Source organism: Phyllobates terribilis, unplaced genomic scaffold, assembly GCF_046119375.1.
Source record: "Phyllobates terribilis strain yellow unplaced genomic scaffold, ASM4611937v1 Scaffold_9__5_contigs__length_417890890, whole genome shotgun sequence".
Taxonomy (NCBI): domain Eukaryota; kingdom Metazoa; phylum Chordata; class Amphibia; order Anura; family Dendrobatidae; genus Phyllobates; species Phyllobates terribilis.
In genome coordinates this window covers 391,907,346-391,979,434 of record NW_027362769.1, presented here as the reverse complement: position 1 = coordinate 391,979,434, position 72,089 = coordinate 391,907,346, and the positions used below count along the sequence as shown (strand labels likewise).

General features: G+C 43.5%; 1 long non-coding RNA gene across 1 annotated transcript; it reads left to right on the top strand.

Moving 5' to 3' along the window:
* Positions 1 to 17,634: 17,634 nt before the first annotated feature.
* On the top strand, positions 17,635 to 28,662 carry LOC141161240 (uncharacterized). Its single transcript, XR_012250629.1, has 3 exons — positions 17,635 to 17,765; positions 18,150 to 18,223; positions 27,687 to 28,662. It is a non-coding gene; the product is annotated as an uncharacterized lncRNA (long non-coding RNA).
* The last annotated feature ends 43,427 nt before the right edge of the window (positions 28,663 to 72,089 follow it).

The window sequence follows — 72,089 nt, the reverse complement described above, 5'->3', positions numbered from 1 at the left end:
ATAGGATGAGTGCGCACAGTGCTGTACTGCTGTCTCCTCTCAGGTATAGGATGAGTGTGCACAGTGCTGTACTGCTGTCTCCTCTCAGGTATAGGATGAGTGTGCACAGTGCTGTACTGCTGTCTCCTCTCAGGTATAGGATGAGTGTGCGCAGTGCTGTACTGCTGTCTCCTCTCAGGTATAGGATGAGTGTGCGCAGTGCTGTACTGCTGTCTCCTCTCAGGTATAGGATGAGTGTGCACAGTGCTGTACTGCTGTCTCCTCTCAGGTATAGGATGAGTGTGCACAGTGCTGTACCGCTGTCACCTCTCAGGTATAGGATGAGTGTGCACAGTGCTGTACCGCTGTCTCCTCTCAGGTATAGGATGAGTGTGCACAGTGCTGTACTGCTGTCTCCTCTCAGGTATAGGATGAGTGTGCGCAGTGCTGTACTGCTGTCTCCTCTCAGGTATAGGATGAGTGTGCACAGTGCTGTGCTGCTGTCTCCTCTCAGGTATAGGATGAGTGTGTGCAGTGCTGTACTGCTGTCTCCTCTCAGGTATAGGATGAGTGTGCACAGTGCTGTACTGCTGTCTCCTCGCAGGTATAGGATGAGTGTGCACAGTGCTGTACTGCTGTCTCCTCTCAGATATAGGATGAGTGTGCGCAGTGCTGTACTGCTGTCTCCTCTCAGGTATAGGATGAGTGTGCGCAGTGCTGTACTGCTGTCTCCTCTCAGGTATAGGATGAGTGCGCACAGTGCTGTACCGCTGTCACCTCTCAGATATAGGATGAGTGTGCGCAGTGCTGTACTGCTGTCTCCTCTCAGGTATAGGATGAGTGTGCGCAGTGCTGTACTGCTGTCTCCTCTCAGGTATAGGATGAGTGCGCACAGTGCTGTACCGCTGTCACCTCTCAGGTATAGGATGAGTGTGCACAGTGCTGTACTGCTGTCTCCTCTCAGATATAGGATGAGTGTGCGCAGTGCTGTACTGCTGTCTCCTCTCAGGTATAGGATGAGTGTGCGCAGTGCTGTACTGCTGTCTCCTCTCAGGTATAGGATGAGTGTGCACAGTGCTGTACTGCTGTCTCCTCTCAGGTATAGGATGAGTGTGCACAGTGCTGTACTGCTGTCTCCTCTCAGGTATAGGATGAGTGTGCACAGTGCTGTACTGCTGTCTCCTCTCAGGTATAGGATGAGTGTGCACAGTGCTGTACTGCTGTCTCCTCTCAGATATAGGATGAGTGTGCACAGTGCTGTACTGCTGTCTCCTCTCAGATATAGGATGAGTGTGCGCAGTGCTGTACTGCTGTCTCCTCTCAGGTATAGGATGAGTGTGCGCAGTGCTGTACTGCTGTCTCCTCTCAGGTATAGGATGAGTGTGCACAGTGCTGTACTGCTGTCTCCTCTCAGGTATAGGATGAGTGTGCGCAGTGCTGTACTGCTGTCTCCTCTCAGGTATAGGATGAGTGCGCGCAGTGCTGTACTGCTGTCTCCTCTCAGGTATAGGATGAGTGTGCGCAGTGCTGTACTGCTGTCTCCTCTCAGGTATAGGATGAGTGTGCACAGTGCTGTACTGCTGTCTCCTCTCAGGTATAGGATGAGTGTGCGCAGTGCTGTACTGCTGTCTCCTCTCAGGTATAGGATGAGTGTGCACAGTGCTGTACTGCTGTCTCCTCTCAGGTATAGGATGAGTGTGCGCAGTGCTGTACTGCTGTCTCCTCTCAGGTATAGGATGAGTGTGCGCAGTGCTGTACTGCTGTCTCCTCTCAGGTATAGGATGAGTGTGCGCAGTGCTGTACTGCTGTCACCTCTCAGGTATAGGATGAGTGTGCACAGTGCTGTACTGCTGTCTCCTCTCAGGTATAGGATGAGTGTGCGCAGTGCTGTACTGCTGTCACCTCTCAGGTATAGGATGAGTGTGCACAGTGCTGTACTGCTGTCTCCTCTCAGGTATAGGATGAGTGTGCGCAGTGCTGTACTGCTGTCACCTCTCAGGTATAGGATGAGTGTGCGCAGTGCTGTACTGCTGTCTCCTCTCAGGTATAGGATGAGTGCGCGCAGTGCTGTACTGCTGTCTCCTCTCCGGTATAGGATGAGTGTGCGCAGTGCTGTACTGCTGTCACCTCTCAGGTATAGGATGAGTGTGCGCAGTGCTGTACTGCTGTCTCCTCTCAGGTATAGGATGAGTGTGCACAGTGCTGTACTGCTGTCTCCTCTCAGGTATAGGATGAGTGTGCACAGTGCTGTACTGCTGTCTCCTCTCAGGTATAGGATGAGTGTGCGCAGTGCTGTACTGCTGTCACCTCTCAGGTATAGGATGAGTGTGCACAGTGCTGTACTGCTGTCTCCTCTCAGGTATAGGATGAGTGTGCACAGTGCTGTACTGCTGTCTCCTCTCAGGTATAGGATGAGTGTGCACAGTGCTGTACTGCTGTCTCCTCTCAGGTATAGGATGAGTGTGCACAGTGCTGTACTGCTGTCTCCTCTCAGGTATAGGATGAGTGTGCACAGTGCTGTACTGCTGTCTCCTCTCAGGTATAGGATGAGTGTGCACAGTGCTGTACTGCTGTCTCCTCTCCGGTATAGGATGAGTGCGCACAGTGCTGTACTGCTGTCTCCTCTCCGGTATAGGATGAGTGCGCACAGTGCTGTACTGCTGTCTCCTCTCAGGTATAGGATGAGTGTGCACAGTGCTGTACTGCTGTCTCCTCTCAGGTATAGGATGAGTGTGCACAGTGCTGTACTGCTGTCTCCTCTCAGGTATAGGATGAGTGTGCACAGTGCTGTACTGCTGTCTCCTCTCAGGTATAGGATGAGTGTGCACAGTGCTGTACTGCTGTCTCCTCTCAGGTATAGGATGAGTGTGCGCAGTGCTGTACTGCTGTCTCCTCTCAGGTATAGGATGAGTGTGCGCAGTGCTGTGCTGCTGTCTCCTCTCAGGTATAGGATGAGTGTGTGCAGTGCTGTACTGCTGTCTCCTCTCAGGTATAGGATGAGTGTGCACAGTGCTGTACTGCTGTCTCCTCTCCGGTATAGGATGAGTGTGTGCAGTGCTGTACTGCTGTCTCCTCTCAGGTATAGGATGAGTGTGCGCAGTGCTGTACTGCTGTCTCCTCTCCGGTATAGGATGAGTGTGCACAGTGCTGTACTGCTGTCTCCTCTCAGGTATAGGATGAGTGTGCACAGTGCTGTACTGCTGTCTCCTCTCAAGTATAGGATGAGTGTGCACAGTGCTGTACTGCTGTCTCCTCTCAGGTATAGGATGAGTGTGCGCAGTGCTGTACTGCTGTCTCCTCTCAGGTATAGGATGAGTGTGCGCAGTGCTGTACTGCTGTCTCCTCTCAGGTATAGGATGAGTGTGCACAGTGCTGTACTGCTGTCACCTCTCAGGTATAGGATGAGTGTGCGCAGTGCTGTACTGCTGTCTCCTCTCAGGTATAGGATGAGTGTGTGCAGTGCTGTACTGCTGTCTCCTCTCAGGTATAGGATGAGTGTGCACAGTGCTGTACTGCTGTCTCCTCTCAGGTATAGGATGAGTGTGCGCAGTGCTGTACTGCTGTCTCCTCTCAGGTATAGGATGAGTGTGCACAGTGCTGTACTGCTGTCTCCTCTCAGGTATAGGATGAGTGTGCGCAGTGCTGTACTGCTGTCACCTCTCAGGTATAGGATGAGTGTGCACAGTGCTGTACTGCTGTCTCCTCTCAGGTATAGGATGAGTGTGCACAGTGCTGTACTGCTGTCTCCTCTCAGGTATAGGATGAGTGTGCACAGTGCTGTACTGCTGTCACCTCTCAGGTATAGGATGAGTGTGCGCAGTGCTGTACTGCTGTCTCCTCTCAGGTATAGGATGAGTGTGTGCAGTGCTGTACTGCTGTCTCCTCTCAGGTATAGGATGAGTGTGCGCAGTGCTGTACTGCTGTCTCCTCTCCGGTATAGGATGAGTGTGCACAGTGCTGTACTGCTGTCTCCTCTCAGGTATAGGATGAGTGTGCACAGTGCTGTACTGCTGTCTCCTCTCAGGTATAGGATGAGTGTGTGCAGTGCTGTACTGCTGTCTCCTCTCAGGTATAGGATGAGTGCGCACAGTGCTGTACTGCTGTCTCCTCTCCGGTATAGGATGAGTGTGCACAGTGCTGTACTGCTGTCTCCTCTCAGGTATAGGATGAGTGTGCACAGTGCTGTGCTGCTGTCTCCTCTCAGGTATAGGATGAGTGTGTGACGCGCCCCCTGGGACATATTCCTTTTTGAGGGGAATACCCGGCACCGGATCAGATGGGGGGGGTTGTAGTCTCCGAGCGGCTGTGACCCGGTCCCGTGCCCAGGGCGTCAAGCTCAGGGTTATGTGGCAGTCTTTACTGATGTTATTAAAGTTCGTTGTGTCGACTACGCCACCCGTTGTGATGCGGTCACTGTGGCCGCCGCTGCAGCAGGGTCCGCTGAGGCTGATGGTGGATGCGCAGCTTGGTGGGATAACCCCCAACGGGAGGGGTATAGCCTCAGAGGGGACAGGCGCAGAGGATGGGGGTTGTGGTGGTGCGGTGCAGCCGGTAATGATGACAGACTCGGGTAGTGCAGTTAAGGGTCTTTACTTACTGCAGATGTTCCTGGTCACTCTAGCTCCAAGTGACCTCCCGAGCCGTGCTGCGTCCACCAGGTCCTGGATCCGGCCAACCCCCAAACAAGTCCGGAGCGTGGCCCTGAGCTCTCCCTCTGTCCTTCCTTCAGCCGTCCCCACCAGTGATTCACCTAAATCCAGCTCCCTCGGGCCTTCTGTTGGGCAACCTTTGGCCTCAGGTTCCCTGACCCTCCATGTGGTGTGCCTTCAGGGTGAATGTAGTGGGTGACCGTGACAGACTCTGCCCACGGTCTCCGGTCTCTGGCTGGGGAATGTCTTTACCCCCACCAGCTTGGGTTCCGGTACCCTTCTGCTGACTCCTCACCCGGTGTTCTTATTTGGGTTCTTGGGTCCCTTCTTTGTCCCCCTCTGGGTCTCCTTCTTTACTCCACTCTCTCTCCAGGGCTGTTGTTTCTTTCTGCAGGCTTGTCCTCTGCATCTGACTTACTCTCTGCGTCTGACTGACTTGTGCTCAGCGTCTGACAGGCTCCTCTGCGTCTGACCCTGATCTTTGATGGTGCCCACCTTATATAGCCCTCTATGTGTGAGCTCAGGTGACCAGCACCCAATGAGCTCCTAACACTACCCAGACTGCTCCCCCTATCTGCCCCTACACTACATGGGATGTTCCTCCCCCCTCCCACTCCAGCCAGGAACAGGCTCGGTCGCACCTGCACATTTCTAAGTGGGAGTGCCGTCGGCCTGCTCCTCTGGAATGGGATGTATGTAGTGCATGCAGTCTATCTGAGCTCAGTTCCACACTCCATCCTTACCCGGGAGTGGAATATCACACCTCTGGGTTGAGGTGCAATACCCCTGTAGCAGCCGAATCCTCAGGGTGCTACATTCCCCCCTGGTAAATCACAGCACGTCCTCGGGCTGCAAAGACAAAAACACCAAAACATACAACATTTTTATAAACATGTAAAACATATTAAATATTATACGAAATACTATATAAATATATATATAAACTTTTTCAGGTAAACAACATTCTCGTCGTCTCTTTCTTTCTTCTGTTCCTCTGGTCACCGTGCAACTCGTGACCAGGTAGAGTGCGACAGTCTTTTAGAAAAATGGTTTTTCCTATAAAACCGGTAGGGGGCGCTTTAGCAAGCGCAACTATGTACAGGGAAATTTTGGCCGTTCTCAGTCCCCGGCCAGGTAAAGGGAAAGGGATGGCTGCTCACAGTCCTCAGCCTGTAGGAAAGGGTTACAGGTAACAGTTCGCTGGTCCCAACGGGGACTATTTTAGCAGCAACAACAGTTCCAGTTTCAGTTTCAGTTCCGATTCACTGTGCCCCGACAGGCAACTATATACAGTCTCCTGCTCTGCCGCACTCAACGGCGTCTGCCTCCTGCTCTTATCTTACGGCTGGTGGTTTCTTCAGACCCGTCCGGGTCCTCTTGCTCCTCCTCCTCCGTCAAGCGATGCACGTGGAGGGCGTAAGGTCCCTTGGCACACTTGTGCCGGGTGAACGTTACCTCATCACCGACGTAGAGGTCACGGCCTTTGTGACCCTCTGGCAGGTGGGACTCGACGTCCCGTCGTGTAACGAAGACGTCATCCATGGTGTTCCGGTCCCTTATGAAGCCCCACCCATGCTGCGCATTAAACTTTATTACCGTCCCGATGGTACGGGGACGATCTGCTGCACGGGGGTCCCTTCTGGTCCGACTCTTTTGCTCCGCGCTGCGGGTCTGGGCCCATTGCTCTTTGGCCTGCCTCTCCTCCCGCTCTCTCTTGAACTCTGCCAGCTGTTGACGGCAACACTCTGTGCGCGCTGCTGCAGCTGCCCGAGTCTCTCCGGTGAACCCCATCAGATCTTCTCCCTTGGGGTCCCACGCAAATTGAGCCTCTTCTAGGGGAGGCGAGACCCGAGTCACGGGCTTTGGAGCCGGGATCAGGGGCTCACACAGGGGACCTAGTTGCTTCTGCCGCTCCAGCTCCAAGAATCCTTCGGGCCAGATGAAAGGCCGACCGTCCGGCCACGTTAGCTGGCTGAAGGGGTCCTCTCCCAGATGTGGCACCCTAGGTATTACGGGCGCGGGCGCGGTGGTGGTGGCGCCCGGGTTGCCCAGGCCTTGCGGCCAGGCCTGGGGCACCTGGAAGGTGAAGGGCACCGTTAGGACGGCGGCGCCCTGGGTTACCTGGCCTTGCGACCAGGCCGGAGGCTCCGCGGAGGTAGATGGCTCTGCTTTGGATGCGGCGCCCGGAAATGCTAGGCCCTGTGACCAGGCCGGAGGCTCCTCTTCCGGCGCCACGCTCCGGGTCACGATGCGTGACGTCATCGGGGTCGCGACGGCGGCTTCCGGTCGGGGCCTAGTCGGTGGCGATGTCATGGCGGTCTCGGGTACGGCCGGGGGACCTTCGGGCTCTGCGACGGGGAGCTGGGGCAGGTAAGCGGTCTTCCGGTATGGGGTATAGGCATCCCCCTTACCTGCTGCCATGCGTCTCGCTCCCTCTTCTGCGCCGTCTCCGGCCTTGGGTCCTCCCGCGTCATCCGCAGAGGCAGTCGATGTCTTCTTCCAAGGGAGCGGGTTAAGTGGACGGGTTCCAGCTTGCTGGGCCATCTCCCGGCCCCACTCCGCCAGGATCTCCCTCTGCACTCGGGCCATCCTTCCCGCGAGGCCCTCCAGGGCACTCCGCGCGCACTCCCGATCTCGGGGAAGCTGCGCCAGGATCTCCGCTAAGCCTAGCGGGGTTGTTGACTCCAGCAGGCTCCTGACCATCGGGTCGGTGCTGCTCTGCTCTGCTTCCGGCAGGCTCCTGGCCAGCGGGCCGGTGCTGCTCTGCTCTCCTCCTTCTTCCTCCAGCAGGCTCCTGGCCAGCGGGCCGGTGCTGCTCTGCTGCCGCTCCATTCCCGGGTCCACTCTTTCTCTCCTCGACTCCGGGTGAGCTTCTCCGCTACTCCTCATTAGACCTCTTGCCTCCGGGTGCGCTCGTTCTACACTGCTCCAAGCGACACCCATCTTTGCTCTTTTCTTTCGTCTCCTCCCCCTCCGAGGGCGGTCCCGGGGCAACTCGGTGACTGTCAGCTCCAGGGGTAGTTCTTTCACGCTGACAGACACCTCCAGCATCACAGTCTCTGTTGGTGGGGGCGGTTTCCACTTTTGGCGCCATTTTCTGTCCTGGCCCACGATGGGAGGTGGCCTCTTGCCCTCCTTTGGCACGCCCATAATGGCGTCCGCTGCTCTTCCAAGGCGGGAAATCTGCGGTTTTGGCGGGAAGCGTCGCCCAGTGGCGGGAAACTCTGCAGATGGCGGGAACAAGCTGGAAATGGCGGACAATCGGCGGGAAACGACTGGTGATGGAGTCCGATGGCGTGGACCCTCCGGAACCGGCAGGAGTCTTCTTTCTGAGGTAAACTTGCACTTTTCTTCAGGCACGCAGTACCCGGGTGTTGCGGGCACGTAATCCTGCCGACTACGCCAAAGTTGACGCGCCCCCTGGGACATATTCCTTTTTGAGGGGAATACCCGGCACCGGATCAGATGGGGGGGGTTGTAGTCTCCGAGCGGCTGTGACCCGGTCCCGTGCCCAGGGCGTCAAGCTCAGGGTTATGTGGCAGTCTTTACTGATGTTATTAAAGTTCGTTGTGTCGACTACGCCACCCGTTGTGATGCGGTCACTGTGGCCGCCGCTGCAGCAGGGTCCGCTGAGGCTGATGGTGGATGCGCAGCTTGGTGGGATAACCCCCAACGGGAGGGGTATAGCCTCAGAGGGGACAGGCGCAGAGGATGGGGGTTGTGGTGGTGCGGTGCAGCCGGTAATGATGACAGACTCGGGTAGTGCAGTTAAGGGTCTTTACTTACTGCAGATGTTCCTGGTCACTCTAGCTCCAAGTGACCTCCCGAGCCGTGCTGCGTCCACCAGGTCCTGGATCCGGCCAACCCCCAAACAAGTCCGGAGCGTGGCCCTGAGCTCTCCCTCTGTCCTTCCTTCAGCCGTCCCCACCAGTGATTCACCTAAATCCAGCTCCCTCGGGCCTTCTGTTGGGCAACCTTTGGCCTCAGGTTCCCTGACCCTCCATGTGGTGTGCCTTCAGGGTGAATGTAGTGGGTGACCGTGACAGACTCTGCCCACGGTCTCCGGTCTCTGGCTGGGGAATGTCTTTACCCCCACCAGCTTGGGTTCCGGTACCCTTCTGCTGACTCCTCACCCGGTGTTCTTATTTGGGTTCTTGGGTCCCTTCTTTGTCCCCCTCTGGGTCTCCTTCTTTACTCCACTCTCTCTCCAGGGCTGTTGTTTCTTTCTGCAGGCTTGTCCTCTGCATCTGACTTACTCTCTGCGTCTGACTGACTTGTGCTCAGCGTCTGACAGGCTCCTCTGCGTCTGACCCTGATCTTTGATGGTGCCCACCTTATATAGCCCTCTATGTGTGAGCTCAGGTGACCAGCACCCAATGAGCTCCTAACACTACCCAGACTGCTCCCCCTATCTGCCCCTACACTACATGGGATGTTCCTCCCCCCTCCCACTCCAGCCAGGAACAGGCTCGGTCGCACCTGCACATTTCTAAGTGGGAGTGCCGTCGGCCTGCTCCTCTGGAATGGGATGTATGTAGTGCATGCAGTCTATCTGAGCTCAGTTCCACACTCCATCCTTACCCGGGAGTGGAATATCACACCTCTGGGTTGAGGTGCAATACCCCTGTAGCAGCCGAATCCTCAGGGTGCTACATTCCCCCCTGGTAAATCACAGCACGTCCTCGGGCTGCAAAGACAAAAACACCAAAACATACAACATTTTTATAAACATGTAAAACATATTAAATATTATACGAAATACTATATAAATATATATATAAACTTTTTCAGGTAAACAACATTCTCGTCGTCTCTTTCTTTCTTCTGTTCCTCTGGTCACCGTGCAACTCGTGACCAGGTAGAGTGCGACAGTCTTTTAGAAAAATGGTTTTTCCTATAAAACCGGTAGGGGGCGCTTTAGCAAGCGCAACTATGTACAGGGAAATTTTGGCCGTTCTCAGTCCCCGGCCAGGTAAAGGGAAAGGGATGGCTGCTCACAGTCCTCAGCCTGTAGGAAAGGGTTACAGGTAACAGTTCGCTGGTCCCAACGGGGACTATTTTAGCAGCAACAACAGTTCCAGTTTCAGTTTCAGTTCCGATTCACTGTGCCCCGACAGGCAACTATATACAGTCTCCTGCTCTGCCGCACTCAACGGCGTCTGCCTCCTGCTCTTATCTTACGGCTGGTGGTTTCTTCAGACCCGTCCGGGTCCTCTTGCTCCTCCTCCTCCGTCAAGCGATGCACGTGGAGGGCGTAAGGTCCCTTGGCACACTTGTGCCGGGTGAACGTTACCTCATCACCGACGTAGAGGTCACGGCCTTTGTGACCCTCTGGCAGGTGGGACTCGACGTCCCGTCGTGTAACGAAGACGTCACCCATGGTGTTCCGGTCCCTTATGAAGCCCCACCCATGCTGCGCATTAAACTTTATTACCGTCCCGATGGTACGGGGACGATCTGCTGCACGGGGGTCCCTTCTGGTCCGACTCTTTTGCTCCGCGCTGCGGGTCTGGGCCCATTGCTCTTTGGCCTGCCTCTCCTCCCGCTCTCTCTTGAACTCTGCCAGCTGTTGACGGCAACACTCTGTGCGCGCTGCTGCAGCTGCCCGAGTCTCTCCGGTGAACCCCATCAGATCTTCTCCCTTGGGGTCCCACGCAAATTGAGCCTCTTCTAGGGGAGGCGAGACCCGAGTCACGGGCTTTGGAGCCGGGATCAGGGGCTCACACAGGGGACCTAGTTGCTTCTGCCGCTCCAGCTCCAAGAATCCTTCGGGCCAGATGAAAGGCCGACCGTCCGGCCACGTTAGCTGGCTGAAGGGGTCCTCTCCCAGATGTGGCACCCTAGGTATTACGGGCGCGGGCGCGGTGGTGGTGGCGCCCGGGTTGCCCAGGCCTTGCGGCCAGGCCTGGGGCACCTGGAAGGTGAAGGGCACCGTTAGGACGGCGGCGCCCTGGGTTACCTGGCCTTGCGACCAGGCCGGAGGCTCCGCGGAGGTAGATGGCTCTGCTTTGGATGCGGCGCCCGGAAATGCTAGGCCCTGTGACCAGGCCGGAGGCTCCTCTTCCGGCGCCACGCTCCGGGTCACGATGCGTGACGTCATCGGGGTCGCGACGGCGGCTTCCGGTCGGGGCCTAGTCGGTGGCGATGTCATGGCGGTCTCGGGTACGGCCGGGGGACCTTCGGGCTCTGCGACGGGGAGCTGGGGCAGGTAAGCGGTCTTCCGGTATGGGGTATAGGCATCCCCCTTACCTGCTGCCATGCGTCTCGCTCCCTCTTCTGCGCCGTCTCCGGCCTTGGGTCCTCCCGCGTCATCCGCAGAGGCAGTCGATGTCTTCTTCCAAGGGAGCGGGTTAAGTGGACGGGTTCCAGCTTGCTGGGCCATCTCCCGGCCCCACTCCGCCAGGATCTCCCTCTGCACTCGGGCCATCCTTCCCGCGAGGCCCTCCAGGGCACTCCGCGCGCACTCCCGATCTCGGGGAAGCTGCGCCAGGATCTCCGCTAAGCCTAGCGGGGTTGTTGACTCCAGCAGGCTCCTGACCATCGGGTCGGTGCTGCTCTGCTCTGCTTCCGGCAGGCTCCTGGCCAGCGGGCCGGTGCTGCTCTGCTCTCCTCCTTCTTCCTCCAGCAGGCTCCTGGCCAGCGGGCCGGTGCTGCTCTGCTGCCGCTCCATTCCCGGGTCCACTCTTTCTCTCCTCGACTCCGGGTGAGCTTCTCCGCTACTCCTCATTAGACCTCTTGCCTCCGGGTGCGCTCGTTCTACACTGCTCCAAGCGACACCCATCTTTGCTCTTTTCTTTCGTCTCCTCCCCCTCCGAGGGCGGTCCCGGGGCAACTCGGTGACTGTCAGCTCCAGGGGTAGTTCTTTCACGCTGACAGACACCTCCAGCATCACAGTCTCTGTTGGTGGGGGCGGTTTCCACTTTTGGCGCCATTTTCTGTCCTGGCCCACGATGGGAGGTGGCCTCTTGCCCTCCTTTGGCACGCCCATAATGGCGTCCGCTGCTCTTCCAAGGCGGGAAATCTGCGGTTTTGGCGGGAAGCGTCGCCCAGTGGCGGGAAACTCTGCAGATGGCGGGAACAAGCTGGAAATGGCGGACAATCGGCGGGAAACGACTGGTGATGGAGTCCGATGGCGTGGACCCTCCGGAACCGGCAGGAGTCTTCTTTCTGAGGTAAACTTGCACTTTTCTTCAGGCACGCAGTACCCGGGTGTTGCGGGCACGTAATCCTGCCGACTACGCCAAAGTTGACGCGCCCCCTGGGACATATTCCTTTTTGAGGGGAATACCCGGCACCGGATCAGATGGGGGGGGTTGTAGTCTCCGAGCGGCTGTGACCCGGTCCCGTGCCCAGGGCGTCAAGCTCAGGGTTATGTGGCAGTCTTTACTGATGTTATTAAAGTTCGTTGTGTCGACTACGCCACCCGTTGTGATGCGGTCACTGTGGCCGCCGCTGCAGCAGGGTCCGCTGAGGCTGATGGTGGATGCGCAGCTTGGTGGGATAACCCCCAACGGGAGGGGTATAGCCTCAGAGGGGACAGGCGCAGAGGATGGGGGTTGTGGTGGTGCGGTGCAGCCGGTAATGATGACAGACTCGGGTAGTGCAGTTAAGGGTCTTTACTTACTGCAGATGTTCCTGGTCACTCTAGCTCCAAGTGACCTCCCGAGCCGTGCTGCGTCCACCAGGTCCTGGATCCGGCCAACCCCCAAACAAGTCCGGAGCGTGGCCCTGAGCTCTCCCTCTGTCCTTCCTTCAGCCGTCCCCACCAGTGATTCACCTAAATCCAGCTCCCTCGGGCCTTCTGTTGGGCAACCTTTGGCCTCAGGTTCCCTGACCCTCCATGTGGTGTGCCTTCAGGGTGAATGTAGTGGGTGACCGTGACAGACTCTGCCCACGGTCTCCGGTCTCTGGCTGGGGAATGTCTTTACCCCCACCAGCTTGGGTTCCGGTACCCTTCTGCTGACTCCTCACCCGGTGTTCTTATTTGGGTTCTTGGGTCCCTTCTTTGTCCCCCTCTGGGTCTCCTTCTTTACTCCACTCTCTCTCCAGGGCTGTTGTTTCTTTCTGCAGGCTTGTCCTCTGCATCTGACTTACTCTCTGCGTCTGACTGACTTGTGCTCAGCGTCTGACAGGCTCCTCTGCGTCTGACCCTGATCTTTGATGGTGCCCACCTTATATAGCCCTCTATGTGTGAGCTCAGGTGACCAGCACCCAATGAGCTCCTAACACTACCCAGACTGCTCCCCCTATCTGCCCCTACACTACATGGGATGTTCCTCCCCCCTCCCACTCCAGCCAGGAACAGGCTCGGTCGCACCTGCACATTTCTAAGTGGGAGTGCCGTCGGCCTGCTCCTCTGGAATGGGATGTATGTAGTGCATGCAGTCTATCTGAGCTCAGTTCCACACTCCATCCTTACCCGGGAGTGGAATATCACACCTCTGGGTTGAGGTGCAATACCCCTGTAGCAGCCGAATCCTCAGGGTGCTACATGTGCACAGTGCTGTACTGCTGTCTCCTCTCCGGTATAGGATGAGTGCGCACAGTGCTGTACTGCTGTCTCCTCTCCGGTATAGGATGAGTGTGCACAGTGCTGTACTGCTGTCTCCTCTCAGGTATAGGATGAGTGTGCACAGTGCTGTACTGCTGTCTCCTCTCAGGTATAGGATGAGTGTGCACAGTGCTGTACTGCTGTCACCTCTCAGGTATAGGATGAGTGTGCGCAGTGCTGTACTGCTGTCTCCTCTCAGGTATAGGATGAGTGTGCGCAGTGCTGTACTGCTGTCTCCTCTCAGGTATAGGATGAGTGTGCGCAGTGCTGTACTGCTGTCACCTCTCAGGTATAGGATGAGTGTGCACAGTGCTGTACTGCTGTCTCCTCTCAGGTATAGGATGAGTGTGCACAGTGCTGTACTGCTGTCTCCTCTCAGGTATAGGATGAGTGTGCACAGTGCTGTACTGCTGTCTCCTCTCAGGTATAGGATGAGTGTGCACAGTGCTGTACTGCTGTCTCCTCTCAGGTATAGGATGAGTGTGCGCAGTGCTGTACTGCTGTCTCCTCTCAGGTATAGGATGAGTGTGCACAGTGCTGTACTGCTGTCACCTCTCAGGTATAGGATGAGTGTGCACAGTGCTGTACTGCTGTCTCCTCTCAGGTATAGGATGAGTGTGCACAGTGCTGTACTGCTGTCTCCTCTCAGGTATAGGATGAGTGTGCACAGTGCTGTACTGCTGTCTCCTCTCAGGTATAGGATGAGTGTGCACAGTGCTGTACTGCTGTCTCCTCTCAGGTATAGGATGAGTGTGCGCAGTGCTGTACTGCTGTCACCTCTCAGGTATAGGATGAGTGTGCGCAGTGCTGTACTGCTGTCTCCTCTCAGGTATAGGATGAGTGTGCGCAGTGCTGTACTGCTGTCTCCTCTCAGGTATAGGATGAGTGTGCGCAGTGCTGTACTGCTGTCTCCTCTCAGGTATAGGATGAGTGTGCACAGCGCTGTACTGCTGTCTCCTCTCAGGTATAGGATGAGTGCGCACAGTGCTGTACTGCTGTCTCCTCTCAGGTATAGGATGAGTGTGCACAGCGCTGTACTGCTGTCTCCTCTCAGGTATAGGATGAGTGCGCACAGTGCTGTACTGCTGTCTCCTCTCAGGTATAGGATGAGTGCGCACAGTGCTGTACTGCTGTCTCCTCTCAGGTATAGGATGAGTGTGCGCAGCGCTGTACTGCTGTCTCCTCTCAGGTATAGGATGAGTGTGCACAGCGCTGTACTGCTGTCTCCTCTCAGGTATAGGATGAGTGCGCACAGTGCTGTACTGCTGTCTCCTCTCAGGTATAGGATGAGTGTGCACAGTGCTGTACTGCTGTCTCCTCTCAGGTATAGGATGAGTGTGCACAGTGCTGTACTGCTGTCTCCTCTCAGGTATAGGATGAGTGTGCACAGTGCTGTACTGCTGTCTCCTCTCAGGTATAGGATGAGTGTGCACAGTGCTGTACTGCTGTCTCCTCTCAGGTATAGGATGAGTGTGCACAGTGCTGTACTGCTGTCTCCTCTCAGGTATAGGATGAGTGTGCACAGTGCTGTACTGCTGTCTCCTCTCAGGTATAGGATGAGTGTGCAGTGCTGTACTGCTGTCTCCTCTCAGGTATAGGATGAGTGTGCACAGTGCTGTACTGCTGTCTCCTCTCAGGTATAGGATGAGTGTGCACAGTGCTGTACTGCTGTCTCCTCTCAGGTATAGGATGAGTGTGCACAGTGCTGTACTGCTGTCTCCTCTCAGGTATAGGATGAGTGTGCAGTGCTGTACTGCTGTCTCCTCTCAGGTATAGGATGAGTGTGCGCAGTGCTGTACTGCTGTCTCCTCTCAGGTATAGGATGAGTGTGCACAGTGCTGTACTGCTGTCTCCTCTCAGGTATAGGATGAGTGTGCACAGTGCTGTACTGCTGTCTCCTCTCAGGTATAGGATGAGTGTGCAGTGCTGTACTGCTGTCTCCTCTCAGGTATAGGATGAGTGTGCACAGTGCTGTACTGCTGTCTCCTCTCAGGTATAGGATGAGTGTGCGCAGTGCTGTACTGCTGTCTCCTCTCAGGTATAGGATGAGTGTGCGCAGTGCTGTACTGCTGTCTCCTCTCAGGTATAGGATGAGTGTGCACAGTGCTGTACTGCTGTCTCCTCTCAGGTATAGGATGAGTGTGCACAGTGCTGTACTGCTGTCTCCTCTCAGGTATAGGATGAGTGTGCACAGTGCTGTACTGCTGTCTCCTCTCCGGTATAGGATGAGTGTGCACAGTGCTGTACTGCTGTCTCCTCTCAGGTATAGGATGAGTGTGCACAGTGCTGTACTGCTGTCTCCTCTCAGGTATAGGATGAGTGCGCACAGTGCTGTACTGCTGTCTCCTCTCCGGTATAGGATGAGTGCGCACAGTGCTGTACTGCTGTCTCCTCTCCGGTATAGGATGAGTGTGCACAGTGCTGTACTGCTGTCTCCTCTCAGGTATAGGATGAGTGTGCACAGTGCTGTACTGCTGTCTCATTCCTACTTCTTCTATTTTAATTTTTAATCTCTATCCTTGTTATTGTGACGTTCGAGTCTCCCGGCCTCTGGAGAAGCTGGAAATGCTCCATATATACAAAAAACTGCAGATGAAGCCGCCTACCAGGGATATTCTAGATTACATCTACATCAACTTCATGCAGGAGGCCCCTAGACCTGGTTCATGAATACAATGCTAGAAGCAGTAGTGAAGACTGACACTCAGACAGCGCTGTGATTATTGAGGAACTTGGAATTCCAATCGGCGTGTTGTGGGATATTATTGCTACAGGTTCCTGTACTTTTGTGCTGATGACCTTGATTTAAAGTGACAGAACACTAGAACCTTGTGCTGTTAGGGAGCGCCGCTACCTATGCACTGTACACAGCAGTGATTGCCGGAGATGAGTCGAGTCCTCCTGGTTTTACTTTCATTTATTTCATAGTAAATATTTGCAGCGCAGCCCTCGGATGTGACCCGCGTTGTGTCTGCAGCCCTCGGATGTGACCCGCGTTGTGTCTGCAGCCCTCGGATGTGACCCGCGTTGTGTCTGCAGCCCTCGGATGTGACCCGTGTTGTGTCTGCAGCCCTCGGATGTGACCCGCGTTGTGTCTGCAGCCCTCGGATGTGACCCGCGTTGTGTCTGCAGCCCTCGGATGTGACCCGCGTTGTGTCTGCAGCCCTCGGATGTGACCCGCGTTGTGTCTGCAGCCCTCGGATGTGACCCGCGTTGTGTCTGCAGCCCTCGGATGTGACCCGCGTTGTGTCTGCAGCCCTCGGATGTGACCCGCGTTGTGTCTGCAGCCCTCGGATGTGACCCGCGTTGTGTCTGCAGCCCTCGGATGTGACCCGCGTTGTGTCTGCAGCCCTCGGATGTGACCCGCGTTGTGTCTGCAGCCCTCGGATGTGACCCGCGTTGTGTCTGCAGCCCTCGGATGTGACCCGCGTTGTGCCTGCAGCCCTCGGATGTGACCCGCGTTGTGCCTGCAGCCCTCGGATGTGACCCGCGTTGTGCCTGCAGCCCTCGGATGTGACCCGCGTTGTGCCTGCAGCCCTCGGATGTGACCCGCGTTGTGCCTGCAGCCCTCGGATGTGACCCGCGTTGTGCCTGCAGCCCTCGGATGTGACCCGCGTTGTGCCTGCAGCCCTCGGATGTGACCCGCGTTGTGCCTGCAGCCCTCGGATGTGACCCGCGTTGTGCCTGCAGCCCTCGGATGTGACCCGCGTTGTGCCTGCAGCCCTCGGATGTGACCCGCGTTGTGCCTGCAGCCCTCGGATGTGACCCGCGTTGTGCCTGCAGCCCTCGGATGTGACCCGCGTTGTGCCTGCAGCCCTCGGATGTGACCCGCGTTGTGCCTGCAGCCCTCGGATGTGACCCGCGTTGTGCCTGCAGCCCTCGGATGTGACCCGCGTTGTGCCTGCAGCCCTCGGATGTGACCCGCGTTGTGCCTGCAGCCCTCGGATGTGACCCGCGTTGTGCCTGCAGCCCTCGGATGTGACCCGCGTTGTGCCTGCAGCCCTCGGATGTGACCCGCGTTGTGCCTGCAGCCCTCGGATGTGACCCGCGTTGTGCCTGCAGCCCTCGGATGTGACCCGCGTTGTGCCTGCAGCCCTCGGATGTGACCCGCGTTGTGCCTGCAGCCCTCGGATGTGACCCGCGTTGTGCCTGCAGCCCTCGGATGTGACCCGCGTTGTGCCTGCAGCCCTCGGATGTGACCCGCGTTGTGCCTGCAGCCCTCGGATGTGACCCGCGTTGTGCCTGCAGCCCTCGGATGTGACCCGCGTTGTGCCTGCAGCCCTCGGATGTGACCCGCGTTGTGCCTGCAGCCCTCGGATGTGACCCGCGTTGTGCCTGCAGCCCTCGGATGTGACCCGCGTTGTGCCTGCAGCCCTCGGATGTGACCCGCGTTGTGTCTGCAGCCCTCGGATGTGACCCGCGTTGTGCCTGCAGCCCTCGGATGTGACCTGCGTTGTGTCTGCAGCCCTTTAAATCTGACGTCTGACGTTTCTATAAACTTCCTCTTCTTTCGCTCTTGGAGTCGCTCGTCTCTGGACCTTTTAAGTTCTTCATCTCTGATTATAGCAGGACCCTGCCCGTCCCCGGTAAGTGCCGCTTATCGTTTACATCTGTAACTTTACCCATCAGTCATTACTCCATCGGCATCCGCCCTCCAACTTATCACCAAATGCAAACTATCGCTCCCTGTTTTCTGCTGTTTCAGACTAGGGAGAAAGTGTACGAGAAGTGAAAGTAATCTATTGTTCCCTGTCATCTGCTATTTTCCAATAATAAGATGAGTGAGGACGGGATGTGCGGATTCCTCCCCTCGTCTGTGAATTATAGGGCGATTTATAAGGGGCCATACACCCACCATACGTGAGCGAGGACTGCGGAGTAATAAGTCTTGTGGTTGCAGTTTCTTGTGTTAACCCCTTGGTATATCTGTGCTGTAATAAACGTCAGTTATATTGTTGTTTTTGCCGCAGGTCCATGATGAGCGCCGCCATCTCCGTTGTGATGTGGCCCTTTCAATTTGCAAGAAAATGCGTCAGAGCGCTGGGTGAGTGCGGCACTTCCATAGTCAATGTAATAGGCATTTAGAGGGACACTTTGCAGAAAACTGATAGGCTGTGGTATACCATAAAGGGGCGGAGCTTGACACAAATTCCCCGGTCCAGGCTCCACCCACTTGGCCCCTGTATTATAAGTAGTGAGCTGCAATATCACACTCAACTTATATCCAGGGATTGCACTATTTTTGTCATGTTTTTCTTCGGCTATGTTCCCACACGTTGCGTTTTATTGCTGCGGATTTTTATGCACATTTTCCGCTGCGTTTTGCAGCACCAGCAAAGTCTACGAGAAACCAGAATTCTCTGTTTTTTTTTTTCCATCATGTTTTTTTTTTTTGGTTGTTGCTTATTTTGTTCCTTGGTTGGGTCCTTCCTGTACATGTGTAAATAGAGACAGAAGGACAGTGAAAAAAACACTGGAAAAACGCAACTGATTATGTTTTTTTTTTTGCCAGAGATCAGTTTTGCTGCAGATTTGTTGCGTAAAAAAAAAAAACAACATGTGTGAACATAGCCTTATCCTTGAAACCCACTTTAATTTTTTCCTGGAGTACTCCTTTTAAGCATTGCTGTGACTTTTCAGCTATTATACAGCATTGCATTATGGGGAAAGCACCACATAATATATAGGGCCTGGTGTAAATACTACCACTCCCACAATGTGTGGCACCCAGGGGAAGTGGGGATAACTCGGTACCTGGGCCTTTGGCCTTTAGGGATGTCGCGGTGGTCGGCTCCCGGGCCCGTACCCTGGGGTCTCTCCTAAAAAGGAGTTGATATTTGTAAAGTTTATAAAAGAAAGAGTTCGTGACGCCACCTGTGGCTTCTGGTGAGGATCACCAGCGCTGCGCAGTCCACTGAGGCTGATGATAGGGCAGCTTGATGGTATAGCTCTCCACAGGTAGAGCTGGGCCTCAGGGCAGTATAGGAACGGGGATGCAGGACAAAGAGACTCCGCCGGGCCAGAGCAAGAACAGGGACGGACACGATAGTCACTCCAGTACCTTTTACTGGTGGAATTTCAGGCACTCCCCGGAGCACTGTAGGGTGAAGGGTGCATATCAGGATCCTCCCCAATGAGCAGGTTTTGGGCCTCCTGGTTCTTGCTGCTGCGTAGTAAGTTTCTAACCTGCCTGGAGCTAGGCCTAACTTTGTCTCTGTCCTGCGCCGGCTGACCTTGTGGTAGGGCCTTCTCTTTGAGTGCACGCTCCCGACCTACGGGGCCTATGTGTCTCCTGGCTCTGGTGCGTATCAGCACTTTAGCGATCCTGGGACCTGTAGTTCTCCAGGGATTCCTGTTTATCTTACTGGGTCGTGGAGATCCCGGCAAGCTTCGGACCTGGTGTCCGGTAACTGATTATCCTTCGAGGTGAGCTAGTTAAGCTCCTCTGCCCCCTATGTATTAACTCTCTACTCCTTCGCCTTCGGCCTACTCGAGCCCTCAATAGGCCACTCACACAAACGGGCTGCGATTCACCGATCTTATGGCGCCGGCACACCTACAGCTCACCTCTCTGAGCTACACCGAGTCTGGACTCCACTCTGTATTCAGGCTTGCACCAACTGAACTCTCAGAGGAATTGCTGAGTCACTGAGCTCCACTGCAGACTGACCTGTTTCTATGTCTCGCTCTGCAGGAACTCATCAACAGACTAACGGCTGCCTGGCTCCACCTTCCCTTATATATCTCCCTAAGGAGCTCCCTCTGTTGGTCTGAGGTGGAAGGTGGAGATGTGTGAATGGTTATGGGGGCCTCTTGTGGAGGAATCCTTCAACACACCCTTCTGGGTCTGTGATGCCAAGCACAGCTGGGCTTCACATTCCCCCCCTAGTTAAACTCAGCACTCCCGGGCTGAAGCACATTTTATAAAACAGTAACAATAGGGAACATAAGCAATACTTGAACATTCTTCCCTTTATGGGAGGCACGAACCTTAAACATTGCATAACCATAACAATTACAGAGTGTCCTCAGAATCCAAGTCTCCTATGGTGAGGTTCCCATACAGGATGTCTATCTCACAAGGTAGAGTACTTTGGTAGTTTTGAGGGACCTGTCCTAAACCCCCTACGCAGGCCCTGGGGTGGCTGCAGGGCATGAAGATCCAGAGTTGGACCTCCACAAAAGCCACTCCAGACAGGTTTTCCTTCTGAGGTCACCTAAAAGGGGCACTCCAGGGAGCGCAATTATATACATCAAGAGTTTTTGGGCTGCACACAGTCCTCAGCCACGCAGTTCATTATGTAAATAAAGAATTAGTAGGAGAAAGCACAAATTAATAAGCATGCATGAAAATAAACAGTTATGCAATACATCACAGTTAAATATAGAATACCCCAGGGGTAACTAGCTACATTCTCTGAAATTTTTCTATTTATTGAGTGTACCTATCAGGAGGTTTACCTCTTGTGCTGCGTACTGATCTGCGTAGTGCGGTGGTTAGTGGAGTGTCAGTATCTGTATCCTCAGTTACTCTACCAGTTCTACGTGTAACCATGTTGTAAAACTGCCTTAACCTCTCTCTTGGACTGGCAAGTCTACCATTGGCTGGGCCCTCTTGCTCTGCTTCTTCCGGGGATGCTTCTTGAGCTGGCTCTTCTGCAGCACTTACAGGTTCAACTTGCTGTTGAGGATTCTCTGGCTGTTCATAGAATTGGAGTACTGGAATGATTACTGCACCTCCTATTTGAGGCCAATCCGCTGGGAAGTCTCCTAGGTCAGAGTGGATCACTGTTTCTTCAGGTTCTTCCTGGGTTGTGAAAGACACTTCATCTTGGGGTTTCAGTACGTCTGGACACAACTTTAAGTGGTCCCTGGACACTGTAGCAGATGTTTTTCCTCCATCACAACTAATTATACAGGTCTTTTTGTTGTCAAATTTTGATGGTAACACAGTGTAGGGGTCTTTTTCCCATTGGTCGTCGAGTTTGTGGTTACGTCTTTTTCTTTTTAGTACTGTTTCACCAGGTGTGAAAGGTTCTGCGGGTGCGTGTTTGTTGTATTGAATTTCCTGTTTTTCCCTCACCCGAGTGAGACTGTCCTTGACACAAGCTTTTACCCTTCTGTACTGCTCTTGTCTGGTGGTGTCCCAGTCCTCAGTGGTCATATCAGCTTCAGGCTCCACAACACCAAGCTCCAAGTCCATGGGCAGCTTTCCTGGCCTTGCCCGCATGAGATATGCCGGAGTGCAGTTGGTGGAACTGACTGGTATATGATTGTACAGATCCACTAGGTCAGGTAGTAGGTCTGGCCACTGGTTTCTCTCTTCAAGTGGTATGGTCTTCAGTAGGTCGATGATGATGTTGTTCATCTTTTCACAGAGACCGTTTTTGTGGGTGATACGGTGTAGTTCTGATCTTTTTACACCCGTAGAGATGGCAGAACTCTTTGAACAATTCAGCCTCAAAGGCCGGGCCTTGGTCAGTCAGTACCTTCTCAGGGTATCCATGGGGTCTGCAGAAGTATGCTTGGAACGTCTTCGCTGCTGTCTCTGCTGTCAGGTCTTTGACAGGGGCGACCACCAGGAAACGTGAGTAGTGATCCACCATGGTCAGAGCATAGGAGTACCCTGACCTGCTGGGGGACAGCTTGACATGGCCCAGGGCCACTATCTCCAGGGGTCGAGTCGTCTTTATGGGTTGCAGGGGTGCCTTCTGGCTGCTGAAGTCTTTTCTTCTTAGGCCGCAGGGTCCACAGTCCCGGCACCACCTCTCAATGGAGCTGCGCATTCCTACCCAGTAGAATCGACACTTCAGCAGGGTCTCTAGCTTTTTCCAGCCAAAGTGCCCTGCCTGACCATGGTAAGCTTCTAATACCATCTGGATGTCTGTCTTGGGGACTACTATCTGCCATACCATCTCATGAGTTTTTGGATTGACGTACCTCCGGCACAGCTTCTCACGGTAGATAAGCAGCCGGCTCCTCTCGTTCCACAGCTGCTTTGCTTGGAGAGACGCATCCTTCTCCAGAGAGGCACCTTCTTGGGTTATCAGCTGTTTGATGCGGCTGACAACCGGGTCGCTGTCCTGGGTCTCTTTCCAGCTGTGGTGAGGCAGGGGGTTTAACGTCTTTCCACGCTGCTTCCTGGAGACTCTCTGCTCATGGATCGTCCCATTCCGATGAAAGGCAGGTAGCTCAATCTCTTCCAAGTCATCCACTTCTTCCTCCGTGTCTGACTGGTGAGGCATCCTAGACAGGGCATCAGCGTTGGCGTTCTTGCGGCCCGCCCGGTATTTAATTGTAAATTGGTAGTTTGACAGCCGAGCCATCCATCGTTGTTCCAGAGCCCCCAACTTAGCTGTTTCAAGATGGGTCAAGGGTTTGTTATCAGTAAAGGCAGTGAACTTGCTGGAAGCCAGATAGTGCTTGAACCTTTCAGTGATGGCCCAGACCAAGGCCAGGAACTCCAACTTGAAGCTGCTATAGTTCTCTGGGTTCCTCTCGGTCGGGCGGAGCTTCCTGCTTGCGTATGCGATGACTTTCTCTTGCCCATTCTGCTTCTGACTTAAGACAGCGCCAAGGCCTTCATTTCTGGCATCAGTATACAGCAGGTACGGTTGGCTGTAGTCAGGGTAGGCTAAGATTTCATCACCTGTCAGGATCTCCTTCATCTCTTGAAATGATTCAGCCTGTTCTTTACCCCAGTGGAATGGGGTTTTTTTGCCTTTGGGGGACTGCCCTACCAGGAGGTCTTGCAGAGGAGCGGCTTTCTTAGTGTAGTCCTTTACGAACCTCCGGTAGTATCCGACTAGTCCCAAGAACTGACGCACCTCCTTGAGGTTCTTCGGCTCCGGCCACTTCTGGATGGCTGTGACTTTCTCTGGGTCTGGTGCTACCCCTTCCGGACTGACAATGTGCCCCAGGTACTGTACCTTCTTCTTGAGCAGGTGGCACTTTGAGGGTTTTAACTTCATCCCGTACTGGGACAGTGACTCAAATACCTCTGCCAGGTGTTTCAAGTGGTCCTCGTACGTTCTGGAGTACACAATTACGTCATCCAGGTAAAGTAACACAGTCTCGAAATTGCAGTGTCCCAGGCAGCACTCCATCAATCTCTGGAACGTTTCGGGGGCATTGCAGAGTCCAAACGGCATGCTGTTGAACTCGCAGAGTCCCATCGGGGTGGTGAAGGCCGTCTTCTCCCGATCCTCCTCAGCCACAGCGACCTGCCAGTAACCACTAGTGAGGTCAAGGGTAGAAAAGTAATTTGCAGACTTTAAGACAGCTAGGGACTCCTCTATGCGTGGCAAAGGGTATGCATCTTTATGTGTAATGCGATTTACTTGACGGTAATCTACACACATTCTCATGCTCCCGTCCTTTTTCCTAACCAGCACTAGGTGAGCTGCCCAGGGACTACAACTATCCCTTATCACTCCCGCCTTCCTCATGTCATGCAGCATTTCTTTTGCCTTCTGGTAGTGAGCTGGGGGTATAGGCCTATAACGTTCTTTAATTGGGGAATGGTTGCCTGTGGGGATATGATGTTGAACCCCCTTAACCCTCCCGAAGTCTAGTGGATGTTTGCTGAACACCTGCGAGTATTCTTGAACCACCCGGTGTACACCCTGTTTTTTATGGGCAGGAGTGGTGACTGTCCCAACATGGAGCTATTGACACCAATCCTCCACCTGGGTTGCAGGGTCATTATTCTCCACTTCTGGTGAAGTTAAGGACTCCGCCTCATGGATACAGTTGTTATTGACAGCATGTAATTTGGCAACAGTGGCATAACGTGGCAGTCTGACCTCATCTTCCCCTATGTTAAGAAGACGGACAGGCACCCTCCCATTACGTACATCTACCACCCCCCTGGTGGTTAAGAGCGTGGGTCTGTGCTCAGAGCAAAGGGGTTCTACTACCGCCTGGTAGCTCTGTCCTCTAAGACCTATGGCAGCTCTACACCAGATGAGCATTTCACTCATTGGGGGGACAACAATGGGTATAGGGTCTGTTACCCTCACATTACCGATTTCACCATCTGTTAACCTCACTTGCTGTTGATACATCAGGACACGGATCTCTTTCTGCAGCGCCCTCCTCTGTCTCGGTCTGGCAGTGTCAGCGATCTGTTGGAGCAAGAACACAACCTCTCCCAAACAGTTACCAGTGCCTAGTACCATATAAGGGTTGCTGTCATCAGGGTTAGACTCCACTACAATAAGTCCCTGGTCCTTCAGCTCCACTCTCCCCACTTTTACAGTCACATTCTTAACCCCGAGCAGGTTAAGGGGGAGTCCATTTGATGCATATACAGACAAATTTGGAGCTGGCGGACGTAGATCGTCCATGGACCAGAACCTCTTATAGAGGACTTCAGGCATGATGGTTACCTGAGATCGTGTGTCCAGCAGGGCATGCGTCGGGATCCTGTCCACCACAATGGACAGGAAAGGTCTTCCTCCGACGAACCTGTTGTACCAGTCTGATGGGCCTGGTGAGCTTACTCCTGGGTGGCAGCCCTCGGATCCAGGGTTTTCTCGTTTAAAGGACAATTCAGGGCGATGTGTCCGGTCTTACAGCATCGGTAGCAGATTGGTTCCCTTGGTGGACGGCGTTGATCACTGGTCCTCGGCGAGGGTGGTGTTGGCCTCCTCCTCCTCCGCATCCAGGGGACATCCTCAGGGCTGTCGGCTAACAGGATCTTCCCTCCTTCCTCATGCTCCGTCCGCAGCTGCAGAGCACTCAGCACAGTGGTCAGGGTTTTGCTCAACTGACGCACCTCAGAGCGCAGACTGTCCAGTTCTTTAGGGGACATTGCTGGAACCTTAGCTTCAGCAGTCACTGGAGAAAAGGTGGGTGTTGCAGGCTCTGGGGTAGCCCCACCGTGGTAGCGTTGGATGGCATTTGCTTCCAGGGGCTGCAGTCCTTTTATAGCCATGTCCTTGAGATTGTCAAAGGTGGCATCTGGATGATCCAGGGACCACCAACGCACAGTCCTGCTCTCCTCTGGAGACCTCAGTCCCCGGACAAACTGGTCCTTCAGCATTCTGTTCTCATTCTCAAAGCTGGTCGGACTAACCTGGTTCAGAGCCCGCAGGGTCCCTTGTAGACGCCAGGCGTAGTCCCGAACATTGTCCTCTGGTTGTTGGGAGCAGCTGTAGAACCTCATCCGGAGGTCCGCCTCAGTAAGGTCCTCAAAGACAGTCTGTAGTTTTTGGAATATTGCGGACACTGACTCCTGGTCTGCGGCCAACCATGTTTCCACTTCCCACTCCGCAGCACCGGTCAGCTGTCCTAATACAACGGCGACTCTTTGTTTGCCGGTCATAGAGTACATGTCTAAGATACCACATATCTTCCGCTTGAATCCAGACAGGGTATCTGGTTTGCCGTTGTACTGGGGGAGCCACTTTGCTCCAGGAATGTACGGTAAAGTCATAGGAATCACAGGTGTTACAGGCGCTGCTGGTGGAGCGGCGGCTTCGGCCTGCTGATTATCGGGTGCGGGCCGTACTTCAGGAACGTTGATCGGTAGGTCGGCATTCTGCTGCTCGACGGACATCTTAGCGCCCCCCTAGTTAACCGTGGCCTACCTTCTGGTTTTTCTTCCGGTAGGCCGCAGCTACGCAGGTGACGGTTGTCTTCAGGACCTTGCGTCGCTTGCGTCCTACGTCAGAGCGTTCAGCGACGCTCCGTACAGGACCTGGCGCTTCCTGCTTTAACGTCAAGGCGTGGAGCGTGTCCGGGACTTTGCGCTCTTTTGCAGGTACGCCCCTTATTTTCCCGCGGTTACGCCCTTCTTCTCGCTCAACGGCCCAACAATGGCGGCTATCTTCACCACAACTTTACATACACAGTTCAAAATAAAGGCGCACAGTACCCGGTGGCAACGGGCAAAACACGGCGTCGTTGCAGCGGGCACGCAATCCTGTTCGTGACGCCAGTTAGAGAGATGTGGCACCCAGGGGAAGTGGGGATAACTCGGTACCCGGGCCTTTGGCCTTTAGGGATTTCGCGGTGGTCGGCTCCCGGGCTCGTACCCTGGGGTCTCTCCTAAAAAGGGGTTGATATTTGTAAAGTTTATAAAAGAAAGAGTTCGTGACGCCACCTGTGGTTCCTGGTGAGGATCACCAGCGCTGCGCAGTCCACTGAGGCTGATGATAGGGCAGCTTGATGGTATAGCTTCCCACAGGTAGAGCTGGGCCTCAGGGCAGTATAGGAACGGGGATGCAGGATATAGAGACTCCGCCGGGTCAGAGCAAGAACAGGGACAGACACGATAGTCACTTCAGTACCTTTTACTGGTATAATTTCAGGCACTCCCCGGAGCACTGTAGGGTGAAGGGTGTATGTCCGGATCCTCCCCAATGAGCAGGTTTTGGGCCTCCTGGTTCTTGCTGCTGCGTAATAAGTTCTGACCTGCCTGGAGCTAGGCCTAACTTTGTCTCTGTCCTGCGCTGGCTGACCTTGTGGTAGGGCCTTCTTTTGGAGTGCACGCTCCCGACTTACGGGGCCTATGTGTCTCCTGGCTCTGGTACGTATCAGCACTTTAGCGATCCTGGGACCTGTAGTTCTCCAGGGATTCCGGTTTCTCTTACTGGGTCGTGGAGATCCCGGCAAGCTTCGGACCCGGTGTCCGGTAACTGATTCTCCTTCGGGGTGAGCTAGTTAAGCTCCTCTGCCCCCTATGTACTAACTCTCTACTCCTTCGCCTTCGGCCTACTCGAGCCCTCAATAGGCCACTCACACTAACGGCAGCGTGCCGCGGTTCACCGATCTTATGGCGCCGGCACACGTACAGCTCACCTCACTGAGCTACACCGAGTCTGGACTCCACTCTGTATTCAGGCTTGCACCAACTGAACTCTCAGAAGAATTGCTGAGTCACTGAGCTCCACTGCAGACTGACCTGTTTCTATGTCTCGCTCTGCAGGAACTCATCAACAGACTAACGGCTGCCTGGCTCCACCTTCCCTTATATATCTCCCTAAGGAGCTCCCTCTGGTGGTCTGAGGTGGAAGGTGGAGATGTGTGAATGGTTATGGGGGCCTCTTGTGGAGGAATCCTTCAATACACCCTTCTGGGTCTGTGATGCCAAGCACAGCTGGGCTTCACAAATGCACCACAGCAAAGCATATTCTGTACAGACTTTGATCCAGCAGGGGGCAGCGTGAGATGCAATGTCTTGTGATACTGAGAGCTAACTGGATACCAGCAGAATTCGAGTACTGCTTTAGATATAACTGACGTATAAAGGTAGTCCCAGACTAGCTCATGCAATAGTATCAGTGCCTGTGTTGTGGTATAGAGGGGCGGATATATCATTGGTGCACTCACACAGGGGCCCAAGAGGTAAGGGACCCATTACCCGCTCCAAATCAGCAAGGAGCTTCTGTCATAGCAGAACTATTGGACTGCAAAGGATCCGTATACTGTTCTCGCACAGGGATCCTTGTCCGTCTGTGTCCGCCAGTGACGTTACTGATCTCTTTTTTTCTGTCTTTTAGCTAAAAAGTTGAGTCCAAAAAGAGCTACAGAGGAAGATGGAGAAATGGACCCAAGAGATAACTGCTGCTGCTGTTTTCTGAAACTGTGCGGAGCTGGAACGCCATTGGGAAGCATCTACCGGGGCCCTCCACAAAATGACATAGTCTAAGCCTCCCTGTCTGATATATCTGCCATTGACCGGGAAGATCCATGGTGCGATGACTTTTACACGTCTGCATCTCAGTTAAACTGACGCTTCAGTTACTGCAGATCGAACCTTGGTCTTTGCCATGACGGCATCTTATTGACATGCACTTTCCCCTGCACATTCACTCCCCATTTCTGTATATTCCCCCTTTGTATATTGTTAACGTCTAATACAAAGACGACAAAATCCTATTTTTATATTGCATCCCTCCCCCGACTACTAGGGTCCAGTTCATTGTCCGTGCAGGATATCAAGATATAGGAGATACTGATTTAGATGATTTCCCAGCTCTCCCTTTGTCATTCTTTACATCTTTCAGGAAGTAGTGTGAGGTCAGGATGTGGTTAGTGGATTTCCTATAAAAAATTGTAGATATGTTGACGACGTTTTATTTTTTTTCTTATTTCCTTCACTGTAAAATAGTGAGACTCTCATGAGACCTTTACATGGGGTTGAGTTTAGAGTCTCACCCCACCATTACTGTAGAGTCCAAGAGGTGGGAGAGTGGTGTCAGTGCTCAAACGGCCCTCACCCAGGAGAAAAATCCCCAAAAATTTAGATATACCGGTGGAAAGGTCTTTCACGTTGGCATGGCGGGTAGGGGTCAAAGGTGTGACTGCGGAAAAAAAGTAATCCAAACATGGTTTTGGTGTTCACAGTGGTAAAAGAGAGGGAGCGACATTTTGACTCCATATACAGTTATATGAAAAAGTTTGGGCACCCCTATTAATCTTAAGCTTAATGTGGTGTTAAAATTGGTGTTTTTGCAACAGCTATTTCAGTTTGATATATGTAATAACTGTTGGACACAGTAATGTTTCTGCCTTGAAATGAGGTTTATTGTACTAACAGAAAATGTGCAATCTGCATTCAAACAAAATTTGACAGGTGCATAAGTATGGGCACCTCACCAGAGAAGTGACATTAATATTTAGTAGATCCTCCTTTTGCAAAAATAACAGCCTCTAGTCGCTTCCTGTAGCTTTTAATGATTTCCTGGATCCTGGATGAAGGTATTTTTGACTATTCCTCTTTACAAAACAATTCCAGTTCAGTTAAGTTTGATGGTCGCCGAGCATGGACAGCCCTCTTCAAATGATCCCACAGATGTTCAATGATATTCAGGTCTGGGGACTGGGATGGCCTTTCCAGAACATTGTAATTGTTCCTCTGCATGAATGCCTGAGTAGATTTGGAGCGGTGTTTTGGATCATTGTCTTGCTGAATGATCCATCCCCTGCGTAACTTCAACTTTGTCACTGATTCTTGAACATTATTGTCAAGAATCTGCTTATACTGAGTGGAATCCATGCGTCCCTCAACTTTAACAAGATTCCCGGTGCCGGCATTGGCCACACAGCCCCAAAGCATGATGGAACCTCCACCAAATTTTACTGTGGGTAGCAAGTGTTTTTCTTGGAATGCTGTGTTTTTTTGACGCCATGCATAACGCCTTTTTGTATGACCAAACAACTCAATCTTGGTTTCATCAGTCCACAGGACCTTCTTCCAAAAAGAAATTGGCTTCTCCAAATGTGCTTTTGCATACCTCAGCCGACTCTGTTTGTGGCGTGCTTGCAGAAACGGCTTCTTTCGCATCACTCTCCCATACAGCTTCTCCTTGTGCAAAGTGCGTTGTTTAGTTGACTGATGCACAGTGACACCATCTGCAGCAAGTTGATGCTGCAGCTCTCTGGAGGTGGTCTGAGGATTGTCCTTGACTGATCTCACCATTCTTCTTCTCTGCCTTTCTGATGTTTTTCTTGGCCTGCCACTTCTGGCCTTAACAAGAACTGTCCCTGTGTTCTTCCATTTCCTTACTATGTTCCTCACAGTGGAAACTGACAGGTTAAATCTCTGAGACAGCTTTTTGTATCCTTCCCCTGAACAACTATGTTGAATAATCTTTGTTTTCAGATCATTTGACAGTTGTTTTGAGGAGCCCATGATGCCACTCTTCAAAGGAGATTCAAACAGGAGAACAACTTGCAAGTGGCCACTTTAAGTAGCTTTTCTCATGATTGCATACACCTGGCTATGAAGTTCAAAGCTCAATGAGGTTACAAAACCAAAAAAAGTGCTTTAGTAAGTCAGTAAAAAGTAGGTAGGAGTATTTAAAACAAGAAAATGATAAGGGTGCCCATACTTATGCACCTGTCAAATTTTGCTTGAATGCAGATTGCACATTTTCTGTTAGTACAATAAACCTCCTTTCAAGGCAGAAACATTACCGTGTCCAACAGTTATTACATAGATCAAACTGAAATAGCTGATGCAAAAACACCAATTTTTATAAAACATTAAGCTTAAGATTAATAGGGGTGCCCAAACTTTTTCATGTAACTGTATGTAATCGTTTCAGGTTTCGGAAGTAGAACCGCCACATTGTACTGTACTGGACCTAATAAATCACCCGCACCATTAGAGGTGAAATCGGAAAGAGAATTATTTGCACTTCACCAAATCTTAGCAAAAAAAAAAGGAAAAAAAAAATTTAATTTTGCACAATTTCGATACCTAACATATAATCTAAAAAACGACCATAAAACTGATTTGAAAACGTTTTTCATTATTCAGATGGATGTAATTGGACACACTCCTAACAGCTTAATCGAGCTGCTATTTCCTTTTTCCATGTGAGAGAATTGTACGATAGTGTTATCATCATCACTATTATTATCGCCCTCTTTTATTGTGCTGTTTTCACTCTGATTTAATGAATCATGTGATCTATAACAAGTCTATAATAAAATATTACAGATCAGTAATACTCGTCTGTCACATTTTGAGGCAGTTTTTGGCTGATATGATATCAAATATATCAATATTACATGAGACCCAAAAGTTGTGAAGTTTGTGCTCGTTTGCCCATAAGGACGTGTTATGTGCCAGGTTCGTAGAAGGAAAAAAATGTCCCCTAATTCGGAAATAAAAACTTTCAGGGCTGCGTCAAAACAAGTGTAAGTTCGGCCTTAAAGGGAACCTATCACCCATAATTCATTAATAGGTATTTTGCCGTTGTTGCCCACTCCTCTCATCCTGAGACCAGGGTGTGAACACTTATTTTTTTTCCATCCTTTCTCAGCAGTTTCCTGTAGATTTCATTGTGTCGTGACTGCAGCTCCGGAAACCTCTCAGGATTTATGTAACAATTATTTGGGGTGATGTAATTTCTAGCTTATTTATATTTCCTATTTCATCTCCACGCCCCGTCTGCAGTCCTTGTCATCCATAAAAGCCTGCCATGTAAAAAAGAAAAAAAAAAAACAACCTTAAAATGTTCAAAATGTATGTACCCCCCTCAATGATGCAAATGATCAAAGCACGCTATGTGCAGACACTGAAGAAGCAGGAAATGATGGGAGATTTCAGCTCTGTAGCCTGCAGAATTTTTTAGTTTCAATTAAAAATGGCTCTGTGGTTGGCTTATTATAAGCGAGGACTGTTCTGTATGTAATAATTTGTAAAAATCCCCTTCAGACAGCAATGACAGATCGCAGATAAACTGTAAGCAAATACCAGATCCGGACCATTCAGAGCTGCATTCCCAATTCTGCTGGAATAAACTGTATTTTGGTTCTACCTATTGTCATTGATGTGACCTACAAGGTGTAAGTTCCTAATAAGCAATGGCCGCTTTTTGCCTAACCACTGACCTTGTTGTTTTGGTGCCCACCTCTGCACTGCCCAGATCCCATCTAAACCTGCACTAACTCTGCAGCTAACAGGTCCCACAACTGTCACATACATGTTCATATACATATAATAAGCAGAGTATAATACGTTAAGCATAAGGAGGGAAAAGGCGCATGACCGGTCCGGTCACCCCCTTACATTGGGGTAGGGCAGGCCTGCGCAATATACGGCCCGTTAAAGGGTTCGCTGAGACCCACAGAGCTGTCCAGGAGACATCGCTCCCCTCTGGGACTGGGGCAGAGGAGCGCCGTTAACCCCGCCCCGGATGTGCAGCACTGTGATGAGGTCAGCATGCCTGCTGACATCATCACACTGGTGCCGCAAACACAGTGGACAAGCCGGCCACCGACCAACGCTCCATGGAGGAACTGAAGATGAAATGTATAATCAGTTTAGATGAGGGGGCCGGGGGTGGGGAGGATTGGGGTTACTGCCAAGGCACATTATGGGGGGAGGAGTAATTGTAAAAGGGGACACAGAATAGTGAGGGGCAGTGGCGTGGGAGGACATAATGCAGAGGGACATTGTGGGGGAATATTATGGACAGACTCCGTGTCGGGGGAGAGTAAATTATGAAGTAGGGCACTGTGTGTGTGGGGGGGATTTTATGGAGAGGCTCAGTGTCAGGGGTATATCATGGAGTGGGGCACTGTGTGGAGTGGGGATGTTATGAAGAGGCTCAATGTGGGGGGCATATAATAGAGAGTTGCACTGTGTGGGTGGGGGGATATTATGGAGAGGGGCACTATGGAGGGAGGGGGATATTATGGAGAGGCTCAATGTGGGGGATATTGTGGAGAGTGGCACTATAGGGGCATATTATGGAGAGGTTCAGTGTGGGGGAATTATGATGGAAAGGAACAATGTTGGTGGGACACTACAGAGATGGGCAGGGTGGGGGGGCAGTATGGATTGGGGCAGTGTGGAGGAACAGTAATGAGAGGGATAATGTGGGGGAGAAGTATGTAGAGAGGCAGTGTGGGGGGAATATTATGGAGAAGAGCTCTGTGTGGTGACATTATAGAGAGGGTTATATTATGAAGAGGTGAAATAATGTCGTTTTTTTTAATTTCAAGAATAATAATACATATTAGCGATCATTTTCAACGTTTCGATCCAAGCCAGGACCTTTCTCAAGAGTTGCTAAAACAAGATATATATAATTAGTTCATCAGACATGGTTGACAGAAAAACTAAGACTATGGGGGTGTGGCGCCCTGCTGAGCACTGGTGCCACAGAACCCAGAAGGGTGCATGGATGGACTTCTCCACAAGAGGCCCTCACTACATTCACACACTTCCACCCTTCCACTTCATACCAGCAGAGTGAGCCCCTTAGGGACGTATATATAGGGAAGGTGGAGCCAGGCAGCTGAGTTGGTCTTCAGTTTAGAGTTCAGACAGAGAGGAAGTCTGAGAGAGTGCTGACGCTCAGAGAGCAGCGAAGAGGCAGCACGCTGGCTGCTGTGCTTAGGCGAGCCAAGGCCTACAGCACGTGTGAAAGCCTAGTGAAGGCCCCGAGTGTGGCCAAAGGTGAGAGGAGAAGGAAGAAGTAGCAAGGGGGCAGAGGAGCATACCAGGCTCACCCCGAGATATATACCGGACACCGGGTCCGCGCCTACAGGGTCCCTTAATACCCAGTAGGGACCACCGGAATCCCTGGAGGACTACAGGTCCCAGGTTTACCAAACGCTGACTACAGTACCAGAGCTAGGAGTCACGGAGGTCCCAGCGACCAGGGAGAGTGATCTCCAGGAGAAGGCCCTATCACCAGGTCAGCAGGTGCAAGAGAGGGACAGTAACCAAGCTAGGCCTAGCTCCAGGCAGGTCAGAATCTTAGCGAGTAAAGCCACGGATCAGGAGGCCCTATACCCGCTCACTGGGGAGAGTCCAAAAGTGCTCCCTTCATCCGGAGTACCCTGGACCGTGCCTGAATCATCACCAGTAAAGGTACTGAAGCTTATCCCCGTGTGAGTGTTCGTCTTTCCTCCAGGACCGTCCTGCCTTCTCTCCCCAGCACCACCATCCATTACATCCCACGCTGCCCTGAGGCATGCTCCACCTGTGGGGAGCCATTCCATCACAAGCTGCCCTACCATCTGCTTCAGAGGACTGCTCCGCAGCGGCGGCCCCCCTTTAGCCGCATTCCACAGGTGGCGTCACGAACTTTCCAAATTTCCAATAAATAATCCCCCTTTTCATTGACCGCCCTGGGTCACGGACCAGGCCAGCAACCTTGATATCCCCCATACCGGCATCCATAGGCCCGGCTGCCGAGTACCCCACGGCCCAGGGGGTGCGTCAAAACTTGGCGTCACGAACAGGATTCCGTTCCCGTTGCCATCGGGTACTGGGCGCCTTAAAAGACTGTAGTACTCACTGTGGTGAAGGTTTCCCGCCATTCCCGAGATTTCCCGCCATTGTCCGCCATTTTCCTGTCGCCGAGCGGGAAGAAGAGGGGCGTCACCGTGGGAACACGAGAGGCGTAACCGCTGGAAGCGCGCGAAGCCTAGGACACGCCCCACCCCTGACGTCGAACAAGGAAACGTCAGGTCCTGGAAGGAGTCCAGAGGACGCTCTGACGTCAGACTGGAGCGACGCAAGGTCCTGGAAGAAGACCATCGCCCGCGGAGCTGCGGCCTACCTGATAAGAAGTGAAGAAGGTAGGCTCCGGTTCACTAGGGGGGCGCGACCATGGCTGATGACCAGCAAGCCAGCATTCTCTTGATGAGCTTCAAGAGGTAGTCAGCGGAAATGGTCTTCCAACAATCTTGAAGGCGTTCCCAGAGATGCTTAGCACTTGTTGGCCCTTTTGCCTTCACTCTGCGTCCAGCTCACCCCAAACCATCTCGATTGAGTTCAGGTCTAGTGACTGTGGAGGCCAGGTCATCTGGCGTAGCCCCCCATCACTCTCCTGCTTAGTCAAATAGCCCTTACACAGCCTGGAGGTGTTTGGGGTCATTGTACTGTTGAAAAATAAATGATGGTCCAACTAAACGCAAACCGGATGGAATAGCATGACCCTGCAAGATGCTGTGGTAGCCATGCTGGTTCAGTATGCCTTCAATTTTGAATAAATCCCCAACAGTGTCACCAGCAAAGCACCCCCCACACCATCACACCTCCTCCTCCATGCTTCACGGTGGGAACTAGGCATGTAGAGTCCATCCGTTCACCTTTTCTGCATCGCACAAAGACACGGTGGTTGGAACCAAAGATCTCAAATTTGGACTCATCAGACCAAAGCACAGATTTTCACTGGTCTAAAGTCCATTCCTTGTGTTCTTTAGCCCAAACAAGTCTCTTCTGCTTGTTGCCTGTCCTTAGCAGTGGTTTCCTAGCAGCTATTTTACCATGAAGTCCTGCTGCACAAAGTCTCCTCTTAACAGTTGTTGTAGAGATGTGTCTGCTGCTAGAACTCTGTGTGGCATTGACCTGGTCTCTAATCTGAGCTGCTGTTAACCTGCAATTTCTGAGGCTGGTGACTCGTATAAACTTATCCTCAGAAGCAGAGGTGACTCTTGGTCTTCCTTTCCTCGGGCGTTCCTCATGTGAGCCAGTTTCTTTGTAGCGCTTGATGGTTTTTGCAACTGCACTTGGGGATACTTTCAAAGTTTTCTCAATTTTTCGCACTGACTGGACTTCAGTTCTTAAAGTAATGATGGCCACTCGTTTTTCTTTACTTAGCTGCTTTTTTCTTGCCATAATACAAATTCTGACAGTCTATTCCAGGGGTCCTCAAACTTTTTAAACAGGGGGCCAGTTTACGGTCCCTCAGACCATTGGAGGGCCGGAATACAGTTTTTTAAAAAAAACTATGAACAAATTCCTATGCACACTGCACATATCTTATTTTGTAGTAAAAAAAACAATACAGGAACAAATGCAATATTTAAAATGAAGAACAAGTAAAGTTAAATCAACAGGTATTTCAATAGGTAGGTAACTGTACCCAATAGGCAGCATAGGTCCTCAATAGGCAGGTAAATGTCCCCAATAGGCAGCATAGGTCCTCAATAGGCAGCATAGGCCCCAATAGGCAGGTAAATATCCCCAATAGGCAGCATAGGTCCCCAATAGGCAGGTAAATGTACCCAATAGGCAGCATAGGTCCCCAATAGGCAGGTAAATGTTCCCAATAGGCAGCATAGGTCCCCAATAGGCAGGTAAATGTTCCCAATAGGCAGGTAAATGTCCCCAATAGGCAGCATAGGTCCTCAATAGGCAGGCTGTTTCCCCCTTATAATGCCCTATGCAGGCTGTTCCCCCCTTATTATGCCCCATGCAGGATTTCTCTTTCTCCCACCATATAATGCCCCGTGCAAGATATCACTCCCCTGTCTTTATAATGCCCCATTCAGGATGTCACCCCCCATATAATGCCCCATTCAGGATGCCACCCCCCCATATAATGACACATGCAGGATATCACTCCCCTGTCTTTATAATGCCACATGCAGCACGTCACCCCCCCCCCATATAATGCCCCATGCTGGATGTCACCCCCCATATAATGCCCAATGCAGCATGTCACCCCCCCATATAATGCCCCATTCAGGATGTCACCCCCCCCCATATTATAATGACCCATGCAGGATATCGCTCCCCTGTCTTTATAATGCCCCATTCAGGATGTCACCCCCCCATATAATGCCCCATGCTGGATGTCACCCCCCATATAATGCCCCATGTAGCATGTCACCCCCCATATAATGCCCCATTCAGGATGTCACCCTCCCCCCCCATATAATGCCCCATTCAGGATGTCACCCCCCCCCCCCATATAATGCCACATGCAGGATGTCACCCCTAATATTATGTCCCATGCCTCCATACATAAAAAAAAAAAAAAAATCCAATACTCACCTCCCTCCTTGCCTGCTGCCGCTGCTCTACTCGGGTCCGGACTCCAGCGTCTCCGGCGTTGTCCCTCTCTGCGCTCCCTGTGACGGCTCAGGGGAAGGCGAGGTGAAAAGACGTCACCGCACCCTCTGACCTGAGACGTCACAGGGAGCGCAGACCAGGAAGACATCGGCTCTGCGGAGGCACGGGGAGAGGTAAGTATCGGGCTGCCGGGGCCCTGAGCAAGCAGGGGGAAGGGCGGGCGCTGACACCGCTCTCCTCTGCCCACAGCTCGGCGGGCCGGATAAAAGTCCTCCGCGGGCCGCATGTGGCCCGCGGGCCGTAGTTTGAGGACCCCTGGTCTATTCAGTAGGACTATCAGCTGTGTAACCACCTGACTTCTGCACAACACAACTGATGGTCCCAACCCCATTTATAAGGCAAGAAATCCCACTTATTAAACCTGACAGGGCACACCTGTGAAGTGAAAACCATTTCCGGTGACTACCTCTAGAAGCTCATCAAGAGAATGCCAAGAGTGTGCAAAGCAGTCATCAAAGCAAAAGGTGGCTACTGTGAAGAACCTAGAATATAAGACATATTTTCAGTTGTTTCACACTTTTTTGTTAAGTATATAATTCCACATGTGTTAATTCATAGTTTTGATGTCTTCAGTGTGAATGTACAATTTCCATAGTCATGAAAATACAAAAAAAATCTTTAAATGAGAAGGTGTGTCCAAACTTTTGGTCTGTACTGTATAAGGATTATGGATTTCGAGCATCTTCCTCCATTCCTTTAGAGTCTGGTTAGTTCACTCAAAAGATCATAAGACTTTTAATCCGAGGGTTCAGATATTATTAGATATTATTCTGGTGTGACTTTTTTATGCACCTGCATTAAGTGAGGTTTTGAGACAAAGCCTTAAACTGGAGTCCTCCCTCCGCGCAGATCTAATCAACCTTTTATGACTCAACCTTCATCCCCAAAATTTAGATGTCATTCCTGTTAGTCTTCATGGGATAATCTAGTGGATTAACAAGGAGGTGAGCTAAACACACCTTCTCGAACCTGTTTTCCAACTTGATGTATTGCTTAATATGCTAAACACACCTTCTCGAACCTGTTTTCCAACTTGATGTATTGCTTAATATGCAGTGTAGAAAAGGACACTGCCTTTTCTACACTGCTTTGGGATACCGCCTGAATCCCCTTTAAAACAGGATTCAGACAAACCCGAACCCCCAACTTTGACGACATAGACTTTTATGACACGAACAAAGTTCAAATGAACAGACCGACAGTTTCAGAATAAAAAAAATAGTTAATTTCCATTGTTGGAAATCCTACAGGCCAGATCTTTCTCTCCCCCAATGTCAACTGTCGGTTGATCCTGCCAATATTATTGGGTTGTGCCAGCTTTAGTCTCATATTTATGGGAACCTTTAATGCTACTGCTCGATGGGTTGCATAGTACAAGGTTTGTTTGACTACGGTATGTTTTCCTTTAGCTGCTCTATATCTCGCCATATATTAGACCAAAGAATACAAGACTGGACTTTTCTGAATTACCCACTCCATAGACTACTTAATTCTTCTCCATCTTAAGAGTAGCACTGGGGACAGTTCCGGATTGAAACTTTCTGCTTCTTTATGGAGCTTTTGAGGGTCGCTTTGTCTCCTGAGATAAATAGAGTGACCACAGTTTTTCTTGGGTAGAAAATAAATCAGCGTCCATGTTTTAGGTTTCCCTGTGATAAGCTTTACAAGTTCTTGGATCTGGTCAAAGCATTTTTTTATCGTAGTCTGTAGCATCTTCCCTAAATGTTAGGTGGTTGTTCAAATCATCTTACATGGAGAGATCTAACTGGTGATGGCACGTTACAATAGTGGTGTAAATATAAAGTTCCTGATCTTGGAAGCTAGACAATGTTGGGCTTGATTTTGTTCCAAAACCTGTCAAAGGGAACCTGTCACTCGAATCATACTGCCCTCACCATGGGCGGCAAGAATCGGAGCCTGACTGCATCATTGCTTCGACATTTCAAAGAAAACATAGTTTACAAAGACAGGCGAGGACTAGATAAATGGAGTGAAGTGATAAGTCTGACGATGTCTCCCGCCGGCTTCTCCCTGGACCTCTCTAGTTGACTTGACAAGTCTCGGCCATGCTATGCATCTTGACGTTGGTGAGGAAGAGCATTTGCAGTGGCGGGAAATGGTGGTAGTTGTCAGTATCGATGGTATTGGTGCTAGTTACTCAGCATAAATTGCCAGGGGCTAGTTTCCATATTTCATTTAGGTTCTGGACAGATGTTTCTAAGAAGCTATTATTCGCGAGGCTCTTTGGTTAGAGACTGAGTATTTTAGGAAAGAACGTTAGATGTCCAGTTTCATAACCACTGTTAATGAAATGGCTCCGAGACGCAGAGGAGATCTGTTCTGTTCTTCATTTTTTGAGACATCTTGGTTTAGCGTTGTCTTTGTCTCTCCTTTTTTTTTGGAGCCATATTAATAGGGAAACTTGTCTCCACATTCCGGCCAAAGTAGGGGATTGCAGAAGGAGGATGAACGGTATCAAATGAACCTGGTTGGTTTCGCATCCATAGTCTTAAGTCGGACTGTTGTGGTCAAGGTATGTGGATGTCCTGGAATAGAGTCGTAAAAGCAAAATTGGCCTATGCTTTTTTCTCCAAGCCTTGGAATTGGAAGAGAGACTAGAAGTGATGTCTTTTTTTTTGGGGGGGGGGGGGGGGGGGGTCGGAGTTCAGTATAGGGGAACACAGACTACTAGTTTGCTATTGATGGCTAATATGAGATGAAGTGGTGGAGTAAAAGACAGACTTGTCCCCTGGGAGTTCGGTGGTTGACAAACTGCTTCACATCCGGTGATCATTTTTCTGATGTGTTAACTGTTTTAATAGTTGAATCCCATGTAGTCGATCATAGTTCTAGAAAATAATTCACAACTTATATTGAGAGTTATTTGACAAAATTAGGAGGGCTGTATTTGGTAAGGGTTAAAAATGTCTCTGCAGTCTATGTAGGTGGATTTTGCTGCTGCTTTCACATGGGGAGTGATGTAAATATTTGCTTTACTAATACCCTCCCTTCATTTTATTACTTCTGTGATCGAGATTGAAGGGCAATCCTGCTTGATGAGCACTTCCCATTTTAAAGGTCATCAGCTCTATCTGCAGCCACAGATCGATACTGCTGGACGTGACCACAACATCTGTCTGAAAAAGATGATATTGTAACCGTATAACAATAAGCCCAATGGTATAGATGGACGACACACCTAACCTATACAATGACAGATCATACCTATATAATATAGTGGTTATATTCTTGTACATACGGGCAGTATTATAGTAGTTATATCCTTGTACACAGGGGGCAGTATTATAGTAGTTATATCCTTGTACACAGGGGGCAGTATTATAGTAGTTATATTCTTATACATAGGGGCAGTATTATAGTAGTTATATCCTTGTACACAGGGGGCAGTATTATAGTAGTTATATTCTTATACATAGGGGCAGTATTATAGTAGTTATATCCTTGTACACAGGGGGCAGTATTATAGTAGTTATATTCTTGTACATAGGAGCAGTATTATAGTAGTTATATCCTTGTACACAGGGGGCAGTATTATAGTAGTTATATTCTTGTACATAGGAGCAGTATTATAGTAGTTATATTCTTGTACATAGGAGGCAGTATTATAGTAGTTATATTTTTGTACATAGGGGGCAGTATTATAGTGGTTATATTCTTGTACATAGGAGCAGTATTATAGTAGTTATATCCTTGTACACAGGGGGCAGTATTATAGTAGTTATATTCTTGTACATAGGAGCAGTATTATAGTAGTTATATTCTTGTACATAGGGGGCAGTATTATAGTAGTTATATTCTTGTACATAGGAGCAGTATTATAGTAGTTATATTCTTGTACATAGGAGCAGTATTATAGTAGTTATATTCTTGTACATAGGAGCAGTATTATAGTAGTTATATTCTTGTACATAGGAGCAGTATTATAGTAGTTATATTCTTGTACATAGGGGCAGTATTATAGTAGTTATATTCTTGTACATAGGAGCAGTATTATAGTAGTTATATTCTTGTTCATAGGAGCAGTATTATAGTAGTTATATTCTTGTACATAGGGGCAGTATTATAGTAGTTATATTCTTGTACATAGGAGCAGTATTATAGTAGTTATATTCTTGTACATAGGAGCAGTATTATAGTAGTTATATTCCTGTACATAGGGGCAGTATTATAGTAGTTATATTCTTGTACATAGGGGCAGTATTATAGTAGTTATATTCTTGTACATAGGAGCAGTATTATAGTAGTTATATTCTTGTACATAGGAGCAGTATTATAGTAGTTATATTCCTGTACATAGGGGCAGTATTATAGTAGTTATATTCTTGTACATAGGGGCAGTATTATAGTAGTTATATTCTTGTACATAGGAGCAGTATTATAGTAGTTATATTCTTGTACATAGGGGGCAGTATTATAGTAGTTATATTCTTGTACATAGGGGCAGTATTATAGTAGTTATATTCTTGTACATAGGGGCAGTATTATAGTAGTTATATTCTTGTTCATAGGAGCAGTATTATAGTAGTTATATTCTTGTACATAGGGGCAGTATTATAGTAGTTATATTCTTGTACATAGGGGCAGTATTATAGTAGTTATATTCTTGTTCATAGGAGCAGTATTATAGTAGTTATATTCTTGTACATAGGTGCAGTATTATAGTAGTTATATTCTTGTACATAGGAGCAGTATTATAGTAGTTATATTCTTGTACATAGGGGCAGTATTATAGTAGTTATATTCTTGTACATAGGGGCAGTATTATAGTAGTTATATTCTTGTTCATAGGAGCAGTATTATAGTAGTTATATTCTTGTACATAGGAGCAGTATTATAGTAGTTATATTCTTGTACATAGGGGCAGTATTATAGTAGTTATATTCTTGTACATAGGAGCAGTATTATAGTAATTATATTCTTGTACATAGGGGGCAGTATTATAGTAGTTATATTCTTGCACATAGGGGGCCGTATTATAGTAGTTATATTCTTGTACATAGGGGCAGTATTATAGTAGTTATATTCTTGTTCATAGGAGCAGTATTATAGTAGTTATATTCTTGTACATAGGGGCAGTATTATAGTAGTTATATTCTTGTACATAGGAGCAGTATTATAGTAGTTATATTCTTGTACATAGGAGCAGTATTATAGTAGTTATATTCCTGTACATAGGGGCAGTATTATAGTAGTTATATTCTTGTACATAGGGGCAGTATTATAGTAGTTATATTCTTGTACATAGGAGCAGTATTATAGTAGTTATATTCTTGTACATAGGGGGCAGTATTATAGTAGTTATATTCTTGTACATAGGGGCAGTATTATAGTAGGTATGTTCTTGTACATAGGGGCAGTATTATAGTAGTTATATTCTTGTTCATAGGAGCAGTATTATAGTAGTTATATTCTTGTACATAGGGGCAGTATTATAGTAGTTATATTCTTGTACATAGGAGCAGTATTATAGTAGTTATATTCTTGTACATAGGGGGCAGTATTATAGTAGTTATATTCTTGTACATAGGGGGCAGTATTATAGTAGTTATATTCTTGTACATAGGAGCAGTATTATAGTAGTTATATTCTTGTCCATAGGGGGCAGTATTATAGTAGTTATATTCTTGTACATAGGAGCTGTATTATAGTAGTTATATTCTTGTACATAGGAGCTGTATTATAGTAGTTATATTCTTGTCCATAGGGGGCAGTATTATAGTAGTTATATTCTTGTACATAGGGAGCAGTATTATAGTAGTTATATTCTTGTACATAGGGGCAGTATTATAGTAGTTATATTCTTGTACATAGGGAGCAGTATTATAGTAGTCATATTCTTGTACATAGGAGCAGCATTATAGTAGTTATATTCTTGTAAATAAGGGCAGTATTATAGTAGTTATAATCTTGTACATAGGGAGCAGTATTATAGTAGTTATATTCTTATACATAGGGAGCAGTATTATAGTAGCTATATTCTTGTATATAGGAGCAGTATTCTAGTAGTTATATTCTTGTACATAGGGGGCAGTATTATAGTAGTTATATTCTTCTACATAGGGGGCAGTATTATAGTAGTTATATTCTTGTACATTGGAGCAGTATTATAGTAGTTATATTATAGTACATATGTGGCAGTATTATAGTAGTTATATTCTTGTACATAGGAGCAGTATTATAGTAGTTATATTATTGTACATAGGGGGCAGTATTATAGTAGTTATATTCTTGTACATAGGAGCAGTATTATAGTAGTTATATTCTTGTACATAGGGGCAGTATTATAGTAGTTATATGCTTGTACATAAGGAGCAGTATTATAGTAGTTATATTCTTATACATAGGAGCAGTATTATAGTAGTTATATTCTTGTACATAGGAGCAGTATTATAGTAGTTATATTCTTGTACATAGGGGGCAGTATTATAGTAGTTATATTCTTATACATAGGGGGCAGTATTATAGTAGTTATATTCTTATACACAGGGGGCAGTATTATAGTAGTTATATTCTTGTACATAGGGGCAGTATTATAGTAATTATATTCTTGTACATAGGGAGCAGTATTATAGTAGTCATATTCTTGTACATAGGAGCAGCATTATAGTAGTTATATTCTTGTACATAAGGGAAGTATTATAGTAGTTATATTCTTGTACATAGGGAGCATTATTATAGTAGTTATATTCTTATACATAGGGAGCAGTATTATAGTAGCTATATTCTTGTATATAGGAGCAGTATTCTAGTAGTTATATTCTTGTACATAGGGGGCAGTATTATAGTAGTTATATTCTTCTACATAGGGGGCAGTATTATAGTAGTTATATTCTTGTACATTGGAGCAGTATTATAGTAGTTATATTATAGTACATATGTGGCAGTATTATAGTAGTTATATTCTTGTACATAGGAGCAGTATTATAGTAGTTATATTATTGTACATAGGGGGCAGTATTATAGTAGTTATATTCTTGTACATAGGAGCAGTATTATAGTAGTTATATTCTTGTACATAGGGGCAGTATTATAGTAGTTATATGCTTGTACATAAGGAGCAGTATTATAGTAGTTATATTCTTATACATAGGAGCAGTATTATAGTAGTTATATTCTTGTACATAGGAGCAGTATTATAGTAGTTATATTCTTGTACATAGGGGGCAGTATTATAGTAGTTATATTCTTATACATAGGGGGCAGTATTATAGTAGTTATATTCTTATACACAGGGGGCAGTATTATAGTAGTTATATTCTTGTACATAGGGGCAGTATTATAGTAATTATATTCTTGTACATAGGGAGCAGTATTATAGTATTTATATTCTTGTACATAGGGGCAGTATTATAGTAGTTATATTCTTGTACATAGGGGCAGTATTATAGTAGTTATATTCCTGTACTTAGGAGCAGTATTATAGTAGTTATATTCTTGTACATAGGGGCAGTATTATAGTAGTTATATTCTTGTAAACAGGAGCAGTATTATAGTAGTTATATTCTTGTACATAGAGGGCAGTATTATAGTAGTTATATTCTTGTACATAGGGGCAGTATTATAGTAGTTATATTCTTGTACATAGGAGCAGTATTATAGTAGTTATATTCTTGTACATAGGGGCAGTATTATAGTAGTTATATTCTTGTACATAGGAGCAGTGTTATAGTAGTTATATTCTTGTCCATAGGGGGCAGTATTATAGTAGTTATATTCTTGTACATAGGAGCTGTATTATAGTAGTTATATTCTTGTGCATAGGAGCTGTATTATAGTAGTTATATTCTTGTCCATAGGGGGCAGTATTATAGTAGTTATATTCTTGTACATAGGGAGCAGTATTATAGTAGTTATATTCTTGTACATAGGGGCAGTATTATAGTAGTTATATTCTTGTACATAGGGAGCAGCATTATAGTAGTTATATTCTTGTACATAGGAGCAGTATTATAGTAGTTATATTCTTGTACATAGGGAGCAGTATTATAGTAGTTATATTCTTGTACATAGGGAGCAGTATTATAGTAGTTATATTCTTGTATATAGGAGCAGTTTTATAGTAGTTATATTCTTCTACATAGGGGGCAGTATTATAGTAGTTATATTCTTCTACATAGGGGGCAGTATTATAGTAGTTATATTCTTGTACATAGGAGCAGTATTATAGTAGTTATATTATTGTACATATGTGGCAGTATTATAGTAGTTATGTTCTTGTACATAGGAGCAGTATAATAGTAGTTATATTATTGTACATAGGGGGCAGTATTATAGTAGTTATATTCTTGTACATAGGAGCAGTACTATAGTAGTTATATTCTTGTACATAGGGGCAGTATTATAGTAGTTATATGCTTGTACATAGGGAGCAGTATTATAGTAGTTATATTCTTATACATAGGAGCAGTATTATAGTAGTTATATTCTTGTACATAGGAGCAGTATTATAGTAGTTATATTCTTGTACATAGGGGCAGTATTATAGTAGTTATATTCTTGTACATAGGAGCAGTATTATAGTAGTTATATTCTTGTACATAGGGGCAGTATTATAGTAGTTATATTCTTGTACATAGGGGCAGTATTATAGTAGTTATATTCCTGTACTTAGGAGCAGTATTATAGTAGTTATATTCTTGCACATAGGGGCAGTATTATAGTAGTTATATTCTTGTACATAGGGGGCAGTATTATAGTAGTTATATTCTTGTTCATAGGGGGCTGTATTATAGTAGTTATATTCTTGCACTTAGGAGCAGTATTATAGTAGTTATATTCTTGTACATAGGGGGCAGTATTATAGTAGTTATATTCTTATACATAGGGGGCAGTATTATAGTAGTTATATTCTTATACATAGGCGGCAGTATTATAGTAGTTATATTCTTGTACATAGGGGCAGTATTATAGTAGTTATATTCTTGTACATAGGGGCAGTATTATAGTAGTTATATTCTTGTACATAGGGGCAGTATTATAGTAGTTATATTCTTGTACATAGGGGCAGTATTATAGTAGTTATATTCCTGTACTTAGGAGCAGTATTATAGTAGTTATATTCTTGTACATAGGGGCAGTATTATAGTAGTTATATTCTTGTACACAGGAGCAGTATTATAGTAGTTATATTCTTGTACATAGGGGGCAGTATTATAGTAGTTATATTCTTGTACATAGGGGGCAGTATTATAGTAGTTATATTCTTGTACATAGGGGCAGTATTATAGTAGTCATATTCTTATACATAGGGGGCAGTATTATAGTAGTTATATTCTTGTACATTGGGGGCAGTATTATAGTAGTTATATTCTTATACATAGGGGGCAGTATTATAGTAGTTATTTTCTTGTACATAGGGGCAGTATTATAGTAGTTATATTCTTGTACATAGGGAGCAGTATTATAGCAGTTATATTCTTGTACATAGGGGCAGTATTATAGTAGTTATATTCTTTTACATAGGGGCAGTATTATAGTAGTTATATTCTTATACATAGGAGCAGTATTATAGTAGTTATATTCTTGTACATAGGGGCAGTATTATAGTCGTTATATTCTTGTACATAGGAGCAGTATTATAGTAGTTATATTCTTGTACATAGGGGGCAGTATTATAGTAGTTATATTCTTATACATAGGAGCAGTATTATAGTAGTTATATTCTTGTACATAGGGGCAGTATTATAGTAGTTATATTCTTGTAAATAGGAGTAGTATTATAGTAGTTATATTCTTGTACATAGGGGCAGTATTATAGTAGTTATATTCTTGTACATAGGGGCAGTATTATAGTAGTTATATTCCTGTACTTAGGAGCAGTATTATAGTAGTTATATTCTTGTACATAGGGGCAGTATTATAGTAGTTATATTCTTGTAAACAGGAGCAGTATTATAGTAGTTATATTCTTGTACATAGGGGGCAGTATTATAGTAGTTATATTCTTGTACATAGGGGCAGTATTATAGTAGTTATATTCTTGTACATAGGAGCAGTATTATAGTAGTTATATTCTTGTACATAGGGGTAGTATTATAGTAGTTATATTCTTGTTCATAGGAGCAGTATTATAGTAGTTATATTCTTGTCCATAGGGGGCAGTATTATAGTAGTTATATTCTTGTACATAGGAGCTGTATTATAGTAGTTATATTCTTGTGCATAGGAGCTGTATTATAGTAGTTATATTCTTGTCTATAGGGGGCAGTATTATAGTCGTTATATTCTTGTACATAGGGAGCAGTATTATAGTAGTTATATTTTGGTACATAGGGGCAGTATTATAGTAGTTATATTCTTGTACATAGGGAGCAGCATTATAGTAGTTATATTCTTGTACATAGGAGCAGTATTATAGTAGTTATATTCTTGTACATAGGGAGCAGTATTATAGTAGTTATATTCTTGTACATAGGGAGCAGTATTATAGTAGTTATATTCTTGTATATAGGAGCAGTATTATAGTAGTTATATTCTTCTACATAGGGGGCAGTATTATAGTAGTTATATTCTTCTACATAGGGGGCAGTATTATAGTAGTTATATTCTTGTACATAGGAGCAGTATTATAGTAGTTATATTATTGTACATATGTGGCAGTATTATAGTAGTTATATTCTTGTACATAGGAGCAGTATAATAGTAGTTATATTATTGTACATAGGGGGCAGTATTATAGTAGTTATATTCTTGTACATAGGAGCAGTACTATAGTAGTTATATTCTTGTACATAGGGGCAGTATTATAGTAGTTATATGCTTGTACATAGGGAGCAGTATTATAGTAGTTATATTCTTATACATAGGAGCAGTATTATAGTAGTTATATTCTTGTACATAGGAGCAGTATTATAGTAGTTATATTCTTGTACATAGGGGCAGTATTATAGTAGTTATATTCTTGTACATAGGGGCAGTATTATAGTAGTTATATTCTTGTACATAGGGGCAGTATTATAGTAGTTATATTCCTGTACTTAGGAGCAGTATTATAGTAGTTATATTCTTGCACATAGGGGCAGTATTATAGTAGTTATATTCTTGTACATAGGGGGCAGTATTATAGTAGTTATATTCTTGTTCATAGGGGGCTGTATTATAGTAGTTATATTCTTGCACATAGGAGCAGTATTATAGTAGTTATATTCTTGTACATAGGGGGCAGTATTATAGTGGTTATATTCTTATACATAGGGGGCAGTATTATAGTAGTTATATTCTTATACATAGGCGGCAGTATTATAGTAGTTATATTCTTGTACATAGGGGCAGTATTATAGTAGTTATATTCTTGTACATAGGGGCAGTATTATAGTAGTTATATTCTTGTACATAGGGGCAGTATTATAGTAGTTATATTCTTGTACATAGGGGCAGTATTATAGTAGTTATATTCCTGTACTTAGGAGCAGTATTATAGTAGTTATATTCTTGTACATAGGGGCAGTATTATAGTAGTTATATTCTTGTACACAGGAGCAGTATTATAGTAGTTATATTCTTGTACATAGGGGGCAGTATTATAGTAGTTATATTCTTGTACATAGGGGGCAGTATTATAGTAGTTATATTCTTGTACATAGGGGCAGTATTATAGTAGTCATATTCTTATACATAGGGGGCAGTATTATAGTAGTTATATTCTTGTACATTGGGGGCAGTATTATAGTAGTTATATTCTTATACATAGGGGGCAGTATTATAGTAGTTATTTTCTTGTACATAGGGGCAGTATTATAGTAGTTATATTCTTGTACATAGGGAGCAGTATTATAGTAGTTATATTCTTGTACATAGGGGCAGTATTATAGTAGTTATATTCTTTTACATAGGGGCAGTATTATAGTAGTTATATTCTTATACATAGGAGCAGTATTATAGTAGTTATATTCTTGTACATAGGGGCAGTATTATAGTCGTTATATTCTTGTACATAGGAGCAGTATTATAGTAGTTATATTCTTGTACATAGGGGGCAGTATTATAGTAGTTATATTCTTATACATAGGAGCAGTATTATAGTAGTTATATTCTTGTACATAGGGGCAGTATTATAGTAGTTATATTCTTGTAAATAGGAGTAGTATTATAGTAGTTATATTCTTGTACATAGGGGCAGTATTATAGTAGTTATATTCTTGTACATAGGGGCAGTATTATAGTAGTTATATTCCTGTACTTAGGAGCAGTATTATAGTAGTTATATTCTTGTACATAGGGGCAGTATTATAGTAGTTATATTCTTGTAAACAGGAGCAGTATTATAGTAGTTATATTCTTGTACATAGGGGGCAGTATTATAGTAGTTATATTCTTGTACATAGGGGCAGTATTATAGTAGTTATATTCTTGTACATAGGAGCAGTATTATAGTAGTTATATTCTTGTACATAGGGGCAGTATTATAGTAGTTATATTCTTGTTCATAGGAGCAGTATTATAGTAGTTATATTCTTGTCCATAGGGGGCAGTATTATAGTAGTTATATTCTTGTACATAGGAGCTGTATTATAGTAGTTATATTCTTGTGCATAGGAGCTGTATTATAGTAGTTATATTCTTGTCTATAGGGGGCAGTATTATAGTCGTTATATTCTTGTACATAGGGAGCAGTATTATAGTAGTTATATTTTGGTACATAGGGGCAGTATTATAGTAGTTATATTCTTGTACATAGGGAGCAGCATTATAGTAGTTATATTCTTGTACATAGGAGCAGTATTATAGTAGTTATATTCTTGTACATAGGGAGCAGTATTATAGTAGTTATATTCTTGTACATAGGGAGCAGTATTATAGTAGTTATATTCTTGTATATAGGAGCAGTATTATAGTAGTTATATTCTTCTACATAGGGGGCAGTATTATAGTAGTTATATTCTTCTACATAGGGGGCAGTATTATAGTAGTTATATTCTTGTACATAGGAGCAGTATTATAGTAGTTATATTATTGTACATATGTGGCAGTATTATAGTAGTTATATTCTTGTACATAGGAGCAGTATAATAGTAGTTATATTATTGTACATAGGGGGCAGTATTATAGTAGTTATATTCTTGTACATAGGAGCAGTACTATAGTAGTTATATTCTTGTACATAGGGGCAGTATTATAGTAGTTATATGTTTGTACATAGGGAGCAGTATTATAGTAGTTATATTCTTATACATAGGAGCAGTATTATAGTAGTTATATTCTTGTACATAGGAGCAGTATTATAGTAGTTATATTCTTGTACATAGGGGCAGTATTATAGTAGTTATATTCTTGTACATAGGAGCAGTATTATAGTAGTTATATTCTTGTACATAGGGGCAGTATTATAGTAGTTATATTCTTGTACATAGGGGCAGTATTATAGTAGTTATATTCCTGTACTTAGGAGCAGTATTATAGTAGTTATATTCTTGCACATAGGGGCAGTATAATAGTAGTTATATTCTTGTACATAGGGGGCAGTATTATAGTAGTTATATTCTTGTCCATAGGGGGCAGTATTATAGTAGTTATATTCTTGTACATAGGGGGCTGTATTATAGTAGTTATATTCTTGCACATAGGAGCAGTATTATAGTAGTTATATTCTTGTACATAGGGGGCAGTATTATAGTAGTTATATTCTTATACATAGGGGGCAGTATTATAGTAGTTATATTCTTATACATAGGGGGCAGTATTATAGTAGTTATATTCTTGTACATAGGGGCAGTATTATAGTAGTTATATTCTTGTACATAGGGAGCAGTATTATAGTAGTTATATTCTTGTACATAGGGGCAGTATTATAGTAGTTATATTCTTGTACATAGGGGCAGTATTATAGTAGTTATATTCCTGTACTTAGGAGCAGTATTATAGTAGTTATATTCTTGTACATAGGGGCAGTATTATAGTAGTTATATTCTTGTACACAGGAGCAGTATTATAGTAGTTATATTCTTGTACATAGGGGGCAGTATTATAGTAGTTATATTCTTGTACATAGGGGGCAGTATTATAGTAGTTATATTCTTGTACATAGGGGCAGTATTATAGTAGTCATATTCTTATACATAGGGGGCAGCAATATAGTAGTTATATTCTTGTACATTGGGGGCAGTATTATAGTAGTTATATTCTTATACATAGGGGGCAGTATTATAGTAGTTATTTTCTTGTACATAGGGGCAGCATTATAGTAGGTATATTCTTGTACATAGGGAGCAGTATTATAGTAGTTATATTCTTGTACATAGGGGCAGTATTATAGTAGTTATATTCTTTTACATAGGGGGCAGTATTATAGTAGTTATATTCTTATACATAGGAGCAGTATTATAGTAGTTATATTCTTGTACATAGGGGCAGTATTATAGTCGTTATATTCTTGTACATAGGAGCAGTATTATAGTAGTTATATTCTTGTACATAGGGGGCAGTATTATAGTAGTTATATTCTTATACATAGGAGCAGTATTATAGTAGTTATATTCTTGTACATAGGGGCAGTATTATAGTAGTTATATTCTTGTAAATAGGAGTAGTATTATAGTAGTTATATTCTTGTACATAGGGGGCAGTATTATAGTAGTTATATTCTCGTACATAGGGGGCAGTATTATAGTAGTTATATTCCTGTACTTAGGAGCAGTATTATAGTAGTTATATTCTTGTACATAGGGGCAGTATTATAGTAGTTATATTCTTGTACACAGGACCAGTATTATAGTAGTTATATTCTTGTACATAGGGGGCAGTATTATAGTAGTTATATTCTTGTACATAGGGGGCAGTATTATAGTAGTCATATTCTTATACATAGGGGGCGGTATTATAGTAGTTATATTCTTGTACATTGGGGGCAGTATTATAGTAGTTATATTCTTATACATAGGGGGCAGTATTATAGTAGTTATTTTCTTGTACATAGGGGCAGTATTATAGTAGTTATATTCTTGTACATAGGGAGCAGTATTATAGTAGTTATATTCTTGTACATAGGGGCAGTATTATAGTAGTTATATTCTTTTACATAGGGGGCAGTATTATAGTAGTTATATTCTTATACATAGGAGCAGTATTATAGTAGTTATATTCTTGTACATAGGGGCAGTATTATAGTCGTTATATTCTTGTACATAGGAGCAGTATTATAGTAGTTATATTCTTTTACATAGGGGGCAGTATTATAGTAGTTATATTCTTATACATAGGAGCAGTATTATAGTAGTTATATTCTTGTACATAGGGGCAGTATTATAGTAGTTATATTCTTGTAAATAGGAGTAGTATTATAGTAGTTATATTCTTGTACATAGGGGGCAGTATTATAGTAGTTATATTCTCGTACATAGGGGGCAGTATTATAGTAGTTATATTCCTGTACTTAGGAGCAGTATTATAGTAGTTATATTCTTGTACACAGGAGCAGTATTATAGCAGTTATATTCTTGTACATAGGAGCAGTATTATAGTAGTTATATTCTTGTACATAGGAGCAGTATTATGGTAGTTATATTCTTGTACACAGGAGCAGTACTATAGTAGTTATATTCTTGTACTTAGGAGCAGTATTATAGTAGTTATATTCTTGTACATAGGAGCAGTATTATGGTAGTTATATTCTTGTACACAGGAGCAGTATTATAGTAGTTATATTCTTGTACATAGGAGCAGTATTATGGTAGTTATATTCTTGTACATAGGGGCAGTATTATAGTAGTTATATTCTTGTACATAGGAGGTAGCATTATAGTAGTTATATTCTTGTACCTAGGAGCAGTATTATGGTAGTTATATTCTTGTACATAGGGGGCAGTATTATAGTAGTTATATTCTTGTACATAGGGGGCAGTATTATAGTAGATATATTCTTGTACATAGGGGCAATATTATAGTAATTATATTCTTGTACATAGGGGGCAGTATTATAGTAGTTATATTCTTGTACATAGGGGCAGTATTATAGTAGTTATATTCCTGTACTTAGGAGCAGCATTATAGTAGTTATATTCTTGTACATAGGGGCAGTATTATAGTAGTTATATTCTTGTACATAGGGGCAGTATTATAGTAGTCATATTCTTTTACATAGGGGGCAGTATTATAGTAGTTATATTCTTGTACATTGGGGGCAGTATTATAGTAGTTATATTCTTGTACATAGGGGCAGTATTATAGTAGTTATATTCTTGTACATAGGGGCAGTATTATAGTAGTTATATTCTTGTACATAGGGGCAATATTATAGTAATTATATTCTTGTACATAGGGGGCAGTATTATAGTAGTTATATTCTTGTACATAGGGGCAGTTTTATAGTAGTTATATTCCTGTACTTAGGAGCAGTATTACAGTAGTTATATTCTTGTACATAGGGGGCAGTATTATAGTAGTTATATTCTTATACATAGGAGCAGTATTATAGTAGTTATATTCTTGTACATAGGGGCAGTATTATAGTAGTTATATTCTTGTAAATAGGAGTAGTATTATAGTAGTTATATTCTTGTACATAGGGGGCAGTATTATAGTAGTTATATTCTTGTACATAGGGGGCAGTATTATAGTAGTTATATTCCTGTACTTAGGAGCAGTATTATAGTAGTTATATTCTTGTACATAGGAGCAGTATTATGGTAGTTATATTCTTGTACACAGGAGCAGTACTATAGTAGTTATATTCTTGTACTTAGGAGCAGTATTATAGTAGTTATATTCTTGTACACAGGAGCAGTATTATAGTAGTTATATTCTTGTACATAGGAGCAGTATTATAGTAGTTATATTCTTGTACATAGGAGCAGTATTATGGTAGTTATATTCTTGTACACAGGAGCAGTACTATAGTAGTTATATTCTTGTACATAGGAGCAGTATTATAGTAGTTATATTCTTGTACATAGGAGCAGTATTATAGTAGTTATATTCTTGTACATAGGAGCAGTATTATAGTAGTTATATTCTTGTACATAGGGGCAGTATTATAGTAGTTATATTCTTGTACATAGGAGGTAGCATTATAGTAGTTATATTCTTGTACATAGGAGCAGTATTATGGTAGTTATATTCTTGTACATAGGGGGCAGTATTATAGTAGTTATATTCTTGTACATAGGGGGCAGTATTATAGTAGTTATATTCTTGTACATAGGGGCAATATTATAGTAATTATATTCTTGTACATAGGGGGCAGTATTATAGTAGTTATATTCTTCTACATAGGGGGCAGTATTATAGTAGTTATATTCTTGTACATAGGTGGCAGTATTATAGTAGTTATATTCTTGTACATAGGGGCAGTATTATAGTAGTTATATGCTTGTACATAGGGGCAGTGTTATAGTAGTTATATTCTTGTACATAGGGGGCAGTATTATAGTAGTTATATTCTTGAACATAGAGGGCAGTATTATAGTAGTTATATTCTTGATCATAGGGGCAGTATTATAGTAGTTATATTCTTGTAGATAGGAGCAGTATTATAGTAGTTATATTCTTGTACATAGGGGCAGTATTATAGTAGTTATATTCTTGTACATAGGAGCAGTATTATAGTAGTTATATTCTTGTACATAGGAGGCAGTATTATAGTAGTTATATTCTTATACATAGGAGCAGTATTATAGTAGTTATATTCTTGTACATAGGGGCAGTATTATAGTAGTTATATTCTTGTACATAGGAGTAGTATTATAGTAGTTATATTCTTGTACATAGGGGGCAGTATTATAGTAGTTATATTCTTGTACTTAGGGGGCAGTATTATAGTAGTTATATTCCTGTACTTAGGAGCAGTATTATAGTAGTTATATTCTTGTACATAGGGGCAGTAGTATACTAGTTATATTCTTGTACACAGGAGCAGTATTATAGTAGTTATATTCTTGTACATAGGAGCAGTATTATAGCAGTTATATTCTTGTACATAGGAGCAGTATTATGGTAGTTATATTCTTGTACACAGGAGCAGTATTATAGTAGCTATATTCTTGTACTTAGGAGCAGTATTATAGTAGTTATATTCTTGTACATAAGAGCAGTATTATAGTAGTTATATTCTTGTACATAGCAGCAGTATTATGGTAGTTATATTCTTGTACATAGGGGCAGTATTATAGTGGTTATATTTTTGTACATAGGAGGTAGCATTATAGTAGTTATATTCTTGTACATAGGAGTAGTATTATGGTAGTTATATTCTTGTACATAGGGGGCAGTATTATAGTAGTTATATTCTTGTACATAGGGGCAATATTATAGTAATTATATTCTAGTACATAGGGGGCAGTATTATAGTAGTTATATTCTTGTACATAGGGGGCAGTATTATAGTAGTTATATTCTTGCACATAGGAGCAGTATTATAGTAGTTATATTCTTGTACATAGGGGGCAGTATTATAGTAGTTATATTCTTGTACATAGGGGGCAGTATTATAGTAGTTATATTCTTGTACATAGGGGGCAGTATTATAGTAGTTATATTCTTGTACATAGGGGCAGTATTATAGTAGTTATATTCTTGTACATAGGAGCAGTATTATAGTAGTTATATTCTTGTACATAGGGGGCAGTATTATAGTAGTTATATTCTTGTACATAGGGGCAGTATTATAGTAGTTTTATTCTTGTACATATGAGCAGCATTATAGTAGTTATATTCTTGTCCATAGGGGGCAGTATTATAGTAGTTATATTCTTGTACATAGGAGCTGTATTATAGTAGTTATATTCTTGTACATAGGAGCTGTATTATAGTAGTTATATTCTTGTCCATAGGGGGCAGTATTATAGTAGTTATATTCTTGTACATAGGGAGCAGTATTATAGTAGTTATATTCTTGTACATAGGGGCAGTATTATAGTAGTTATATTCTTGTACATAGGGAGCAGTATTATAGTAGTCATATTCTTGTACATAGGAGCAGCATTATAGTAGTTATATTCTTGTACATAAGGGCAGTATTATAGTAGTTATATTCTTGTACATAGGGAGCAGTATTCTAGTAGTTATATTCTTGTACATAGGGAGCAGTATTATAGTAGCTATATTCTTGTATATAGGAGCAGTATTCTAGTAGTTATATTCTTGTACATAGGGGGCAGTATTATAGTAGTTATATTCTTCTACATAGGGGGCAGTATTATAGTAGTTATTTTCTTGTACATTGGAGCAGTATTATAGTAGTTATATTAATGTACATATGTGGCAGTATTATAGTAGTTATATTCTTGTACATAGGAGCAGTATTATAGTAGTTATATTATTGTACATAGGGGGCAGTATTATAGTAGTTATATTCTTGTACATAGGAGCAGTATTATAGTAGTTATATTCTTGTACATAGGGGCAGTATTATAGTAGTTATATGCTTGTACATAAGTAGCAGTATTATAGTAGTTATTTTCTTATACATAGGAGCAGTATTATAGTAGTTATATTGTTGTACATAGGAGCAGTATTATAGTAGTTATATTCTTGTACATAGGGGGCAGTATTATAGTAGTTATATTCTTATACATAGGGGGCAGTATTATAGTAGTTATATTCTTATACATAGGGCGCAGTATTATAGTAGTTATATTCTTGTACATAGGGGCAGTATTATAGTAGTTATATTCTTGTACATAGGGAGCAGTATTACAGTAGTTATATTCTTGTACATAGGGGCAGTATTATAGTAGTTATATTCTTGTACATAGGGGCAGTATTATAGTAGTTATATTCCTGTACTTAGGAGCAGTATTATAGTAGTTATATTCTTCTACATAGGGGCAGTATTATAGTAGTTATATTCTTGTAAACAGGAGCAGTATTATAGTAGTTATATTCTTGTACATAGGGGGCAGTATTATAGTAGTTATATTCTTGTACATAGGGGCAGTATTATAGTAGTTATATTCTTGTACATAGGAGCAGTATTATAGTAGTTATATTCTTGTACATAGGGGCAGTATTATAGTAGTTATATTCTTGTACATAGGAGCAGTATTATAGTAGTTATATTCTTGTCCATAGGGGCAGTATTATAGTAGTTATATTATTGTACATATGTGGCAGTATTATAGTAGTTATATTCTTGTACATAGGAGCAGTATTATAGTAGTTATATTATTGTACATAGGGGCAGGTCTATAGTAGTTATATTCTTGTACATAGGGGCAGTATTATAGTAGTTACATGCTTGTACATAGGGAGCAGTATTATAGTAGTTATATTCTTGTACATAGGAGCAGTATTATAGTAGTTATATTCTTGTCCATAGGGGCAGTATTATAGTAGTTATATTATTGTACATATGTGGCAGTATTATAGTAGTTATATTCTTGTACATAGGAGCAGTATTATAGTAGTTATATTATTGTACATAGGGGCAGTTCTATAGTAGTTATATCCTTGTACATAGGGGCAGTATTATAGTAGGTATATGCTTGTACATAGGGAGCAGTATTATAGTAGTTATATTCTTATACATAGGAGCAGTATTATAGTAGTTATATTCTTGTACATAGGAGCAGTATTATAGTAGTTATATTCTTGTACATAGGGGCAGTATTATAGTAGTTATATTCTTGTACATAGGAGCAGTATTATAGTAGTTATATTCCTGTACTTACGAGCAGTATTATAGTAGTTATATTCTTGCACATAGGGGCAGTATTATAGTAGTTATATTCTTGTACATAGGGGGCAATATTATAGTAGTTATATTCTTGTACATAGGGGGCAGTATTATAGTAGTTATATTCTTGTACATAGGGGGCTGTATTATAGTAGTTATATTCTTGCACATAGGAGCAGTATTATAGTAGTTATATTCTTATACATAGGGGGCAGTATTATAGTAGTTATATTCTTATACATAGGGGCAGTATTATAGTAGTTATATTCTTGTACATAGGGGCAGTATTATAGTAGTTATATTCTTGTACATAGGGAGCAGTATTATAGTAGTTATATTCTTGTACATAGGGGCAGTATTATAGTAGTTATATTCTTGTACATAGGGGCAGTATTATAGTAGTTATATTCCTGTACTTAGGAGCAGTATTATAGTAGTTATATTCTTGTACATAGGGGCAGTATTATAGTAGTTATATTCTTGTACACAGGAGCAGTATTTTAGTAGTTATATTCTTGTACATAGGGGGCAGTATTATAGTAGTTATATTCTTGTACATAGGGGGCAGTATTATAGTAGTTATTTTCTTGTACATAGGGGCAGTATTATAGTAGTCATATTCTTATACATAGGGGGCAGTATTATAGTAGTTATATTCTTGTACATTGGGGGCAGTATTATAGTAGTTATATTCTTATACATAGGGGGCAGTATTATAGTAGTTATATTCTTGTACATAGGGGCAGTATTATAGTAGTTATACTCTTGTACATAGGGAGCAGTATTATAGTAGTTATATTCTTGTACATAGGGGCAGTATTATAGTAGTTATATTCTTTTACATAGGGGGCAGTATTATAGTAGTTATATTCTTATACATAGGAGCAGTATTATAGTAGTTATATTCTTGTACATAGGGGCAGTATTATAGTCGTTATATTCTTGTACATATGAGCAGTATTATAGTAGTTATATTCTTGTACATAGGGGGCAGTATTATAGTAGTTATATTCTTATACATAGGAGCAGTATTATAGTAGTTATATTCTTGTACATAGGGTCAGTATTATAGTAGTTATATTCTTGTAAATAGGGGTAGTATTATAGTAGTTATATTCTTGTACATAGGGGGCAGTATTATAGTAGTTATATTCTTGTACATAGGGGGCAGTATTATAGTAGTTATATTCCTGTACTTAGGAGCAGTATTATGGTAGTTATATTCTTGTACATAGGGGCAGTATTATAGTAGTTATATTCTTGTAAATAGGAGTAATATTATAGTAGTTATATTCTTGTACACAGGAGCAGTACTATAGTAGTTATATTCTTGTACTTAGGAGCAGTATTATAGTAGTTATATTATTGTACATAGGAGCAGTATTATGGTAGTTATATTCTTGTACATAGGAGCAGTATTATGGTAGTTATATTCTTGTACATAGGGGGCAGTATTATAGTAGTTATATTCTTGTACATAGGGGCAGTATTATGGTAGTTATATTCTTGTACATAGGGGCATTATTATAGTAGTTATATTCTTGTACATAGGAGGTAGCATTATAGTAGTTATATTCTAGTACATAGGAGCAGTATTATGGTAGTTATATTCTTGTACATAGGGGGCAGTATTATAGTAGTTATATTCTTGTACATAGGGGGCAGTATTATAGTAGTTATATTCTTGTACATAGGGGCAATATTATAGTAATTATATTCTTGTACATAGGGGGCAGTATTATAGTAGTTATATTCTTGTACATAGGGGCAGTATTATAGTAGTTATATTCCTGTACTTAGGAGCAGCATTATAGTAGTTATATTCTTGTACATAGGGGCAGTATTATAGTAGTTATATTCTTGTACATAGGGGCAGTATTATAGTATTCATATTCTTTTACATAGGGGGCAGTATTATAGTAGTTATATTCTTGTACATTGGGGGCAGTATTATAGTAGTTATATTCTTGTACATAGGGGCAGTATTATAGTAGTTATATTCTTGTACATAGGGGCAGTATTATAGTAGTTATATTCCTGTACTTAGGAGCAGTATTACAGTAGTTATATTCTTGTGCATAGGGACAGTATTATAGTAGTTATATTCTTATACATAGGGGCAGTATTATAGTAGTTATATTCTTGTACATAGGGGCAGTATTATAGTAGTTATATTCTTGTACATAGGGGCAGTATTATAGTAGTTATATTCTTGTACATAGGGGCAGTATTATAGTAGTTATATTCTTATACATAGGAGCAGTATTATAGTAGTTATATTCTTGTACATAGGGGCAGTATTATAGTAGTTATATTCTTGTACATAGGAGCAGTATTATAGTAGTTATATTCTTGTACATAGGGGGCAGTATTATAGTAGTTATATTCTTATACATAGGAGCAGTATTATAGTAGTTATATTCTTGTACATAGGGGCAGTATTATAGTAGTTATATTCTTGTAAATAGGAGTAGTATTATAGTAGTTATATTCTTGTACATAGGGGGCAGTATTATAGTAGTTATATTCTTGTACATAGGGGGCAGTATTATAGTAGTTATATTCCTGTACTTAGGAGCAGTATTATAGTAGTTATATTCTTGTACATAGGAGCAGTATTATGGTAGTTATATTCTTGTACACAGGAGCACTACTATAGTAGTTATATTCTTGTACTTAGGAGCAGAATTATAGTAGTTATATTCTTGTACACAGGAGCAGTATTATAGTAGTTATATTCTTGTACATAGGAGCAGTATTATAGTAGTTATATTCTTGTACATAGGAGCAGTATTATGGTAGTTATATTCTTGTACACAGGAGCAGTACTATAGTAGTTATATTCTTGTACTTAGGAGCAGTATTATAGTAGTTATATTCTTGTACATAGGAGCAGTATTATGGTAGTTATATTCTTGTACACAGGAGCAGTATTATAGTAGTTATATTCTTGTACATAGGAGCAGTATTATAGTAGTTATATTCTTGTACATAGGGGCAGTATTATAGTAGTTATATTCTTGTACATAGGAGGTAGCATTATAGTAGTTATATTCTTGTACATAGGAGCAGTATTATGGTAGTTATATTCTTGTACATAGGGGGCAGTATTATAGTAGTTATATTCTTGTACATAGGGGGCAGTATTATAGTAGTTATATTCTTGTATATAGGGGCAATATTATAGCAATTATATTCTTGTACATAGGGGGCAGTATTATAGTAGTTATATTCTTCTACATAGGGGGCAGTATTATAGTAGTTATATTCTTGTACATAGGTGGCAGTATTATAGTAGTTATATTCTTGTACATAGGGGCAGTATTATAGTAGTTATATGCTTGTACATAGGGGCAGTGTTATAGTAGTTATATTCTTGTACATAGGGGGCAGTATTATAGTAGTTATATTCTTGAACATAGAGGGCAGTATTATAGTAGTTATATTCTTGTACATAGGGGCAGTATTATAGTAGTTATATTCTTGTAGATAGGAGCAGTATTATAGTAGTTATATTCTTGTACATAGGGGCAGTATTATAGTAGTTATATTCTTGTACATAGGAGCAGTATTATAGTAGTTATATTCTTGTACATAGGAGGCAGTATTATAGTAGTTATATTCTTATACATAGGAGCAGTATTATAGTAGTTATATTCTTGTACATAGGGGCAGTATTATAGTAGTTATATTCTTGTACATAGGAGTAGTATTATATTAGTTATATTCTTGTACATAGGGGGCAGTATTATAGTAGTTATATTCTTGTACATAGGGGGCAGTATTATAGTAGTTATATTCCTGTACTTAGGAGCAGTATTATAGTAGTTATATTCTTGTACATAGGGGCAGTATTATAGTAGTTATATTCTTGTACACAGGAGCAGTATTTTAGTAGTTATATTCTTGTACATAGGGGGCAGTATTATAGTAGTTATATTCTTGTACATAGGGGGCAGTATTATAGTAGTTATTTTCTTGTACATAGGGGCAGTATTATAGTAGTCATATTCTTATACATAGGGGGCAGTATTATAGTAGTTATATTCTTGTACATTGGGGGCAGTATTATAGTAGTTATATTCTTATACATAGGGGGCAGTATTATAGTAGTTATATTCTTGTACATAGGGGCAGTATTATAGTAGTTATACTCTTGTACATAGGGAGCAGTATTATAGTAGTTATATTCTTGTACATAGGGGCAGTATTATAGTAGTTATATTCTTTTACATAGGGGGCAGTATTATAGTAGTTATATTCTTATACATAGGAGCAGTATTATAGTAGTTATATTCTTGTACATAGGGGCAGTATTATAGTCGTTATATTCTTGTACATATGAGCAGTATTATAGTAGTTATATTCTTGTACATAGGGGGCAGTATTATAGTAGTTATATTCTTATACATAGGAGCAGTATTATAGTAGTTATATTCTTGTACATAGGGTCAGTATTATAGTAGTTATATTCTTGTAAATAGGGGTAGTATTATAGTAGTTATATTCTTGTACATAGGGGGCAGTATTATAGTAGTTATATTCTTGTACATAGGGGGCAGTATTATAGTAGTTATATTCCTGTACTTAGGAGCAGTATTATGGTAGTTATATTCTTGTACATAGGGGCAGTATTATAGTAGTTATATTCTTGTAAATAGGAGTAATATTATAGTAGTTATATTCTTGTACACAGGAGCAGTACTATAGTAGTTATATTCTTGTACTTAGGAGCAGTATTATAGTAGTTATATTATTGTACATAGGAGCAGTATTATGGTAGTTATATTCTTGTACATAGGAGCAGTATTATGGTAGTTATATTCTTGTACATAGGGGGCAGTATTATAGTAGTTATATTCTTGTACATAGGGGCAGTATTATGGTAGTTATATTCTTGTACATAGGGGCATTATTATAGTAGTTATATTCTTGTACATAGGAGGTAGCATTATAGTAGTTATATTCTAGTACATAGGAGCAGTATTATGGTAGTTATATTCTTGTACATAGGGGGCAGTATTATAGTAGTTATATTCTTGTACATAGGGGGCAGTATTATAGTAGTTATATTCTTGTACATAGGGGCAATATTATAGTAATTATATTCTTGTACATAGGGGGCAGTATTATAGTAGTTATATTCTTGTACATAGGGGCAGTATTATAGTAGTTATATTCCTGTACTTAGGAGCAGCATTATAGTAGTTATATTCTTGTACATAGGGGCAGTATTATAGTAGTTATATTCTTGTACATAGGGGCAGTATTATAGTATTCATATTCTTTTACATAGGGGGCAGTATTATAGTAGTTATATTCTTGTACATTGGGGGCAGTATTATAGTAGTTATATTCTTGTACATAGGGGCAGTATTATAGTAGTTATATTCTTGTACATAGGGGCAGTATTATAGTAGTTATATTCTTGTACATAGGGGCAATATTATAGTAATTATATTCTTGTACATAGGGGGCAGTATTATAGTAGTTATATTCTTGTACATAGGGGCAGTATTATAGTAGTTATATTCCTGTACTTAGGAGCAGTATTACAGTAGTTATATTCTTGTGCATAGGGACAGTATTATAGTAGTTATATTCTTATACATAGGGGCAGTATTATAGTAGTTATATTCTTGTACATAGGGGCAGTATTATAGTAGTTATATTCTTGTACATAGGGGCAGTATTATAGTAGTTATATTCTTGTACATAGGGGCAGTATTATAGTAGTTATATTCTTATACATAGGAGCAGTATTATAGTAGTTATATTCTTGTACATAGGGGCAGTATTATAGTAGTTATATTCTTGTACATAGGAGCAGTATTATAGTAGTTATATTCTTGTACATAGGGGGCAGTATTATAGTAGTTATATTCTTATACATAGGAGCAGTATTATAGTAGTTATATTCTTGTACATAGGGGCAGTATTATAGTAGTTATATTCTTGTAAATAGGAGTAGTATTATAGTAGTTATATTCTTGTACATAGGGGGCAGTATTATAGTAGTTATATTCTTGTACATAGGGGGCAGTATTATAGTAGTTATATTCCTGTACTTAGGAGCAGTATTATAGTAGTTATATTCTTGTACATAGGAGCAGTATTATGGTAGTTATATTCTTGTACACAGGAGCACTACTATAGTAGTTATATTCTTGTACTTAGGAGCAGAATTATAGTAGTTATATTCTTGTACACAGGAGCAGTATTATAGTAGTTATATTCTTGTACATAGGAGCAGTATTATAGTAGTTATATTCTTGTACATAGGAGCAGTATTATGGTAGTTATATTCTTGTACACAGGAGCAGTACTATAGTAGTTATATTCTTGTACTTAGGAGCAGTATTATAGTAGTTATATTCTTGTACATAGGAGCAGTATTATGGTAGTTATATTCTTGTACACAGGAGCAGTATTATAGTAGTTATATTCTTGTACATAGGAGCAGTATTATAGTAGTTATATTCTTGTACATAGGGGCAGTATTATAGTAGTTATATTCTTGTACATAGGAGGTAGCATTATAGTAGTTATATTCTTGTACATAGGAGCAGTATTATGGTAGTTATATTCTTGTACATAGGGGGCAGTATTATAGTAGTTATATTCTTGTACATAGGGGGCAGTATTATAGTAGTTATATTCTTGTATATAGGGGCAATATTATAGTAATTATATTCTTGTACATAGGGGGCAGTATTATAGTAGTTATATTCTTCTACATAGGGGGCAGTATTATAGTAGTTATATTCTTGTACATAGGTGGCAGTATTATAGTAGTTATATTCTTGTACATAGGGGCAGTATTATAGTAGTTATATGCTTGTACATAGGGGCAGTGTTATAGTAGTTATATTCTTGTACATAGGGGGCAGTATTATAGTAGTTATATTCTTGAACATAGAGGGCAGTATTATAGTAGTTATATTCTTGTACATAGGGGCAGTATTATAGTAGTTATATTCTTGTAGATAGGAGCAGTATTATAGTAGTTATATTCTTGTACATAGGGGCAGTATTATAGTAGTTATATTCTTGTACATAGGAGCAGTATTATAGTAGTTATATTCTTGTACATAGGAGGCAGTATTATAGTAGTTATATTCTTATACATAGGAGCAGTATTATAGTAGTTATATTCTTGTACATAGGGGCAGTATTATAGTAGTTATATTCTTGTACATAGGAGTAGTATTATATTAGTTATATTCTTGTACATAGGGGGCAGTATTATAGTAGTTATATTCTTGTACATAGGGGGCAGTATTATAGTAGTTATATTCCTGTACTTAGGAGCAGTATTATAGTAGTTATATTCTTGTACATAGGGGCAGTATTATAGTAGTTATATTCTTGTACACAGGAGCAGTATTATAGTAGTTATATTCTTGTACATAGGAGCAGTATTATAGTAGTTATATTCTTGTACATAGGAGCAGTATTATAGTAGTTATATTCTTGTACATAGGAGCAGTATTATGGTAGTTATATTCTTGTACACAGGAGCAGTATTATAGTAGCTATATTCTTGTACTTAGGAGCAGTATTATAGTAGTTATATTCTTGTACATAGGAGCAGTATTATAGTAGTTGTATTCTTGTACATAGGAGCAGTATTATGGTAGTTATATTCTTGTACATAGGGGCAGTATTATAGTGGTTATATTTTTGTACATAGGAGGTAGCATTATAGTAGTTATATTCTTGTACATAGGAGCAGTATTATGGTAGTTATATTCTTGTACATAGGGGGCAGTATTATAGTAGTTATATTCTTGTACATAGGTGCAATATTATAGTAATTATATTCTAGTACATAGGGGGCAGTATTATAGTAGTTATATTCTTGTACATAGGGGGCAGTATTATAGTAGTTATATTCTTGCACATAGGAGCAGTATTATAGTAGTTATATTCTTGTACATAGGGGGCAGTATTATAGTAGTTATATTCTTGTACATAGGGGGCAGTATTATAGTAGTTATATTCTTGTACATAGGGGGCAGTATTATAGTAGTTATATTCTTTTACATAGGGGCAGTATTATAGTAGATATATTCTTGTACATAGAGGACAGTATTATAGTAGTTATATTCTTGTACATAGGGAGCAGTATTATAGTAGTTATATTCTTGTACATAGTGGCAGTATTATAGTAGTTATATTCTTGTACATAGGGGCAGTATTATAGTAGTTATATTCTTGTACATAGGAGCAGCATTATAGTAGTTATATTCTTGTACATAGGAGCAGTATTATAGTAGTTATATTCTTGTACATAGGGGCAGTATTATACCAGATATATTTTATAGAACTGATAATATGGTGTAATTTCAGCAGTCGCTGTTTTGACTGTAGAATAATAATCATCTTGAGATCATGTGATTGGTCTTGTCGCTATGAGATCATTTTTGGATCAGTGATGTCTCTGGCGTTTATCTTGTGTCGCACATAGGACTAAGATGACACATTGAGGTTAACAATAGCAGACAGTGCAATATTGATAAGGAATGTGACACTTGATAATCTCAGGAGAGGACGACTCTGGGACTTATACAGTTGAAACCAGAAGTCTCCATACACTATATAAAAAGACACATATGATGTTTTTCTCAATATCTGACATGAAATCAGAATAAACCTTTCCCGTTTTAGGTCAACTAGGATTACCATAATTTTTAATATTTGCCAAATGCCAGAATAATGAGAGAGAGAGAATGTTTTAAGGCATTTTTATTACTTCCTGCAAAGTCGAAAGTTTACATACACTAAGATTACTATGTCTTTAAACAATTCTGAACTGCCCATATGATGATGTCATTTGTTTGTAAGCTTCTGATAGTTTTTTTGGCAACATCTGAGTTAATTAGAGACACACCTATGGATTTATTTTAATGCACACCTGAAACACGCTGCTTCTTTGTGCAGCATCATGGGAAAGTCTAAAGAAATCAGCCAAGATATCAGGAAGAGAATTGTGGACTTGCACAAGTCTGGCTCATCCTTGGGTACAATTTCAAGATACCTGAAGGTGCCTCGTTCATCTGTACAAACAATTATACGCAAGTACAAAAAAGATGGGAATGTCCAACCATCATACCACTCAGGAAGGAGACGGGTTCTGTGTCTCAGAGATGAACGTGCTTTGGTCCGACATGTGCATATCAACCCAAGGACAAAAGCAAAAGACCTTGTGAAGATGATGGTGGAAGCTGGTAAGATTGTGTCAATATCCACAGTGAAACGAGTACTGTATCAACAGGGGCTGAAAGGCCACTGTGCCAGGAAGAAGCCATTACTCCAAAAGAAACATAAAAAAGCCAGATTAATGTTTGCAAATGCACAGAGGAACAAAGACCTTAATTTTTGGAGACGTCCTGTGGGCTGATCAAACTAAAATTGAACTTTTTGGGCATAATGTCCATCGTTACGCTTGGAGGAAAAAGGGAGAAGCTTGGAAGCCTAATAACACCATCCCATCTGTGAAACATGGGGGTGGCAGCATCATGTGGTGCGGTTGTTTTGCTGCAGGAGGGACTGGTGCACTTCACAAAATAGATGGCAGCATGAGAAAAGAAGATTATGTGGCAATACTGAAGCAACATCTCAAGACATCAGCCAGGAAGTTAAAACTTGGGCGGAAATGGGTCTTCCAAATGGACAATGACCTGAAGCATACTGACAAAATGGTAATAAAGTGGCTTAAAGATAACAAAGTCCATGTTTTGGAGCGGCCATCACAAAGACCTGATCTCAATCCTATTGAAAATTTATGGGCAAAGCTGAAAAGGCTGCGAGCAAGACGACCTACAAATCTGGATCAGTTACACCAGTTTTGTCAGGAGGAATCGGCCCAAATTCCAACCAACTATTGTGAGAAACTTGTGGAAGGAGATCCCAAACGTTTGACCCAAGTCATTCAGTATAAGGGCAGTGGGACAAAATACTAATGAAATGGATGGAAACGTTTGACTTTGCAGTAAGTAATAAAAATGCCTTAAACATTCTCTATCTCTCATTATTCTGGCATTTGGCAAATAATAAAAATGATGGTATAATCCTAACTGACCTAAAACGGGGAAGATTTATTCTGATTTCATGTCAGACATTGAGAAAAACCTGCAGAGGTGTCTTTTTATATAGCGAGCTTGGATGGATAAAATCTTCAGTGTACTACTAAATAGGTGACATGTGACGGCGTCTCATCAGTCATAATATCAGGGAAAGGCGAGGACATAAATGTGATCGGACATGGTCGCCCCCTCCCATTTGCCGTCCGCTAACACCCTGACCGTAGAGAAGTAATTGATTGAAGCGAGATCCGGGATTAACCCAGGATTAGATCTCTGATCCGACCTGATCTGTGATTTAACATTGTCCCGGGTGGTGGGTAGGTGAGGAGGGGATGTGAGGGGTTAATAAAATACGATCTAAAGTAGGAGAACGTAATAACAATGTGATAGTATATAAAACTAATGGTGTAATAATAATGGGACATTCTAATAGAACAAAAACATTGTAAAATATAACGTAGTGTAATATGGTATAATAGAGCGTAATGCTGGTAGAGCGCCAGCTGGAGCGGCGCAGGATGAAGATGGTGGTTGTAAAGGGACAAGGGGCTCAAGAGGTGATTTCTCTCCAGACTTCCAACAGGACAGACTAAGCCCCCACCCAACCCTCGAATATAAGTTGCGTGGCTGGGTTTATTGAAAAGGGCCAGCAAGGAAGTAAGAGGTCCCAGGCGATGGGGGACACCTTATAAAGCCATCCCGGCCTGGGGATATAACATGGTGAGAATTTAGAGACTTAAACAGAATACATGTATAATATATACCTAGTGTGTGGATGAAGGTCATGGATTTAGGTCTGTGGGTTATGGGGTTCAGTAAGAGGGGTATGACTCTATACCCTGGACAATTACATGCTCATATTTCACACACAGTGAACAATGACAATTGGGCATCAGGGCACTTGCCGATGTGATCCCAGACCCCTAAACTAATACAGACCCCAGGCCAAACTCATAACCTAATATAGATCCCAGATTGGTGCCCTAAATTAATACAGATCCAAGACCAGACCCCCAAAGTAATACAGACTCCAGACCAGATCCCTTAAACTAATACAGACCCCTAAACTAATACAGACCACAGACCAGACCTCTAACCTAATATACTCCCCAGACTAATGCCCTAAATACAGATCAAAGATGAGACCCCCCAAAGTAATACAGACTCCAGACCAGACTCCTTAAACTAACAGACTCCAGACCAGACCCCTAAACCTTAATCCTAGCTCCCAAACTAATACAGATCTCAGACCAGACCCCTAAACTAATACAAACTTCAGACAAGACCATCTAAACTAATACACATCCTAGACCAGACCCTAAACTAATACAGACCACAATCCAGTCCCCTAAACTAATATATACATCAGACCAGACCCCTAAACTATTACAGATTCCAGACCAGACCCATTAATTAAAGAACTTAGACAGACCCCCCCAAATTATCCCCAACGCTAGACCACAACACCTAATGTAATACAGACCCCAGATCAAACCCCCTAATTGAATGCAGAACCTAGAACAGACCTGATAAATACAGACCCTTTACATTAAAATATTGTAATACAGACCCTAGACCAGTCACTCACAAGACTCGAGACCAGACCCCCTAAAGTAATACAGTCCCCAGACTATAACCCTTGTAGGAAATCCAGGCAGGAATGGGTTTAATTGCTAGCACTGCTGGTCTTGATTAGATACACCTGGCTAGCTTTGACTAAAAACCAGTCGTGCTCACTTTAGTGTGGCAGCCGGGAGAGAGACAAGCCAATGTCTCTCTTTGAATGGAGACTGCAATGGTCAGCTAGTAAAGCTGTGCAGTCTGTGTGTTGGAGCTGCAGAGTAATGTGTGGAAGTTACAGCCTGTTCAGTGTGAACTGTGTATGGAAATGAACACTTCTGTTTGGCGCTGCAAGCTGCAGTTGCTCAGGCTAAAGAGGATACCGAGACTGATAGGATCGTACTTCTTTATTGTGTAAAATTTTTCCAGGACAGGACTGTAATCTGTTCTGGGGAGCCCGCACTGACATAGATGTGCAGCTGAATGAACTGATTATTTGCTGTGCTGCCTTTTGTGCCAAGAATAGGCAGTTTCTGAATTCACTGGAGTTTTATGAAAGCAATAAAACTGCACTTGTTTGGACCAAACCTCATTGCCTGTGTGAACACTACCTAATGCTGAGCCTGAATCCCTACACCCTAAGCTATCATAGACCCCAGACCAATTATAGACTCCAGACCAGGCCCATTAAGCTGATACAAATCACAGACCAGACCCCTAAACTGTTACAGACTTGAGACCAGACCCTTTAACTAGTACAGACCCCAGACCAGAACCCATAAATTTATACAGAACCCAGATTTCTAAACTCATTCAGACTCCAGACCAGACCCCTTTAACTAATTCGGATTCCAGACTTCTCCATGTATGAAGGTCATGGGTTTAAGAATTAGAGTTATGGGGCTCAGTATGAGGGGCATGGGTTCATACCCTGGACAATGTCATGGTGATATTTGAGGTACATGACAATGACAATTGTGGTTCAGGACATTTGGGGTGACACTTCTGTCTATTTTGCTTTGTAACGTGGCGTTGGACCAGGAAGTTCCCTCCTGAGCTGCAGACATGTCCTTGCTCCCTATCTTGTGGGTGCAGCCGGTAACGCCTCACATGTTACACCCCAAACATGTCCTTAGATAATATTAAGAGACCTGACTCTGCCAGAGAAGAACACAACACCCAACACATCTAAGAGAAGAAACATGGCAGCAGCCTTCATCCTTCTGTCTGTGCTCTTAGGGGCCGGGGTCTCACGTAAGTATAACTTTGTGAACATGTGTGATATGGGGTCACCCATGGGAGATGTTCCTGATGGTGCCCCAGACCTCGTCATCCATGGATTAGATAAATATCATAAATTGTATGTTTCTTTGACCCAGATGCTAAACTCGAGATCTCCGTGGACTCCAATATCGTGGCCAACATTGGGGACACAGTGAAGCTGAAATGTGTCCTGCAGGGTATAGAAGGTCCCGTGGACCTAAAGAATCTCATGGTTCAGTGGTACACACGTGGGAAGCAGATCGCTGAGTTTGATGATAAAATCCAAATCGAGAAATCCGGATTGTCCATGTCTTTAGAGGGACTGATGAAAGGTGACGCCACGCTGACCATCCAGTCCTTCACTGCAGAGGATGCTGGGAACTATCGCTGTTATTTCTATTACAAGTCAGACAACACCATGAAGCAGACAGTTCTTTCTGCTAATGGTAAGTTATTGTCACACGTGACATACCTTTAAATTTGCCACTGTAGATCGTTGACTATCTAGTACATTTTTTACCATATACCCCTCTCCCATTTATGAAAGATAACCCCCAAACTAAGGCATTTTGAATCATAAGTAGTCATTATGATCACCTTCATCATAACCCAAAATAAATGCAAAACAGATCCCAGACCAGATCCCGAAAACTAATACGGACAACAAACCAGACCCCTAAAGTAATACAGGCCCCAGTCCAGATCCCCCAAACTACTACAGACCCCTGACCGGACACCTAAACTAATACAAACTCCAAATCTCACCAACTAAATAAATATAGACCCCAGAATAGACCCCTTAAACTAATACAGACCAAGATAATACTTCCCAAAATACCGACCCCTAAACCTATGCTGACCCTATGCCAGACAGTCTAAATACAGACCAAACCCTTTAAACTAATACAGATCCAAGATCAGGTGACCCCCGAAACTAAGAGACACCAGATAAGACCCCCTAAACTAATATAGACCGGACCACTTACACCAATACAGCTCCCCAGACCAGACCCCCTAAACGATCAGATTCTAGACCAGACAACTAAATCAATGGAGACCCCAGACCACCTGAAGTAAAACAGACCCCAAATCAGATCCTTCAAACTAATATAGACTCCAGAGCAGACACCCTAAATGTATACAAACCCCAAACCAGAGTCTTTAAAGTAATTCAGACACTAGACTAGACTCCCTAAACTAATACAGACCCAGTACACTATAAAGCTGCAGACCTGACCCCCTAAACTGAAGAACCTAGACCAGACCCCCTAAACTGAAGACCAAGATCAGGACCCTTTAAATACAGATCGAAGACCAAATCCCGTAAATTAATACACACCCCAGACCAGACCACCTAAATAAATTCAGACCAGACCAGACCCCTACACTAATACAGAACCTAAAACCGATGTCTTAAAATAATACAGTCCTTAGACCAGACCCCCAATATACAGACCCCAGACCAGATCTAAACTAATATAGACCCCAGACCAGACCACCTATATAAATGCAGACCCCAGACCAGATCCCCTAAACCAACACAGATTTTAGACCCTCTAACTAATTACCAGACCCCAGACAAGAGTTTGGCATCAATTGGCTTTGATTGATGCCAGATTGTCAGATATTCCTGATTATTGGATGATCCTTAGAGAATCGCCATCTGTGCCATGTATCTGAGCCGCCATATTCCCTGGACGGTGCTATTTTTTTACCGCTTTATTTTTCTTTTCCTTGTTTTGCAGTTACATCAACCCAAAACGAAAATGAGCAGGAGCTGAGCACCTGTGACACCTTCCTGGACAAGAAGCTGGACAAGATCATCGACTGGATCAGCAAAGTGGAAAGCCGACTGGCGGAGGTGAAGAGCAGCTGCTCCTCCCAGAAGTAACTGATCCCACACCTCTCAGCGCTTTCTCTGCTGCCACATTTATAAAGACCGACCTTGTTGCCTGTAGCAACCAATCAGAGTGCGGCTTTCATTTTTCCACAGCAGTTTTACAGATGAAAGCTGCTTTCTGATTGGTTGCTATTGGAA